This window comes from Nanorana parkeri, unplaced genomic scaffold, assembly GCF_000935625.1.
Source record: "Nanorana parkeri isolate BGI_ZX_2015 unplaced genomic scaffold, ASM93562v1 scaffold551, whole genome shotgun sequence".
In the NCBI taxonomy this organism is placed as follows: domain Eukaryota; kingdom Metazoa; phylum Chordata; class Amphibia; order Anura; family Dicroglossidae; genus Nanorana; species Nanorana parkeri.
In genome coordinates, this window is record NW_017306819.1 from 125,887 (window position 1) to 197,975 (window position 72,089).

Consider the following 72,089-nt stretch of genomic DNA (forward strand, 5'->3'; position numbering starts at 1 on the left):
TTCAGCCAGTTGCTCTGCTTGCATCAATGCCTGGTGGCCCAAACACTCACTCTAAAAACTGATAGTTGTACTTACAATGAGAGACCTATTAGTAGAAATCCTCTGGGGCGTTTGAACTTTTCTGTGACGTAGATGTAACTGCAAATCCAGGTGTGTTAGGGGACCCAGGTTGGGTAACAAGTGCCCTGGAAAAGAACTAGGTGGCTGTCTACTTGCTGAGAATGTCCTAGAGAACCAGGCCATCTACTGGGATTGGAGTGGAGTGTCCTAATATTTCAAAACACCTTGGCGTCAGCAGGCCCGGATTCCCCACAAGGCCACCGAGGCCCGGCCTTGGGGCGGCAGGGTGCAGAGGGGCAGCCGCGGTGTCATTGTGGGGAAGTTGCCCTCTCTACATTCAGTCCTGCTTTGCACAAGCAGGACTAAATGTAGAGTGAGGCAGCCAATTGTTCGTTTACATGTGAACTCTGCGATGTCGCGGAGATCACATGTAAACAGTGTGCAGCCTCCCCCCCCCCTTGCACTTACCCCTCTCCTCTGGTTCCGGGCTCCCTCGCCGAGTCTCTCACTACAGTGAGCAGAGTGGCAGGGTTAAAAGTAACCCTGCCCCCTGTTTATGCTGTAGACAGTGAGAGGGGAGAGCTGTGCTCTTCCTCTCTCACCTGTCACAGGAGTTCCATCGCAGAACCTGGCCTTAGTGCGGCAGGGAGAGTAAATCTGGCCCTGGGCGTCAGGGTTCCTGTGTTTTGGAAGGCTCCAATTGTCTTGTTGGATGTCCCTGGAGGTCCCTGGACCTGAAGGGTGCAGTTCCATTGTCTACCTGCAGGTGTCTCCCAGCAGGTCCCAGAAATTAGTCTGCACCTGATACTGACTGCTGACATGGTATTTACCCTCCACCTGCGGAGTCTTATTACTTTACCTGTATAATCTGATCTGCTGCTTCTTGAACCATCTCCCTGTACCCATTACCTTGTAACTGCTATTCATTCTAGTCCTGTTCCTGATCTGTTTTGCTTACTGTCCTTGTACCCCCGCCTGTCTCTGCTTTACCTAATTTCCCCTTCTGCTCTGTACAAAGCTAGAGGTACCCATACACTGCCCGATTCTCGTACAAGAATCACTGGAAATCCCGCGATCGTACGAGAATCGAGCAGTGTGAACGAAGATGTGCGACCGTTTCTACTGTACGGTCGCACGTCTTTTGTCTAAGGAGCACGCGCACACTGCCCGTTCAGCATTGCAGTCATCGGAAGCCCGCCCCTCAAGGGGGCGGGCTTGCGATGATCGAGAGTGGGATCTGCCTGTCCAAGATGGGCAGATCGTACGTTTTTTTAATCACTTTACAACCATCGCAAGACTAAGGTCTTGCGATGGTTGTAAAGTGTATGGGCACCTTTAGTTATCGCAAGACTAAGGTCTTGCGATGGTTGTAAAGTGTATGGGCACCTTTAGTTAGAGGAAGACTAAGGTCTTGCGATGGTTGTAGAGTGTATGGGCACATTTAGTTAGCGCGGAGCAGGTGCAGAGCAGAGCAGTTACAGACCGGAGCAAAACTGCGTCCAATGTATTCCAATGGTATTTTTAGCTCCAGTTCACATCGCATCGTTCAGTTCCGGAGCCGGTCCAGAGCAGTTAAAAAAACTGCAGCAGGCCCTATTTTACCTGCTCTGGAAGGCATGCAAACACATCAAAAACGGCTGGAACACACTGAAAGTCAATTTTAAACTAAAAAAAAACAAAAAAACGGCCCGGAACGCATCAAAAACCCTGCAAAACGCGGCACAACCCACTGCACTGCGTGGGCAGACCTGCTCTGCATTTGGTGTGAACAAGGCCTTACAGACCCCCTGCCCTATTGCATCCTACAAAGCACACCACACTCTAAGGCCCGGTTCACATCTGGGCATTTTGTAGCGCGTTCCTACGCTCTGCAAAACGCTCAAACACCGAAATCCCATTATTTCCCATGGGTATGGTTCACACCTGGGCGTATTACAGGCCGTATGAACGCGCTACAAAACGCCCTATGCCCAAAGAAGTACAGGAGCTTCTTTGGGGCGTTTTTGCTGCGCGTATCCATTGGGATACAGCCAGGTAGCCCTCAAAAACGCGCGTTTTGTTGTGCGTTTTTTTACCGCGAACCGCTTAGGCTGGGTTCACACCTAGGCATATCGAATATGCGCGTTGGTTTTCACATGTTGAGCGTTTTACAGAGCGTAGGAACGGACTGTAAAACGCCCATGTGTGAACCCGGCCTTACAGGGTTGTTCACTAAGCCCTCGTTCACACCTGAACGTTTTGTAGTGCGTTCTACGCTCGACGAACGCTCTACAAAACTCTCAAAAATATAAATCCCATTGTATTCAATGGTCTCGTTCCCACCTTGGCATATTTCCGCCCGTCCCTAACGCCTGTCCCTAACGGCCGTTTTGTTGCGCGTTTCCATTGGGATACAGCCAAGTAGCCTTTGGAAACGCGCGGCGGTCGCGCAACTTTTTTACCGCGAATCGCGGTAAAAAAGCGCGCGACAGACGCGCATATGCAATACGCCTAGGTGTGAACGAGACCTTAAGGGCCTGTTCACATGAGTTTCAGGTCCTGATCAGGTCCGTATCAGCAGACGCGGTGCTACTAATGCAGTGCGTTTTGGCCGTGTTTTTGATGCGTTCTAGTAAAAAAAAAAATTTTTTTTTTTTTTTTGCTGGAGTGGGACTGTTAGTATGTTAGCTGCAGCGCAGTGCATTTTTGATGCGTTTTTGACGCGTTTGCATTTCCTGACCGTACAAAATGTGCCATGCAGTATTTTTCTGTCGTAACCTGAATGGACTGCGCACGTGAGAACTGTAGCCCATAAAACACACAGGGATACATTGGGATGCATTTTTAGTGCAGGAGCGTACGGATCAGGTCAGCGCAAAAAACGGACGTCGTGTGAACAGGCCCTTAGGGCTAGTTCACACCAGCCACAGTGCGTTCCGCCTAAGGTTGCCATCTGTCCAGGATTCACTCGGACAGTGCGGGTTTTACATTTTGTGTCCGGGTTTCATGGAAGCTGAAACCCGGACACAAGATGTCAGGCAGACAGGGGGAACCAAAATTAAGATAGGGGCTACTGGCCCCCCCACTTTAAAATAGTCTCGACTGTGATATTTACATATGAATGGGTGGCGCTATTTACATATGAATAAGCCGCGACTCATTTTCCCCCAAAAAATTCCATGCGCCGCTAGAGTGTTCGGGTTTCGATGGAAGAAAAGGTGGCAACCCTAGTTCTGGCCCAATTGGTGCTGGAACGCACTGGATTGCATTGGTGGGAGGGGGCATGGCGGTGCATTGAAGTTAATGGCACCGCAGCCACGCCCTCTGGCCACAATGCGATCGCCCGAACGCGTGGCACATCAGTGCCTGCGTATCAGACCGGTGCAGTCAGAAAATATGCTGCAAGCACTATTTTTTTCTGACTGCACTGCACCGGAACGCAGGCACTGATGTGCCATGCGTTTGGGTGCAGGCGATTGCATTACAGCCTGGAGGGTGTGGCTGAGGTGCCATTGACTTCAATGCACTGCCGCGCCCCCTCGCGCCCCTGAACCCAGGAAGCCGACCAGAAAGCGAACCAGTGCGTTCCGGCACCAATCGGGCCGGAATGCACTGTGGCTGGTGTGAGCTAGCCCTTAGTGAATAACCCTGTTATGGTCTCTATGTTACCATTCTGGATCTCTCCTTGCCATCTTGTGATTATAAGTGGTGTTGCAGATGTTTTGGAGTGAGAAATGCTAGTTGACCGGCTTGTCACAATGGTCAAGTAGCCTTAATACTTTATAAGTTGCCGACCCAGAGCAAGTCAAGCTTGAATCTTTGACTTCCTTCTGACTTGACTGACTGGACACTTGTTCCAGGTCAGTAATATAAAATACTGAAGCCAGAAACAGCCTGGCAGATAGCATCTTCAGAAAGAAGTCAGCAAAGGCAACATCCAGATTTCTCACAAGAGATTACCTGAAATGACCGCCGAGAGTATTCAACTCTCGCCAGCCATGTTACTGTATGTTATATTTACCTGACAAGAACTTGTTACCATGGTAACACGGGAAGCTAAAGGTACCTCTATGGAACGTATGTGAACAAAGGATTATCATACGGTATGGATCACACAGGCAGAGGGCTTTGATGTTAATGTAATCCATGTAATATTGTTAAAAAATAGACTTTATTCGGTTTAACAAATAAAGGCAACAAAGAAACAAATAATACAAATACATACAGTAAACCCAAGAGGTGCACGCAGACTGGGGGTACAGCATCAATGTGGCCACAGAGGTAGATTAGATACAGAAGCAATCAACCACAAAGTACAAGGTATGATGTGAAGGATCATAAAGAGGTGTAGGGGGATCAGAGAGGTCATCAGCTTGTTCCAAATAACCCAATGAAAAAGGTACCAAAGGTCAATAAGGGTTCGAGCACACAACTCTATACATGTCAAAGGGGGAAGGAGAGGGGTCAAGAGAGAAGAAAGAAATGAGAAAAGAAAGGTGGGCCCACCTGGGGCGAGATCTAGCCTATTAACGAGGCATTAGGAATGTCATAGTGACAAATCACAGGTAGGGTTGGAGACCAGTAGAGTAGAAAAAGTCAATCCATGTGTTCCTTGTAGCAATAAATGCCGGGTAGTGGTCGGTCACTTGGGCTATAAGTTCCCCCTTTTGTATATTAGTGTCAAGTTCCTTAGAGAGGAACTATCACGTACCTGGTGGAGGACCGATTAGCTGAGGAGGCCTCCCTTGCGGCTCTTGTCTCACACCCCTGGATGTGGAAACAGGAAGCGAATAGACAGAGAGAAGCACGGGTGCCAAAGTGTTCAGACACGGTGCCTGGTAGAAGTCCGGCAACTGGATCCCTGGAAGGATGAGCAGGGCTGGTGCACAGCTGTGATGTCAGCGAGGTTTGCAGCAGAAACTGGAGGGAGGTCAAACAAGCCAGGGGTCAAGCCAGACGGTCACCACGGTACAGAAGGAGCAGGCAGAGTCCAGATAACAAGCAGAGGTCAGGGGCAGGCAGCAATCAGTCGAAGTCAGCAGCAATCCGGGTCGCAGTAACAGGCAACAGATCAGCAGGAACACAAGTACAAGTTGAAAGACCATTCAGCACTGACCCATTGGGCCAGCTGGTTTAAATAGGAGCATCTATTAAGAGGGCCGTGAGTCACTTCCTGTGCACCACTGTGTCACTCCCGGCTATGGCCTTACATGAACTTTACCCTCCAATTTAGTTTCTCCCAAAACTTGACTTTTAAGGCATGCCAACTGTCAAATGGCTGGTGTTATAGCCGATCACATGGCACAATGGCAACTACAGTCCAAATAGGGGCAAAATTGGCACAATCCTTTGCTGTAAGGGATAGAGGTTGTAATTCCACTTTAACCCAGTCTATGCGGTGGTTGTTGTCCTCCAATGTCTGGTAGGGCTTAAACAGTGTAGAAGAGAAAGTGGAGGAGGCCTTTTTTTTTGCTGCGATAAGGTCTCTGAACAATGAGTACCCATGATTTGGGCACACAGTTGAAAAATAGAGTTCCAATAGGGTCAAATAAGACTCCAAATATGAAGCAGGGACCCTAACTCACCTCCACATTGCCAACATCTATCTAATGCCAATGGGTAGAATTTGTATCGGTCAGAGGGGCCGTGGTACCACCTTGTAGTTAAATTCCTCTGTCTGACTAGCTATGCTAGGTCAAGAAAAAGAGATTCTACCAATCAGAGTCCTCAATAAGGTTGCCAAGCTCTCTCTCAGTTCCTGGTTTAAAATGGGAATGAATGGCACAAGATGTTACATAATGGAGAAATGATGTGCGGACAATCATCATTATTTCTACAGAGGTCCTCAGTAGGCGTTCAGTCCCTTGAGAGCAGGCCTAGGGCATCGAGTTGTACAAGAAAATGTATAAGTTGGAAATAGTGCATTCACCGTCCCCGGTAAGGGTTTTATCATTGGGCATATCTCCTAACCTTCTGAGATGAGTAAGAGGGACACCTTCCAGGACAGTGTACTTGGGCAAAGGACACACCCCTGCCATATCCCCAGTTATGCCAACGATTAAGAATTAATATGTCAAAAAAGATTGGTTAAACCCAGAATTGTTTTTTTTTCCACCATTGCTTTTCCTTTATACTTGGTAGTTAAATAAAACACGTTCATAGATATCTGTACATCAGACCAAGCTGAGGGACAAATGATGAGGAAGGAGGGACAGAGGGGTGTGGTTCCAAATGAGGGACATTTGGGAGGTATGTCCTTGAGGCACAGGACAGTCAATGGTGTGAGGCCCATAGAGGTCTCTGAAAAACCAGGACTAGGGTTACGATCTGTGCCATCGTAAAAACCGCTTGCATAGTAAGCCAAGGGGGAAATTTGCGGTTCCCAAGAGGAGAGTCAATGTTCCCACTTGAGAGGACATGTTATAAGCATGAATCACAGCATCCCATACGTATATAAGGGAGTTCATGATGGGAGGAAGGGAGTGGATGATGCTTTGGTTGAACCCACAGCAAAGAAGTAAGAAAAACAGGTGAGATGCTGTCCGATGGACACCCATAATTTAATTTGTATTTGGAGGAACTAATCAGATATTCCACTCAGTACCGCTGTCATATAGTAGAGTGAATAATCCATGTAATATTAATGTGGAATAGCATCAGCATAGTATTTGCACAGCACTTCATTTCAAGGGATGGTTTAAAGCAGGGGTGCCCACTATTTTTCGTCTGGAGATCTACCAACGAAAAAAACACCTGCATTCAGGGGCGGGAGGGGGCGTGGCGGTGCATTGAGGTCAATGGCACTGCAGCCAGGCTTCGCAGGCAGGCCCTTGCCCACAGTGCGATCGCCTGCATTATTGCCTGTGTTCCAGTCCAGTGCGATCCGCAAAAATGCTGCGAGCACTATTTTTGAAGATCGCACTGGACCGGAATGAAGGCACTAACATGCCTGCGTTCCGAGTGCGGGCGATCGCACAGTGTGGCGATGCCATTGACTTCAATACAGCACCACACCCCCTCCCGTACCTGAACGCAGGGAGTCGGCCGGCTTACATTCCAGTGCGCCCTACATGTCCCGGCGTCCTGTCCTCCCGTGGTGCTCGTGTGGCCGACGTTGCACATGGGGTGTCCTACACCTTTCCATCTGCAGCGTCTGGCACATTCAGCCGGCAGCTGCACGAGCAGCACGGGAGCATAGCCGTAGCCAGCTCCTTTTGCACCTGAGGCAAGGAAAACACAACATTTTTTACATTTTTTTTTTACTATTTTTTATTTTATTTTCATTATTTCTTTTTTTTCCCCGTAATTTAATTTTTTTTTTTTACTCTTGGGGGGGCTTCGGGGAAATATTAGGGGTCTAAACAGCCCCCTGATATTTCCCTTTTAAAAAAGAAAAAGAAATTGAGGACACAAAGTCCTCAATCTCTTTTTCTGCAACCTCTATTCTAAATAAATGGAAAGCACAGAGGCTTCCCATTCATTCAGAAAATATTTTACTATCAAGCAGTTTCTGAATGGGGAGGAGCCTCTGTACAGAGTGCTTCTCCCCATTGAGAAACTCATGCATGAACAGGACGTGATGTAAATCACATCCTGTTCATTCATTTATAACTGGGGACACATAGTACAGTACTATGTGTCCCCAGTTATTTACAAACACTGGAGTGATCAGACGATCGCTCCAGTGTTTGTCCTGCACATAGGATTGGTACATACTAGTGACATGTACCGATCCTCTGCTGCTCGTCCACGCACAGGGGGGCTGCAACTTCTCTTGATCTCCCCTGCTCTCCCGGGCAGAGGCAGCGGGGGATCCGACGAGAAGTGAAAGAGCACTTCAGCCGCGGGGGGAGGGAGTGGGCGTTCCTTCACTTCTTCTCGGATCCCCGCTGAGGAGAGCAGCGGGGATCCAGAGAAGCGGCGGGAGGAGAGGACATGGCGATCTACCAGTGATCGCTACGCGATCGACCTTGTGGGCACCCCTGGTTTAAAGTTTAGTTTTATCGGTATATGAATTATGAAATAGGAAACCTGCTCTGTGAAATTACCATGCAAATATTGTTTTATGTGCCGGTCTCATGTATGCTTGCTTAGGCCTCTAAAGCAGCGGTCGCCAACCTTATGGACCACTCAATTCATAATTTTAAATCCCGCGGACCACTAATATGAATTTAAGAAAAAATAATAATATATATATATACTCATAATTTTTGTTTCCTCATATATAAATATATGCGTGTGTGTGTATATATATATGTATATATATATATATTGTGGGGAACAAGTCTCAATGTAGAGGCAACTCACAGTCTCTTCAACAAAATTGCCAGCTTTAATTCCAGACAGCAATCAACAAAAAAAAAAGGTAACAGGCATCCAGCCCAGAAAATTAAATTGGCATAAACAAATAAAAGTCCGCTCCACTGAGCCTAAAGGTGCCCATACACTGCATGATTATCGTACGAGAATCGCGGGAAATCCCGCGATCGTACGATAATCGCAAAGTTTATGGAAGGCGATCTGTCCAAGATGGGTAGATGGTACATTTTTTAAATTACTTTACAACCCTCGCAAGACAAAAGTCTTGCGAGGTTTGTAAAGTGTATGGCCACCTTTACTGGGTATTAGCAATAGTCCTCTGAGCTGGGTCCGTTTCCTCTATGGGAACAGTTACAGTCCATCCACAGAAACCTGTCCTGCTGACAGGCTTGGCTCCAAACACAGAACTTGCTGCATTCACCACACGTCTCTCCTTGCACTGAAACAAACTTCCCCCAGCTAGGTGCAGCTGCACACTAATGAAGTCCTGTGCAGTCTTCACTAAACTACGGTCCATGGAACTAGGAGTTTGTCCCACCCAGAGCTCTATCAGACTCCTAGTAACACCAGCCCCAGGATTTGTTTTACCAATACAAGGTAAAGAGCTATTTTTCTTTACCTCCAAATCTATGCTGGCATTACCTTAGATTATGAATCTAAGGATCCGTGGAGGAATGTATATACCATCTATCACTTTTCCTGCCAACCTGGCAGGTTTTACTGGCACCCTGTTACAAAATATATATATATATATATATACATGCCCCCCCTAGCTTCAGGCCTAGAGGAGCGGCACAGGCTTCAGCTTCTCAGATGCCCGCTGCTCTCCCCCACCTGTATGGGCAGAGGACTCTGTGTTCCCAATCTCTTTCTATTTCAAAAGGGAAATGTCAGAGGTCTGTTTAGACCCCAAATATTTGCCCGAATTCCCCGGATACTAAAAATGTTTTCATTAGTTTCGTCAAACTAAACATATTTTTATGCTATTTTGGATTTAGCCACCAGGGCATACGTGCCGCCATCCCGGAGGCGGGGCACTTGACGTCACATACCGCGCACGTCTGTGGGGGGGCACAATTTTCTGTTCTTGCCTAGGGCGCAAAAGGAGCTAGCTCTGTCCGCAGTCGCTTCAGCACCCACCTTTCAGCACTAGGGGCATTCGGTAAGGAGTGCGGCAGTTATCTACAGTTACAACAACGTGCGTTAACACGCGTGTATCCACGCACCTAAACGGGCCATAAAGTGTATACAATTCAATATACAAACAGATCCTTCTGAAATGCTCCACAGAGACATCAAACACAAAGGCCTTTGTGCACTTGGCTCTATGTATGATCCCAACATTAAACCTCCCGGGGCCCCAAGGTACAATAAACCCTACGTTGCTACAATCAGATGCAAGGCGGGCCCCTGAACTTGCAGCATAAATGACTACGGCAGCCTGTGGCTTCCTGGTGACATCCAGCCAACTAGAAGAAGAAGGCCTGACGTCTGCAGGTAGGCCAAGAGGTTCATTGCATGGGGGGGAATGATGCATGGACAGCCATCATAGAGAGGACCAGACCTGAGCACACAATAGTTCCTCTTCCCCCCTCCCAGCACAAAGGCGAGCAGCAGCTGGTGAAGGGAGGAGGAGGAGGAGGGAGTCAGCTGAGAGGGGAGGAAGCATCATATGATACAGAGGAAGGAGCAGAGCTACATGAGTGTGACATTGTATCCCCGGGTACAGGGAGCTCCTATGTAAGGTAAGAGGCCTTCGTTACCATCCATGGTCACCATTATATCATCGCACACAGATGGGTGACCAACATACGCTCAGGATTTCCTGCACCACCTCTCATGGCTGTATACAGTACGTCTGGACTGTACGAGCGCCGACTGCCTATTTTCAGTCATGTGCTCTGGTATACAGGCATCGTAGACTTGTATATACAAGATATGTATTGTCGTGGATGAGCCATTTTGTTGCATCGCTTGACACGGTGACCTCTGGTCCCTGCCTGGTCATGGCCCAGCAAGGCAAAGGCCTCATTCGCAATGGCGGTGACATGCGCTCGTTTATAGGACGCATATACATGGCTGTCATGATTTTCAATGGTCTAATGCATGCTGTGCGTTATGTTAGGGTCACCATGCACATTACAATACAACCATTTTACTAATGCTATGTAATATGAGGACCTGCCTAAACTATCCAGTCAACTTGTATCCAATCAGGCCGGCCCTTGTGCGGCATACTTGTTGGTAGATCTAAGGCTAGGTTCACACCTGCACAACACCCGGGACGCGCGGTCCTGCACAATGCGATTTCCGCGCGGCCCCATTGATTTCAACGGGGTGACATCCGTGCGTCAGTCGCAGAAAAAAGGTGCAAGTACCTTCTTTTTACGATTCACAACGCGTGGCTGCTTTAGCCGCGATCGTGTTCTGAAGCACGGGCGGAATCACGGCGGAAAACTGCGCAATCTGCCCGGTCGCGACTGGGGTGTCATAACAAAATAATGGCACCCACAGTGTGATGGGCTCACACCCTGGCGACTCCTGACCGTGCGGCAATCCGCGCGGACTCGTGCACGATTGCCGCGTGGTGAGGTGTCGCCTAGGTGTGAACCTAGCCTAAGTGCCTGTTCACACGACGTCCATTTTCTGTGCTGACCTGATCCGTACGCTCCTGCACTCAAAATGCATCCCAATGTATCCCTATGTGTTTTATGGGCTACAGTTCTCACGTGTGCAGTCCGTTCAGGTTATGACAGAAAAAATACTGCATGTCACATTTTGTACAGTCAGGAAATGCAAACGCGTCAAAAACGCACTGCACCTAACATACTAACAGCCCCACTCCAACTGGAACGCATCCAAAACGCGGCCAAAGCTCGCGGTATACTTAGACGCCGCAGCCGGGGCGGATCCCGACATCGATGTCGAGATCCGCCCAGCTGCGTGAGTGACAGCTGGCTCTGCCTATCTAGAGGCAGAGCCAGCTGTACCCGCCCCCTACCGTCCATTTTTTCTTTTGGTGTTTTTGTCCTACTCCAATGTGGGAGCGTTGCCCCGTACAGGGGCAGCAATAATGGATCTCTAGCAGTCTCATGTAATTATTATACAGGATTTATATAGCGCCAACAGTTTGCGCAGCGCTTTACAATATAAGGAAGACATTACAATCAGAATACAAGACAAGATGGTAAGGAGGGCCCGGCCCCTGAGGGCTTACTATCTAAGAGGGAGGGGCCAGTGATACATGAGGAGGTGTCTGTGTGGGGATGAATTGTTTGAGAACGTGATGGTACAGTGGTTAGGTTGAGGTGGGATAGGCTTCCCTGAAGAGATGAGTCTTAAGGGATCGCCTAAAGGCAGTCACAGGTCGGCTAGAACTATGAGGTGAGTGGAAATCACTCGCCTCATAGTTCTCCTTTAATTGATCCCAAAAAATGTTTGGGTTGGATTTCGGCTCTGCAGAACGCAATGCGTCTGTATGAAGGTTGCTGAATGTGAAAGTGACATTTCCTTATCAACATTTACTTATCCCATGGGCTGGGCACCGCCGGCTTTCTGTTGACCCGTCAAACCCCAGAGAACACACACATTTTATTGGAAGGATGTGACTTTCATATTCATTTATATGTGAAGGATGAAACAATGTAGAAGTGTAAAAGAGGACCTGTCATATAACACAGAAAGGTCTACCACACATGTAGGTAACCTTAGCACTGCAGCTGCTGTGGAACTACAAATTCCATGAGGCATTGCAAGACTCTGACAGGCATGACTCGCAGATGCATAATAGGATTTGTAGTTTCACCACAGCTGGAATGCCGAGGTTGCCTACCCCTAGTCTACCAGTAACACCACTGCCCCAGTAAATGCTGAACTGCCAGCTATGCATATTCGGACACGGGTCAACATGATCTTGTTCTTGGTCAGGGGTATTCAATCTTGACACTCTAGCGGTGGTTAGCCTACAATTCCCATTCTACCTCTGGGCGTCGTGGCTGTCAGTCTTCATGGGACTTGTAGTTCCCCCACAGCTGGAGTGGCAAGGTTGCCTACTCATGTTTTACATAAATGAAAGCTTGCACTTGCAGAAGACCCTGTTCATACCTGACGTGCGGACACCATGGTATCTTTGATGCTAAAGAGAACAATGGTGGCAATGTTCCCGTTACCCCCCCGCCCCCTTCCCCGCCTCGAGGACATTAATTAGGTCCACCATGATGATACAGGCCTCTAAACATCAGGTAAGCCCGATCAATAGGATCCCATCACATATTGGTGGAATGAGGCACTGTGTGCTGTGTTCCATTCTGAGGTTGTGTTGGTGACATTTAAGTTAAGTGTATCGCTAGTCACATTTTATTTTTATTTTTGGATAGGAAGGTGTTTGAACCCTTGTCGTCAAGTAAGGATGAAGCTATCACACCAACAGAGTTTTTTTTTTTATTAGAGAAGTGGAATAAGAGAGCCAACAAGTTTTGGGGTGTAATGCTTGCCCCAGTACCAGAGGTCAGGGACTATAGCTGGAGATTGTGAGCATCACCTATACAGCCCCCGCTCCCTCAAAGGGGATCTATGGTCAAAAAGTACAAATAAATCTGTATTTCTATATTGGAGTTTCCATAAGTTCTATCCCTCTCCTAATAACCAGATCACTCTAGAAGTTTGTAAACTTAAAGTGACATTAAACCCTCAGATTTTTTAACATAAACCAATACTGTAATGTGCGCCTTACTGTAATCCATGGTTGTTTCCCTTCTCTTTGCTGCTCTTCCTTTTAAATCTGTATCTGTTCTCATGCTGGGCAGAACTTCCGTTTTGCAGCAGACTGCCTTGTCTCTGAAATAGATACATGGTGTCTGTGTATAGGTTTGCAACCTGAGCCAGCACTACAGGAAGAGGCCCTGAGCTGCAAAGGAGAAGTTCTCCCCAAGCATGAGAAGACATGAGGATTTAAAAGGAAGAGCAGCAAAGAGAAGGGAAACGACCATGGATTACAGTAAGGCGCACACTACAGTATTGGTTTATGTTAAAAAATCTGAGGGTTTAATGTCACTTTAAAGGAGAACTATGGGGTCAGTGCTTTTCCCCATAGTTCTCCTAAGGGTAATGGGAGAACACAAACTAGCGTCCTCCCGTCACCCGAAGCTCAGCTACAGCTTGCGGTATACTGAGACGCTGCAGCCGGGACAGATCCCAACATTACTGTCTGGATCCACCCAGCTGCGTGATTGACAGCTGGCTCTGCCTATCTAGAGGCAGAGCCAGCTGTACCCGCCCCCTCCCCCGTCCGTTCCGACAGTCAGCGCTGGAGAATCGGAGCGGGGAGTCGGGGGAATCCCTGCAGGGAGCCGTGAGTGACAGTCACGGCTCTCTGCAGGGATAGATCGAGAAGTGAGCGAGTGAAGGTATGTGTTCGTTCACTTCCCGATCTATTGAGCCGACCTGTGACAGTTTCATTGTCACAGGTCGGCTAGAACAATGAGGCTGCGTGATTTTCATTCCCCTCATAGTTCTCCTTTTAATTATTGAAAATGCCCATAGGATGGACTTCCTCAATGTACTGACACCATTTCACTCAGCCCTGTGAATATGATCCTTCTGGTGTCGCCACTCTAACCAAGCCTGCTGTCCGAACTTCCCACAATCTAACATCATCACTGCTTGCTGGAAGCAATGCATGGTGGGATATGTGGATTTAGTAATCGAGCAGCAGGGAAAGAGGCGTGAAGCACACTGGGAATCCAGAAAGTTGTTGGAAGTGATGGACAGCTTCCCTGAACTTCCTGTCCTGTACAGGATCACAAGGGAGAGCACATTCTCCAGCAGCTGTCTATCTACTAGCAGGGAGAGGAGAGGTGGGAGGAGTAGGGAGCAGGGGGCCATGGAGGCCTTTGAGGACACACACACACAGCTTTCTAGCACACACGAAGGTGGCTCCATATGACTCTGCAAGGGAAAGGATATCAGGACCAGTGCTCAGGGGACCAGCTGATTCTGCAGGAAAACTACACTTTTTAAGATTCAGGAGCAGCATCCATTGTAAGTGATTTCATCAGCATTTGAAAAAGCTTTGACTTTAATATCACTTTGATTCGTGTCTTTTATATCTTCCCGGAGTTCAGCTTTCTGTTCAGTGTTATGATCTTACTTCAAAGATATGCAGAGTTAAATAACATGGTTTAGAGTTCAAGTACTACTCTTTATTGGCAAACTCCAAAGACTGAAAATACAATATCTGGAAGGAGTTATGTAATTTGTGTCAGGCGCGCCCCATGAAGAAATCCGACGTGTTGTGAAATTTGGTGTTTTCAGTCTTCAGAGTTGGCCAATAATCCCATTAACTCCAAACACTCCATCAGTGGTGAGCCCAGCGCTGTACACATTGTTTCTACTCCGTAACGTTGTGCAAACAAAAACTGTTACATTAAAGTGACACTTAAATCTTAAAAATACATTCAGGTCCCTTAAAGGAGAACTATGAGGTGAAATGAGTGAAAATCCCTCCTCCTCAAAGTTCGAGCCGACGTGTGACAATGAAACTGTCACAAGTCCGCTCTATAGATCGGGATGTGAGCGAACACATACCGTCACTCGCTCACTTTCCGATCATCTCCCTGCAGAGAGCGGGGACTGTCAGTCATCACCCCCCACAGGGATTCCCCCGCTCCGATCCTCCAGCGCTGACTGGCGTAAAGGACGGTGGAGGGGGCGGGAACAGCTTACTCTGCCTCTAGATAGGCAGAGCCACCTGTCACTCATGCAGCTGGGTGGATCTCGACAGTAATGTCGGGATCTGCCCGGGCTGTGGCGGTCTCAGTATACCGCAAGCTATAGCTCGCAATATACTGAGCTTTGGGTCACGGGAGGACGTTAGTATATGTCCTCCCGTGACCCTGAGGAGAACTATGGGGGAAAAACGCTTACCCCATAGTTCTCTTTTAATTATTAACAAAATGTATCTTATGTGTGTGTCACTCGGCTGTAGATCCTCCAATCATCTCTGAATTGGTGCTGACACTGTCCTTCCTTCTGGAGAGGGGCTACTTTTGTTCCCCATGGTCCCCATGTGTGTTGTAAAGTAATCACCGCTCCAAGCTCGCTCCCGGGATGGACTACAATCTCAGTACAAATGAGTAAACTAAACATGAGATTGTAGTCCATCCCAGGAGTGAGCTTGGAGCGGTGACTACTTTACAACACACACATGGACCATGGGGAACAAAAGTAGTCACCCTCCAGAAGGAAGGACAGTGTCAGCACCAATTCAGAGATGATTGGAGGATCTACAGCCGAGTGATACACAAATAAGATACATTCAGGTTAATAGTTAAGGGACCTGAATGGATTTTTTAAGATATTGAACTCCTGCATTCACTTTAATCTCCCCCTGCATAGTAGGAACCCTTGGGAAGTCCTTCTGTGGGTGAACTTTAAAGGTTGTGTACGTGGAAATCTCTCCAGGATGTTTATATAAGATTTATAGTAGGAAGCTTTGGAAGCAAATTCAATGTTTACATTTTTTTGTATTCAGCAATTAAAGTGAACATGTGAGTGGTATGAAATGTTTTCTAGTACCAGTAAGACGTATGTGCATGGGTGGCTGTTCAAACAATGCAGCCACAGTCGTCTCCTCCTACAGTACATTTTGTTTTATTTTGGACCGAGTGTCGAGGGATTGGAGCACCTGTGAGGTCTTTATTGCTGTCTGTACCCCTGTTGGAGAGATTCACACTCTCTATCTGTCCTTGTGATTGTTATTCGTGAAAGAAAATCCTACATTTTGGGTTGTCACCAGAACAGAAATAGATGGGAAATCTTCCACTGGGGATACTAGTTCTGTAGACCCAGCTGGCCACCATGGATTTTCCTCTCTTTGGAGTGATTTCCTTTTACTACCTGTTGTGGCTATTGGACAGGAAGTGAAGGGAAATCTCCCCAAAGGGACCTAGATGGCACAATGTAGGTTATTCCAATACCGTACATTGCACTGCAATGCATGGCCGACGGGAGGTGCATTGGATTGCCACTGAAATGAATGGTAACGCAACAAACCTAGCACACAGTACCACAAGCTAGGTGCGTTGTGTGCTAGAGGCACGGTAACGTGTGCATAGCGCTTGTTCCGGTGTGGATGGGCCCTAAATACTTTTATTACTATGTATGACCTTTTGCGGAGATTTCGCCTCACTTCCTATCCCTGTGACAGCAGACAACAAATGAGGACAGCGGTTCTTACTGGGACAGTAATATTATCCTGTCGGAGGTTCCAACTCTTCCGCAGTCGCTCTTCCACAGTCTACTGAACAATAGTAGTTTGTTGCAGTCTGTGTCCCCTCTGGACAGATTTGCCATCACTTCTTGTCCTGGGAGATGAGGATCACAAATAAAAACCTGCTTGAGGTTCCATAATTTCCTTAATTGATGCCAAAAACAGTTTGGGGTTGGATTTCGGCTCTGCAGAACGCAATGCATCTGTATGAAGGTTGCTGAATGTGAAAGTGACATTTCCTTATCAACATTTACTTATCCCATGGGCTGGGCACCGCCGGCTTTCTGTTGACCCGTCAAACCCCAGAGAACACACACATTTTATTGGAAGGATGTGACTTTCATATTCATTTATATGTGAAGGATGAAACAATGTAGAAGTGTAAAAGAGGACCTGTCATACAACACAGAAAGGTCTACCACACCAGTAGGCAACCTTAGCACTCCAGCTGCTGTGGAACTACAGGTAGCACTGATACCGATACTAGTATTGTTGCCGATACTGAGTATTTGGGCGAGTACACGTACTCAGCCAAATGCTCCAATGCCTTCCCCGATACTGGGATTTCCTGTCAGAGGGAGATTTCATCTGAGCGGCAGTGCCGCAAGGGAACATGGAGTCGGCTTCTCGGCCAATAACGTGCCACCTAGCTTCCTGATTGCCCGGGAAGCCGGCTCCATGCTAGCAGAAGTACCGGTGTCGGTACTCGGTATCGGCGAGTACCAAAATATAAATAACGGCACTCCATACTAGATGCTAAAAAAAGGTATCCGCGCATACCTAGTTATGGCCCTCCATTAGACTATATTCAAGACTAAAAGCTCATTGGTTGCAGTCACTGTTCGGCTGACAATTTTCCACCTAGCACCTTCGATTCTTCAATCAAAGTTTATCAAGCCAGGTGGGGCCGATAGGGCCACCTACTGCTCGAATTTCAGCGAAATCACATGGCCATGTCTCTTAAACTTTATCAACAATGTCTACATAATTTTTTACAACAGACCAAGGCTGCCCCCCCCACCTATTTGGTATAACACGAGACTTGAACACTTCTTGATAGTACTACGTACATGGTCCTCATTAGGATAAAGTTGGGTTGTCTCCCCTAACAACTCCTATTTGTTATAACCCGAGACTTGAACACTGTTGTACATGTCTTTCCCCATGAGGGGTTGTTTTTTAGACTACCCAAGGACAGGAACTACGTGGGTTCCCAGTACAGCCATGTGCCTTCAATATGATATCACCATGCCCTACCTAAGATGATGTCATTGGCGCAGTGGGGACCATATAAATGAGGGTCTACTTTGTAGATGACAATACTAAACCATTGTGGGTTTTTTTTTCTTCTGAGGGTCTACTTTGTAGATGACAATACTAAACCATTGTGGGTTTTTTTTCTTCTCCTAGGGCCAGCACCAAGAAGATCATACATTGTTTCTCCAGCCACTACATTTTCAACCATGATCCACAGCCTGTTCCTCATCAACCCTTCCGGGGACATCTTCCTGGAGAAACACTGGAAAAGTGTGGTGTCACGGTCTGTTTGTGACTACTTCTTTGAGGCACAAGAAAGGGCATCCGATCCAGAGAACGTACCACCCATCATCCAGACTCCACACCATTACCTGCTCAGTGTTTACAGGCATTCCATATTTTTTGTGGCTGTCATACAGACTGAGGTGCCCCCGCTGTTTGCTATTGAATTTCTTCACCGAGTGGTGGACACATTCCAGGTGGGACCTTACAATAGTTGGCAGTTTTTATACGTGGAAGTGTCTCAGGAATATGTTTTCTTCTATACAGCCACATGTCAGATATCTTTGTCCAATATGCATAATGCATGTGTCGGCAAAACTAGTTGCTGTGGGCAAAGAGAACCGTTCTTTCTTTCAGATGCTTTCAGTTAAAATGTATGTGTTCCTCCTCCGTGACAGGCAGAAACTGTTGTCTGCACACATTTAGGACGTGTTCAGACCTACTTACTAATCTGTGCACTTATGTGAAAGGTAAAGTGTATTGTAACTCAAAGAGACCCTGTCCCCAGACCATTTATTTCAGCAACAATCTTCCCATAAGATTATATGTGCATGTAATATATATTTTATGTTATTTGCCTGTGAAATACTCCATTGCGTAGACATCCAACAGCCTTGAGATGTCAGCAGCCCCAGCATGCTCAGAGCTATCACTCAAGTGACACTCTATGGTATTCCCCTTTTGCTCCTCCTCTGGCAGCTATGTAAAATGCTATGAAGGGAGGTGAGAGGTGGAGGAGCAGGGCCAGCCCAGACAATGATTGACACTCCTAGAAGAGGAGAGGGCCATGACAGAAGGGAGTGGGAACTGTAGCTTTGCTAGGGAAGTGACTCTTCGGAAGTGGATCAAATTCCCTATAAAACATTCAAAGGCACATTGAAAGCAAATAAACAAATCTTTATTGAAAGAAAACATGCTGCAAGTGAACACATCATATACTTGAAATGAATGTGTTTTGCCTTGATCCAAGGGATCCAAGGCAAAAAGACAGCCAAAGTGTGCCGTCCTTATGAACTGTGAGCTAGTTCAGCACCATAAACTGCAGGTTCTGCTCTTTTTTTTTTTGCCCATCCCCTTCATGTTGAAGCACCTGACACGGCCTCTTCCTCTGCCTACCTCTTGGTCCTGGTCCTAGCCACTAAGCCACTCTCCGATACTATTTTACTAGTGCAGAATACAGAATGCCAACTACTGATTGGTTGCCACAGACAGAGAAATAATTTTCCGTTGCCTACATTTTAATAAATGAGATGTGCTGCAGCTGTGATCAGCATCTGGAATAAACCTACCTACCTACCCATAACCAAATCATGGTATCAGGCATTTGACTTGTCTGGCCGTCTAACTATATCTTTGCTCTCATTTCTGTAGGATTATTTTGGTTCATGCTCAGAAGTTGTCATCAAAGAGAATGTTGTGGTCGTCTATGAAGTTCTTGAGGAGATGCTGGATAATGGATTCCCTCTTGCCACTGAATCCAATATATTGAAGGAGCTTATTAAACCTCCCACTATACTGCGCAGTGTGGTGAACACCATTACAGGTACCAGGTTTTGTCTTGTTGTACTATAAGCAGTTCTGTCCTATGTGGGAATTGGGAGTTCCCGGTCAGGTCTTTACTGCTGCCTGCAACCTGATGGGTAAATATCTCCACCCCCCACTGGCCTGAGGTCCTCTCTATATACAGTACCTAGGGAAAATCCACTAAACGGTTGCAGCATACCTCTTTTTATACACAAATACCTGTGACTTTTCACTTTGGCCATACAGATAACTATGGCCAAGGAAAAGCCAACCCCTTTCTCTCATGGCCCTGCCAAGAGCATGAGCAAGACTTCATGCAGGAGTCCAGCACAGTATTATAATCCCAACAGTGTCTCAAACCTTGCCCCATTGCACCTTTTGGATCGCCCCGTTTCACCTTTTTTGGATCGCCCCGTTCCACCTACAGTATTTGGATTAGGTTCCTCTTTAACAGCCTAAAGGCCTTTTTATACATATTACATAATGGATAGAATACAAGTGCCTATACTTCCCACAAAGAGCTTTCAGTCAATCTGCTTTTTCTCTTAGGTGCACTTGACAATGACGGGTGCACTCTAATTGGTTGTTTTGGGCAACACAGATCAACCCTACAGTGGGACTTTATTACCACCTTGGTTTCCCAAAGCAATAGAACAAGGCTTAATAATAAGACCAAGAGAAAAATGGAACAAACACACATCATCCAATCAAAATTAATCACTGGTCCAACCATTAACCTGGAATCTGATTAGTTGCTCTAGGTTACTGTACTGTGCACATTGTTGCCCCTTGGTGCTAAATTTTTATATTGCATCTGATTTCATCTCTTAACACTTGGTAATCTTGTATACTTGAATTTTTGTTTTGCCGGTTGACACAGAGATTCAAAAGGGAGGATCGCTAAGATGACATTTATGCAAATAGCGAAATATAATATATATTTTTTTATTCATCTTTGCATTTGTTCTTGTGTTTGGTTGCAGGTAGCTCAAATGTGGGTGACCAGCTCCCTACAGGCCAGCTCTCCGTGGTTCCCTGGAGGAGAACGGGAGTCAAGTATACCAACAACGAGGCATACTTTGATGTCATAGAAGAGATAGATGCCATCATTGACAAATCAGGTCACTGCTTAATATGTAACTTATCAATATTTTAATAAGGTTACAGTGTCCATACAAAAGTCTAAATATAGCAAGTGTAGTGGTCATTCTAAGGATTGTATGAAAATGAAAATCCACAGTGAATTAGTGAAAAGATCCCAGTGGGGACCCAAATGAGATGGTCACATTGCTTCACACTAGCTGTTCTTGGTAGAAACGAGCCCTTCCATGGCCTTCTTAAACCATAGAAACAAGTGGTCCATACAACATTGAAGCTGTAAGATAATCTCTGTACCACTACCACCATCTGGACACATACAGCGTGGACACAGCATTGAAGCTCTGTATATCTGTGATTCAATAGCAGCAAGTGTGTGTGTCTATGGCTTCCCCCATCTCTAAGGTCTCGTTCATGGGGATGGCAAGAGGACAGTAAAACCAATAAACCAATTAAAACCAGGTTGATCTGCTGTTTTACTATCTCCTGGTCACCTGCTGCAATGCCGGCCATTTGTTTTACCAAGTGCCCCTAACTTATAACCAAGATGCCTATCCAATGGCTTGATTGCTTTTTGAGCTACTGGTCCAGAAAAGTGAATTCAGAGGCAGCCAGACAACCAGCTTTTGCTGGAGGGGTCAGCAACAGCAGCCACCATATTTCCTTACAGCATATGTGACCGCAGATTGAAAAACAGCTTGCAATGCCAGGAGGCAGCAAACAAAGCGAGCAGAGTACTGTCATGTATTAAAAAGGGAATGTACTGTAGAGACAAAGCAATAATGTTGCCACTTTATAGATCGCTGGTTCAGCCTCATCTGGAGTATGCGGTCCAGTTTTGGTCACCAATCCACAGAAAAGATGTCCTGGAGCTGGAGAGAGTCCAGAGAAGAGTAACTAAGCTAATTAAGGGGATGGAGGACCAAAGCTATGAGACAAGGTTGCTAACTTTGGACTTGTTCACGCTTGAAGTGAGCAGATTGAGAGGGGACATGATTTTGATGTACAAAATGTTGGGTGGTGATGCAGTAAACTCCCAAACAAGGACTAGAAGCCACCACCTAAAACTGGTGGAGAAAATATTTAACCACAAGGGATGTAGGTGATTCTTTTCAGTCAGAGTGGTAACATTTTGGAACTCTCTGCCACAAGCAGTGGTATCGGCAAAGAATATTGATTCATTCAAAAACCAATTGGATACCATCCTAGGAGACCGTAACATACAGGGGTACAGGTACTCTTAAATACTAGACCAAACAGGGACTCTTATACGCACGCACAACACACACATAAAGGTTGAACTTGATGGACCTGTGTCTTTTTTTCAACCTCAAATACTATGTAACCTATACATAAAAATAAAAGTTATCTGCTGCCTGTCACATGAGAGTCCATAGTGTTGTCTTACAATGAATACATTAGTCAGCAGGGCTAGGATTTTGGGAATTGTCCCAGATACCTGCGGATAGGAAGGTTTGGAATTCTGGACAAGGTTGAGTTCCACCTGTTCAGGATTTGGGTATACCAGCAGTTATTGACAGTTTCGTACTGGCATTTCCGTGAAAGTTTAGCAGGTATACCTGAGTGACATTGAATTTAGCTAACCCATGATTATGGTAAATTAGGAGCTTTGTTTGGCATTTGTGTCTACTATGAGTGTACAAATATATGAGCCACCCTAACTGTCCCTTCCCTATTCCAGGCTGCACAGTGACCGCTGAGATCCAGGGTGTGATAGATGCCTGCGTAAAACTGAGCGGGATGCCGGATTTAACCCTCTCCTTCATGGTATGTGGCAGGCAGAACAGTCATTAGAATAGCTGATGGAGAAAAGCCATTAGCCAACTTACCAGTTCCAAGGCAGTTATCTACCTGATGGTTAAAAGAGTTGTAAATTCCCAGCATATCCTCTCCTGTTATAACATCAGCATTGTAACTGGAATACATACTAGAGTTGTTTTTCATAATGCAATCAAAGCTCTATGAAGCTACACAGTCCATGATTCAGGACAGATGTGGGGAGCTCTGTGGAGCTGCATAGACCCACCTAAAGCACACCTGAGGAGGGTTTAGGAAGCAAACCCACACATGGCACATGTGAGGAAGAATGCGAAGTTGCATAGTACAGGATTCAGGAAGTAGACCCACCCAAAACACATGTGAGTAGCTGTGTGAATTCCGAGTAGTAAATTGCATAGAGCCCAGATTAGGGGACATTGATTACAAACTCTCTTTAGCATGGGGTGTTTACTGAGTAGCATTTGTAGTTCACCTAATGCTTTCACGTGTCTGGAGTTGCCCTTTCACACTAATGCCATTTAAATCCATCCATGAAAATGAGATTCAATAAAAAATTTCAACCAATAACAAATCAATCTCACCAATGACAGCAAATACTTTACAATATTACAGGAAACGGCAATGAAGTTGTAAATGATCCAATGATTTGCCTTCAATTCTCTAAGTTAAAGATGTGTTTGTTTTATCTCTCTCTCATTTCCCAGAATCCTCGCCTCCTGGATGATGTCAGTTTCCACCCCTGTGTACGTTTTAAGCGATGGGAATCCGAGCGAATTCTGTCTTTTATCCCCCCAGATGGCAACTTCCGCCTGCTGTCCTACCATGTCAGTGCTCAGAAGTAAGGAAGGGAATCAGACTAGGGCCATAGGGACCACCATGTTCAAGATTCCAGAGAATACTAAGAATTCTTTTTCATATTGAAACCTACACCGATCAGCCATAACATTGTGACCACTGAGAGGTGAAGTGAATAAAATTGATTATCTGGTTACAATGGCACCTGGAAGTGAGTAGGCTATATTACAATGGCACCTGGAAGTGGGGGGGAGGATATATTACAATAGCACCTGGAAGTGGGGGGGCTATATTACAATGGCACCTGGAAGTGGGGGGGGATATATCAGGCAGGAAGTGAACATTTTGTCCCTGAAGTTGATGTGTTGGAAGCAGAAAAATGGCCAAGTGTAAGGATTTGAGGGACTTTGACAAGGGCCAAATAGTGATGTCTAGACGACTGGGTCAGAGCAACTCCAAAACTGCAGCTCTTGTGGGATGTTCCCGGTCTGCAGTGGTCAGGACCGACCAAAAGTTGACTTGGTCTCCGAATTCTCCAGATCTCAATCCAATCGATCATCTGTGGGATGTGCTGGAAAAACAAGTCCGATCCATGGAGGCCGATCACCTCACAACTTACAGGACTTCAAGGATCTGCTACTGACGGCTTGGTGCCAGACACCACAGCATACCTTCTGAGGTCTAGTGGAGTCCATGCCTGGACGGGTCAGGACAAAGAGGACCTACTCAATATGTGGAGGGTGGTCATAATGTTATTGCTGATCAGTGTAAATGCCCCTTTATATATTTACTCCTAGTATGTCAATGGACAACATAAATCATATGTCGGGTCATAAAAGAAACCAGTTAGGTGAAGGATTTTCATATAGGAGGAAAGTTTGTTTTTCAATAGGAATTGTAATCTTTTATATTGCTTTTTAGATATACGTGTGGAAGAGATCAGTTTAGTAGTAAATGGTGAGTTTTGGTAAGTGGCAACTTCTCATTGGGAAGTAGGTTAGTTGTTAGGATGTAGTTGAGCTTGGGTTCAAAGAGTAAGGACAGGGAGGGAATCAAGTGTTAGGTTTAGATTATGTGTTCAAGGTTAATTTTATAGTTTTGGGTTTACATTTAAGCATCGGGTTTACTGTTTTGGGTTTTTTTTTTGTCTCGATTTTATATTTCAGTTCTAGAAGGTAGGTTAAAGTGCAACTGAAGCCATTCAATTTTTTTTCCTTTAAGGTTTGATGGAGAGGAATTAGACCCCCTGCTTGGTTTTTATTTTGCTGTCTTTGTCCCCGTTAGGGCGATTCACCCTCTCTATTTGTCCTGGTGACCGTTATCACTGAAAATGAAAGAAAATCCCAAATTTTGGGGTGTCACTAGAACAAGAATAGATGGGAAATCTTCCAATGGGGACCTTAGTTCTGATGACCAGCAGGGATTTCCTTCTCTTTGGAGGGATTTCCTCTTGCTTCCTGTAGTGGCTATCAGGCAGGAAGTGAAGAGAAATCTCCCCAATGGTACACCGATGGCAAAAAAAAAGCTGACGGGGGGAGAATCCCTGCATGGAGCCGTGAGTGACAGTCACGGCTCTCTGCACAGACAGATCGAAAAGTGAGCGAGCGACACTTCCCGATCTACTGAGCCGACCTGTGACAGTTTCATTGTCACACGTCGGCTCAGATTATGAGGCTGAGTGAAAATCACCCCCCTCATAGTTCTCCTTTTTAAATTTTAGGGTTATTGTAGTACTAAACTCTCCAAGGGCCCAATGTGGCTGTATTCTAACCTATCAGGGAAACATTCCCCAGTAAATGTATACAGCATATACTGTATGCTGGCAAATACAATTAGGGCTCTTTAATGTTGCCAGTTCCAAATTGCAGAGGGACACTTCCCAGAACTTCCAAATTCGGGAGTGCTCATTGTCGTGTCAGGTGCCTCACCTACCATTTGTCTCTGTGTATGCATGCCTCCTGCATCAGGACGATGTATCCCATGATTACTGGTACCTAGCCCATACTACACATGCATGTCTGCTCGATCTGCATTAGGGAGCCCCCTGCACCCAGGCATTACTGTGCATGTGTGCCCGATCCTTCCTAGTCCTTGCTGGGAGCGTGCACATAAGCTCACATCAGCATTCATGGCAGTGCAGCCACGGCTTAGGTGGCTGTACCATAGGAATAGACTTTGCAGATTGTGCTGCGAACACAGGCTGCAGAGACAAAAGGGACAGCAACAATACCAGCACATGGGTTATAGTACATATTCAATTTGCTACGTACTAGTAAGTGTGCCTTACTGTAATCCATGGTTAGTAACACTTCAATTTTAGGTGACATATTATGTATTTAAGGCTAGAGAAGTGTATCTAAACCCAAGAAAACAAATTAAACGTATTGCAGCTCACCAGTCCTTAGATAAGGTGGCTGCATTAGTTTTCTTTTAAGCTTTATTTTCACCTGGTGATCCTGCCAGTGACGCACTTCCTTTTCTAGGATGACAACACCCACTCATCATACTATATAGGGACAACCGAAAAACAAGATAGATCTACAAAACCCCGCCCCGTTCCTATTCTCCCTAGAGGAGCCAAGTGGTTGGCTGGATATTGACAGTCCTTTTTACTTTACCAGCTTTAAAGCCTATGGCAAAAACTGTGACTGGAGGGAGGCTGAAAACAGACTTTTCCGCTAAAGTTCTTTGTAGTAACACGCACACGTTACTGCAATGCGTGTCATGTCAGGCATCCCGATGCAACTCCAATGCACATACTGTATGTTGCATGCAGACCACAACACAGTATCGTGCACAGTTGGCAAAAATGGTTCATGTCTGGGGGTTTTTAGGATGTTTTGGTGCATTTTGATTTTAAGGAGCACATTTTCTTTTGAATGTTAATGAGGGGAAAACACACACACACACACACACACACACACACACACACACACACACACACACACACCTTAACGCAACGCACCATGATACCAAGGTGTAAGTAAATCCTGAATCTTTCTGTTGATGAAAATGCAGCAATATTTCTGTCCAGCAGGTGGCGCAGTAGGTTACCTCATTGTACAGTTACTTGTATTGTAGTGTGGAATATTATTATTATAGAGGATTTATATAGCGCCAACAGTGTGCGCAGCGCTTTACAATATAAGGAAGACATTACAATCACAATACAATTCAAGACAGGATGGTAAGGAGGGCCCGGCCCCTGAGGGCTTACAATCTAAAGGGTGAGGGAGGTGATACATGAGGAGGTGGCTGTGTGGGGATGAATTGTTTCAGAATGTGATGGATCAGTGGTTAAGTTGAGGTGGGATAGGCTTCCCTGAAGAGATGAGTCTTTAGGGAATGCCTATAGGCAGTCAAGGTGGGCGACAGACAGGTTGGGGTAGAGAGTTCCAGAGGATGGGAGAGACTCTAGTGAAGTGAAGAGCGGAGGGGATGGTTAGGGTGATACTTTGACACCAGGTTGGAGATATAGCCGGGGGGAGAGTTGTGGATGGCTTTGTAAGCGATTGTTAATATTTTGAATTTTATCCTTTGGGCGATTGGAAGCCAGTACAGGGATTGGCAGAGGAGGGCGGGGGATGGAAGGCAGTACAGGGATGGACAGAGGGGGGTTGCAGACACTGAGCGGTTGGTTAGGTGGATGAGTCTGGCAGCTGCATTCATGATAGACTGAAGGGGGAGGAGCCTGTGTAGAGGTAGGCAATGAGGAGGGAGTTACAATAGTCAAGACAAGAGATAACAAGGGGGTGGATGAGTAGTTTAGCGGTCTCATTGGTGAGGAAGGGGTGTATTTTGGAGATGTTACGAAGGTGAAGGCGGCAGGATTTGGATAGTGATTGGATGTGGGGAAGAAAGGTGAGGTCCAAGTCACTGTAGAACACACTGTAAAAGTTGCTAAGTGTTTTTTGCCACCTAAACATAATGCAGGGAATTTATCATAGCAATTGCGAGTGTTTGAACTTGCACGGAAAATATTTGATGCACTTTGCGCCAGATTTATGATGCTGGTGTAATGTTGTTCATAAATGAGGTTAATTAGACTCCAGGAAAGAAGACTTGTAACTCCAGGCAAAAAGCTTAAAGTGACATTAAACCCTCAGATTTTTTAACATAAACCAATACTGTAATGTGCACCTTACTGTAATCCGTGGTAGTTTCCCTTCTCTTTGCTGCTCTTCCTTTTAAATCCTCATGTCTTCTTCTCATGCTTGGGAGAACTTCCCTTTGCAGCCGAGTGCCTCTTCCTGTAGTGCTGGCTCAGGTTGTGAACCTATACACAGACACCATGTATCCATTTCAGAGACAAGGCAGTCTGCTGCAAAACAGAGGTTCTGTCCAGCATGAGAAAACATGAGGATTTAAAAGGAAGAGCAGCAAAGAGAAGGGAAACTTCCATGGATTACAGTAAGGCGCACACTACAGTATTGGTTTATGTTAAAAAATCTGAGAGTTTAATGTCACTTTAACTGTTGCTTCTTGAAGAAGTGGTCATGTGGACTTCTTAACTTGTAAATGGTTTCTTAGGTGATGTTCCAGTTTCGGTCAGCCGCAGAACAAGTGCAGATGAAAACAGGTGCAAAAAACATGCAATTGAAAAAGTAGTGCGCGCTGAGGTGAACACAGGGGCACATGTTAAAAGACAGGTTTGCACATTAAAAAAAAAAATGATCTAAGAGGCTAAAACTGTCGCAGTTGCTTTGATAAATTCCCCCCAATGCGTTCTGTCTTACAGCTTGGTGGCTATTCCACTCTATGTAAAGCATGCAATCAGTTTTCGGGAAGGCACCAGCTCGGGGCGATTCGAGGTGACGCTGGGACCTAAGCAGAGCATGGGTAAAACCGTGGAGGGGGTGACCCTTACCGGACAGATGCCAAAGGGGGTCCTTAATATGACACTCACCTCATCTCAGGGGACGTATGTCTTCGATCCAGTGACCAAGGTGTGTGCCCAGGGCCATGTGAATACCACTGCATAACATAGCCGCATATGCACAAACTCATTACACATTTTATCATCCGATTCCACAGTTGTTGTCATGGGACGTGGGGAAAATTAATCCTCAAAAACTTCCCAGTTTGAAAGGAACCATGGTTCTCCAAGCTGGATGCTCCAAGCCGGATGAAAATCCAACGCTGAACCTTTATTGCAAGATCCAGCAGCTGGCGATCTCAGGTATGCATTGTATTCTCTTCTACCTAGACGTGGCCGGCTTTATTTAGTGATAAAGGGGAAAGTCTATGGAGTCTTTATAATAAAAAAAATTTGCTTAGCTATTCATCCAGCGAACTGCATGTACATTCCTTCTGTGTGACTTAACCAGATTTCATGAAAATGGGGCCAATTGAATTGAATTCTCTTCTGGTCGAATGATCTTCAAATGGGCCGTAGTGAATGGCGAAAGTACCCCATTATGGCCACCAGAGGGGGCTGAGGATCATAGGAAACAACTGCATGTTAGTAACAAGAGATACAATGTAACAATTTTAGAGAAGAAACTATGTCGCCAGCAAACCTCAATCCTCTTGCAGTAAAAGCACCTTTGTTGATGTTTCAGAGCCACCAGGGGGTCCCTTCATCTTTCACTTTTAGGCTAGGTTCACATCTGAGCGATCCGTGACCGCGCGGCAATCCTGCACAAAGCCACACAGATTGCTGGGCGGTCAGCGAGCTGTCCACCACAGTTGATCGCGCTAGCGGTGGCATTATTTTCTAATGGCACCTCAGTCCCGCCTGGCGGATCACGTTTCCCGATGCGATTCCGCCCGTGCAATTGAACACAATCACAGCTAAAAAAGCAGTGTGTCGCGTGTCGCAAAAAAGGGAAAAGGAACCTTTTTTCAGTGATTACCGCATGGATGTAACCCCATTGAAATTAATGGGGCTGTGCGATGACTGCTGTGTGCACTAGCACACGATCGCGCGGTCCTGGGACGTGCATCCCGGATATCACTTAGAACTGAACCTAGCCTCAAATGGTGAAGACAAAAATAATCTCTAATATACATTACCTGCACCTGTTAACCATCATTTTGTGATATGCATCTGCTGCAGAGAAACACTGTGTTTGAATATATATTCACTATATTGCCAAAAGTATTTGGACACCTCTCCAAATCATTGGATTCAGGTGTTCCGTGACATTTCCTTGCTACTAAATATTCCGCGGTCACCTGTTACTGGTATTATAACAAAGTGGAGGCAACTGGGAACAACAGCAACTCCGCCAGGAAGTGGTAGGCCACGTAAAATGACAGACCGGGGTCAGCGCATGCTGAAGCACACAGTGCGCAGAAGGCGCCGACTGTCTGCAGAGTCAATAGCTACAGACCTCCAAACTTCGTGTGGCCTTCAGATTGGCACAACAACAGTGCGTAGAGAGCTTCATGGAATGGGTTTCCATGGCCGAGCAGCTGCATCCAAGCCTTACATCACCAAGTGCAATGCAAAGCGTGGGATGCCGCGGTGTAAAGCACGCCGCCACTGGACTCTAGAGAAGTGGAGACGTGTTCTCTGGAGTGACGAATCACGCTTCTCTGTCTGGCAATCCGATGGACGTGTCTGGGTTTGGCGGTTGCCAGGAGAACGGTACTTGCCTGACTGCATTGTGCCAAGTGTAAAGTTTGGTGGAGGGGGGATTATGGGTGGAGCCAACTGAATATTGAACCCTACGGACTAAGACTGGGATGCCATTAAAGTTTGTGCGTGTAAAGACGTCCCAATACTTTTGGCAATATAGTGCATCTCCTTGTGCAGAAAATGTACAAAAAATAAGCGTGGCAATACAAAGTAATTTAATAACATCCTAATGACCTTTCCTCATGCCAGAGGTAGGTGATCTGTGGCTTTCCTTCAGCTAGCACGGCATGCTCGGACTTGTAGTTTCACCCAGATTGCAGCCAGGCTGTGTTATATCATCTGATTATAATGCTGTTTTATCCCTCCTGCAGGTCTGAAGGTGAACAGACTGGACATGTACGGTGAGAAGTACAAACCCTTCAAAGGAATCAAATACATGACCAAGGCTGGCAAGTTCCAAGTCCGAACATAAAGGGGGCTCTGCTATCCAAAGGATCTCCCCCCCAACGCCTGTGAAGTGTGCAGCCATCTCTGGCGCTCATGCTGCTTTGCTCCCATGTAAATAAGCGGAGGGTGTGACCTGCTGTGTGCGTTTCTAGATAACACATAGAGGCTGTGTCATGTTGTATGGCAGGATAGTTTTGTATGGAGACAACATGGTGTGCGTGGGATATATTGTGTGAGTATGGATGAATCTATACCAGGGGTGGGCAACTCCAGCCCTCCAGCTGTAATCTAACTACAGATCCCAACATGCGTCTGCCACTGCGAGTCATGCCTGTACCTGCCAGTCTTGCAATGCCTCATGGGTCTTGTAGTTTTTACCACAGCTGGGGGGCTGGAGTTGCCCACCCCTGGTATAGATTCATTAGGGACCAGACAATACCAGGTTTTATGTAAACTTGTTCAATTAGCACCTACAACATGTGGACGTCCTGAAACTTGGCCTGGATGCTGTGCACTCTGCTCCCCCTGCTGGAATGTCTGCATACTGCATGTGTGTAGGTGATTGAGTGAGTCCTTTGTCCTCAGTGTATGACTACTATACCTGACTACTAAAGATCATAGAAGACTGTCTAATGCATGCTGAGTAACACTGGAGCAAAGCAAACTATGAACCCTGTTTACTGTCCACTATGATTACTGATGCCACATATTGTTGTTTGATCTAATCTGCAGCAGCTGGACCTTCCGATGGCAATCCCAATCCTTCTTCCTGGTTCTTCAGCCAACTTGACTGGCCAGGCCAGGATGCCATAAGTCCTGCATGCACGCACACACACACGATTTGGGGGTCAAGTTATTAAAAAAAAATAAAAATGCATAGCTATTCATTCAGCAAAACTGAATGTACATCTACATCAAATTAACCAGTGGGGATTAGCAAATAGATATAAGCATTGCCACTGTGGGTATTGTGGTGATAGCAATGGTTACACTAAAGTAATATTAAAGCCAAATAGTTTTTTTATTTCTCCTTTAAGGAGACCTTCCTTTGCTGGAGGATGTTTTTTTTTTTTTCAAAAGTACTTCTGTCCTCGTTTTCTAGTATGTCCCCCGCCATGCTCTTGCCCCCCGCCCCCTGCACGGTGCCACCATCGTTCTAATGGAGGCACCCGTGCACACTCGTCCCTGCAGCGGCTGTGTGCGTCCATGGAAACACACAGCCCTGTGGCAGGCCACACCCCTTCTCTCTTTGATGGCAGATGGAGCCTATGGCTCCTCTGCCATCAGTATCCTCCCCCACAACCCGGAGGTTCGGGGTACGGAGGATCGCTTCGGGACCGGCGGCGGGGACGAGCGCAGCTGAGAGGTAAGTCTGGAGGGGACTCTGGTAAAAAAAAAAAAAGGTCCTGGGCTGTTTTTACCCTAATGCAGAGAATGCATTAAGGTAAAAAACGCCCAGACCTTAATACTACTTTAAAGGAGAAATATGGGGTCAGGGCTTTTCCCCATAGTTCTCCTTAGGGTAACGGGAGGACACAAACTAGCGTCCTCCCGTCACCCTAGGCTCAGTATACCGCGAGCTACAGTTCGTGGTATACTGAGATGCCGCAGACAGAGCGGAACCCGATATCGATGTCTGGACCCGCCCAGCTGCGTGAGTGACAGCTGGCTCTGCCTATCTAGAGGCAGAGCCAGCTGTACCCGCCCCCTCCTCCATCCGTTCCGCCAGTAAACGCTGGTGGATCGGAGCGTGGAATCCAGCCCCTCCCCTGTCATGGCAGAGAGCCGTGACAGGATCGAGAGGTGAGCGAACGCCTGTATGTGTCTGCTCACCTCCCGATCTACTGAGCAGACCTGTGACAGTCTCATTGTCACAGGTCGGCTAGAACTATGAGGTGAGTGAAAAGCACCCCCCTCATAGTTCTCCTTTTAATCTCCTCACTTCCTCCAGTGTTCTCTGGAATTGTTACCTTGTATCTCTTGTTACAAAGATGTATTTATTTCCTTTGATCTTTAGCTCCATCTAGTGGCCGTAATGTGGTATTTTCCCAATTCGCTCAATGAGGCCTGATTCACACTTAGGCGGCACTGTTCTTGTGCGTTTCTGCAGGCGTTAGCAGCATGCGGTTATTTGCGCGTTGTGCACATTTTTAATGTGCGTACATAAAGACCTGGGTTTTGACTGGCAGTTCATGAACCATTACAGGCAATGGAAGAACGCGCGTTTTAAACGCACAAAAACTGCTCACGAACATGTGCAACATGCTTCCGCCGTGCATTTTTGGCCATTTCCAATGAAGTCTACGGGGCAAACTGCCCGAAGAAGCTCCGGTACATTTTTGGGCGTTTGGCATTTTTCTGCTCAGGTGTGAACAAGGGACACTGAACATCATGGGATTTCTTGTGTTGGGCATTTTAAACTGCTCAAAAACTCCTAGGTATGAACCAGGCCTTAATTATCCTCATTTTACTACTGCCCATAATATTTGAAGCACATTCGACCAGAAAAGAAAATTACATAAGAACATTCAAATTTTCCCCATTCTCACAACAGCTGGTTAATTCACATAGGAAAAATGTGCATGCAGTTTCGCTGGACGAATAGCTATGCGCATATTTGAATATAGAGACCTCATAGTGTGACTGCAATAACAATCCTTCCTGTTGGGAAGTTTTCATATTCAGGGCAAAGTTCCGCTTTAACTTTCAACTGAATTCAGCAGAATTGGCAATTGGAAGATTCACTTTCTTCCTACAGGACACTTTTTAATTTAAAGGAGAACTATGGGGTCAGGGCTTTTCCCCAATGGTCACAGGAGAACACAAAACTAGCGTTCTCCTGTGACTCAAAGCTCCGTATATAGAGAGCTACAGCTCGCGGTATACTGAGACGCCGCAGCCGGGGCGTATCCCGACATTACTGACTGGATCTACCCAGCTGCGGGATTGACTGCTGGCTCTGCCTATCCAGAGGCATAGCCAGCTGTGCCCGCCCCCTCCCCTGTCCATTTCGCCAGTCAGCGTTGGAGTATCGAAGCGGGGAGCCGGGGGAATCCCTGCAGGGAGACGTGAGTGACAGTCACGGCTCTCTGCAGGGAAAGGATTGAGAAGTGAGCGAGCGCCGGTATGTGTTCGCTCACTTCCCGATCTACTGAGTTGACCTGTGACTGTTTAATTGTCACACGTCGGCTCAGATTATGAGTGAAAATCACTCACCTCATAGTTCTCCTTTAACAAGGAATAGACTTCTTAGCACATTTTTGATACTTCATTTAAAAAGTGTGATGTAGGCGAATGTTCTTGCTGCCCAGAGCAGCCAATCAGGGTGGGAGGGGGTTAGTAAGCAATTATAGTGCTTATATTGATCCATACAATTATATGTGAATGCAAAACCTGGTCAAATGCAATGAGTTCTCAGAAGCATCTCAAACTGACGCCATTGACACAAGTCCAACGCTTGTCAACCAAAGCCCTTACTCCGGTACTACTCAGCATCCACAGCACACATGTGCAATACTAAAGAGCAACTAAACTGGTGCATGAAATCTTGATGGTGAATGAGCAATGCACTGACTCGGAGGTGCTGAGTTGATGGCGAACTGTCAAGTAGGACACATCTGCTTCAATCAAATAGGATCCAATGGTTGTTTTATTTTCCTGTGTGATAATAAAGAATACTATAAGTCAGTGTTTTTCAACCTTTTTTGTGCAAAGGCACACTTTTTTCATGAAAAAAATCACGAGGCACACCACCATTAGAAAATGTTAAAAAAATTTACCTCTGTGCCTATATAAGTGACCAGACTCTTCTCCAATGATTTCATGAAAGGAATAGTCCAGTTGGATAAATGTCGTCCCATGGCGTAATAAAATAAGAGAATTGCCCTCCACCCCGGTCCACATTCCCGGTTTGTTTAGTTGCACCAATAGATATGACAATCATGCTTAACATTCTGGGATCTAAAAACCTGACCCTCAAAACAGTAGGGATAACTCACTCGCCCCCCAGGCAGGAGACATGGGCGGGAAAGAGACTTTCACAGACCCAGATATTTATGTCCTCCCCCAGCTTGCAGCACTGGCCATGAACCTCCTAGTGGTTGGAGAGACATAGATGTACATAATATCCCATTATCGGTTCCTCTGTTCTGTGGCAAGGTTACACCCAGCAGCAGGCAGATGCTGTCACTAATGGGGAAGGTCGAATGAGCACAGACTATGGAATCAGCGAGACTGGATACAGTCCTAGCACAACTAAATTTAAGCAATCACCCGGCCTAAGGCAAGGTGGATGCACATTCATAACTTAATACTCTTCAATGAACCGCTATTGAATTGTGAAAAAAAAAATCTCTTCTTTAGTCAATGCTTCTCTGCTGCTCCCATAACAGAAGCCCGATTTGTGGGCGTTACTAATATTGAGCCCAGTTGCCACCAACCCCTGTTCAGTATGCGTGTCTTTTGGGGACATGCACACTGATGATGGTCAACAGCACTTGTCTCCGACTCTTGCCTGAGACAAATGCCATCACTAGGAATGCGGGACTGGCACCCATTTTCCCTGTTCCATCCCCTCTGTCTTTTCAAGCAGTGACTGGCTCAGCTGGATCCACCACCTCTTTATCCAGCTTCATTGGTTGCTAGGATGCCAGTGTCTGATGCCCGAGACAAGAACTGTCAAGCAGAGCTCATTACATTATCAGGGTTATTCATAAAAGGGTGAAGAGTTTGGAGAAGGCCGGAGAAGTGAACAATCTAGGACAACATAGCTGATTGGAAAAAATCTCCAATTCAGCTGCCAGCTCACTATCCAAATCAGCTATGTTGGCCTAGATTGTTCACTTCTCCTGCCTCCTCCAAACTCTTCACCCTTTTGTGAATAACCCTGTATGTCTTCTTAGCTGTGTGGTTGAACAATGGAGCAGAAAGGGGCTGTCGACCATGCTGGCTTAACATTAACACCACCTAGAAAGATGTCCCATCTTTCTAGGTGGTGTTGATGTTGAGCCAGTATGGTCATCAGAGGCGGCGTTACTAATATTGAGCCCAGTTGCCACCAACCCCTGTTCAGTATGCATGTCTATTGGGGACATGCACACTGATGACGATCAACAGCACTTGTCTCCAACACCAAGTGCTTGAGTGAGACAAATGCCATCACTAGGGACTGGCATCCATTTTCACCTGTTCAATCCCTTTGTGTTTTCAAGCAGTGACCTGCTCAGCTGGATCCACCACCTCTTTATCCAGCTTCATTGGTTGCTAGGATGCCAGTGTCTGGTGCCCGAGACTTGCACTGTCAAGCAGAGCTCATTACATTGTCAGGGTTTTGTGAATAACCCTGTATGTCTTCTTGTTAGCTGTGTGGTCGAACAGCGGAGCAGAAAAGGGGGTTTCTCTGTCGACCATGCTGGCTCAACATTAACACCACCTAGAAAGATGTCCCATCTTTCTTGGTGGTGTTGTTGTTGAGCCAGCATGGTCATCAAAGAGACCCCCACGCCTTCTCCTCCGCTGTTGCCAAATGCACTTTGTCCCCAAGGGGACAGGGGTAATTAACGAAAAAAAGGCAAGACTTCTTTAAAGAAGAACTATGGGGTTAAGTCTTTTCCCCATAGTTCTCCTTAGGGTAACGGGAGGACACAAACTAGCGTCCTCCCGTCACCCTAGGCTCAGTATACCGCTGTAGCTCGCGGTATACTGAGACGCCGCAGCTGAAGCGGATCCCGACAATTGTGCCGGGATCCGCCCAGCTGCGTGACTGACAGCTGGCTCTGCCTATCTAAAGGCAGAGCCAGCTGTACCCGCCCCCAAAAAAAAACTTTTAAAGCGTCGCCTAGGGCCAATTTTGGGTATTATCGTTTTTTGAGGTTTCGCGCGCGCACGCAATTTTAAGGCTTGACATGTTTAGTGTCTTTTTACCCGACGTGACCCCATCTTTTATATTTTACCAAAAAATTGGGTAATAATAAATGTTTTATCATTTAATATAGGGGAAACTGTTTTTTTTTTTAAATTTCGGTAATTTTTCCTTAATATAGTAAAAAAATAAAACCCCCAGTGGTGAATAAATACCACCAAAAGAAAGCTCTATCTGTCCCCAAAAAAGGGTATAAAATTCATTTCAGTACAGCGCTGCATGACGGAATAAATGTCAGTCAAAGTACCGCAGCGCTGAATACTGAAAAATGGCCTGGATGGGAAGGGGGTTTAACACCGCGGATGTCAACTGGTTAAATATCCACCACCACGTCAGCTGTCATTGTTCCTCAGAGGCAGGCTTGAGAATGTCAGGAAGAGCAATTGAAATGTATGTAACAGCCCAACCCAACATTTGCAATGCAGTGTCCAAGGAACACAGGCGTCTTAGCTGTGAAAGCCTAGTGACTGTGGCCTGTGGGCGGAGAGGGCACTTGGCTGTTTGTTAATAATGTGCATAGATTGCTCATGTGAGCCTATCTTTACTGTGTAACCAACATGCAGCGAGCACTCTGAACAAAAACCACAGTAACCCCACATAAAATACCTGTGTGTACACATACCCTTTACCCTCATATCTTTTTGGGGATTTTGAGAATATTAGCCTTTAGCAGATCACGGACATAATATTGGCCATCTCCAATAGATGCTGATGGAAGAGCACATAACTCAGTCAGTTTATCACAACCATACATATTCTACATGCTGCAGATCGGCCTTTGATAAGAGTCTCCAGTTCCTGCTTAGTTGCATTGGGCTCATTGGATCTTAAAGAGACCCTGTCGCCAGCCATTAGATTCACCAAAACCTTCCTATAGGATTATATGTAAATTTAATGTATATTATGCATGTTATTTACCTGTAAAAGCTTCCCTTATGTAGACATCCAGAAGCCCTAAAACCACAGCTGAAGGCCACCATCTTAATTGTGATGTCAGCAGCCCCGACAGACTCATAGCTGTCACTCAAGTCACACCCAATAGTATTCTCCTTTGCTCCTCCCCCAGCAGCTACATAAAAGGTTAGGTAGGGATGTGAAGGGAGGGGCGGAGGAGCTGAGTCAGCTCAGGCAGTAATTAGACCCTCCCAAAAGAGGAGAGGCCTATGACCTGCAAGGAGGGAGGGGGCTGGGCTAGGGAATTGACTCTTCCCAGAGTAGTCAAATTTTCTAGCAAGTCTAGAGGCACATTGCAAGTAGATAAAAACATTTATGGAAAGGAAAAACACTTCAAGTAAGCATTTAAAGTACTTTATTTGTCTGTACTTTCACCTGCAACGTTCTCAAGTTGGAGGTGGGGTTTCTTTTAAAGTAGCTGGCAAACTAAAACTAGATGCAGGTCATTCAGCCCTGCAGGGATAGTCATGATCCGCTATCCAAAATAAAAAAAAATATTGCTCCAAATACCTAAAATAAATGTTTTTTGGTTTTTTGAAGGGTCACATGACTACTAAGACATTGCAACGGCTTCTTCCTACCTGGGCTCTAAAGACACCCGATCGCTTGTATTAGCCGTTGTCACTGCCGTTGCCGGTCACGAGATCCGCTGTGCCCGGTGCAGCCGGGACCGGCACGGCTGCTCTGTGACAAGAGATCAAAGGGAGATCGGTACACATCTCCCTCTGATCTCCTCTCCAGTCCCCGAATGCAGGAAGTGATGTATGTTACATCACTTCTGAATTCCGCTGTCACTTTCCAGCTGGAGAAGCTGGTAAAGCAGATCTCTGCTTCATCAGCTTCTCTGGGGGTCCCTACGTGACAGGGGTCTTGGAGACCCCTAATGTCTTCATAAAGAGGACCTGCCATGTAAATTGGCTATCACATAGGGGTTTTTTTTAGCCCCTTATGTGATATCAATAAAGTTAAGTGGGGAAAAAAAAAAGAATAAAAAAAACTACATTTTTTTAAGTCCCCTGCCCCCCACATGCAAACATGCGCCCGGTGCCCCTACGTGCGAAAACAACGATCGCGCCTATTGTGCCGCACATGTTACATATCACCGCGAACGCCAGAGTGAAATTAATCACTGCCATCACGGGCCATTAATCACCGATAATACTAAACTGACGAGCAATAAAAGCGTTTAAAAGCACTGCCTATGGCCAATTTTCTATGTGGTAGTATTTTGCAATTTTGCAGGTGCGTGCAATTTTAGGGCTTGACATGTTTGGTGTCAATTTACCCGATGTGACCCTGTCTTTTATATTTTACCAAAAAATATGGGTAAGAATAAATGTTTTATAACATAACGTAGGGAAAACATTTTTTTTCAAAATTTACAGTACTTTTTTCATTAGATAGTAAAAAATAACCCCACCCCCCTTCCCAGTGGGGATTAAATACCTCCATAAGAAAGCTCTATCTGTCCCCAAAAAATGTTAACATAAATTGCAAGGCTATAGTCCGGTCATACTGACTGGTGACATTTTTGACTGACTGGTGAGTCACCCTAACATTTTTCAAGTTCTGAAAATGAACCAAAGTGAAGCTGAGAAGAGGGAAGAGGCTACAGTGACCTCATGATGTTGGCCCCACCACCGTCATAAAGGTGTTGTCAGATGGGTGCCAGTGCTGACAACTCCTGGCCTGGTACAATGGTGACGGGACCAATGTCAACATGCTACTGCTGAGTACAGTGGAGAGGTTGACTACCCTGCTGTTAACTCAGCAGCTGTATTATAGTGTTGTCGTCCCTCCGCAGAAGATGAGATCATAGCAGAATCATCAGTTTTAACGGCTAAAAACATTAGAAGCAAAAGGAATTATTACAATTAATATTTAATAAATGTGAAAGTGATAGCCGGATCTTTTATTAATGAACATTTCGTTTTTCTGGCATTACAATTAGCCATGATAAGGTTAAATATAAAAAATAATAAATATTATTTGTTTCTATTGCACATATTAAATATATTCCTCCCTAATAGTTAAGTATGCATATCATTTACACGCAATCAATGCATGCCTTGTCCATAAATCTTTCATAAGCGCTGTCTGGATTCCTCTATACTAAGGCAGATTCAGACATTTGTTATGAATATGATTGGCTGCTGCAAGGGGAACACAGCCAGTTCTTATGAAAGACACTTTGATAGAAGTTGGTCGGCCTCCAGGGACATCATGTTGATCTTCGTTTCTTAGTGTCTTTGGCATTGCTCACAGTGGCCAAGCACATATATTCATATGACAGTTGTAACCAGAATGTCTGCAGTTGGTTGGGGGAGGCAGTACAGCCAGCACCTTCTTACAGACTAACTCCATAACTGGCAAACTCAAGACCTGTATCAGTGGGCTTTTGCTTGCTTCAAATGGCATTCCCTGCATATGACCTGCAGTCAGGGCCGGATTTACTCTCTCTGCCACCCCAAGGCCAGGTTCCTTTAAGGCGACATCACAGAGATCACTTGTACAAAACAAGTGGCAGCTTCCCCGCTGTACATTTAGCTCTGCTTGCCCAAAGCAGGGCTAAATGTACAAAACAACTACCTGCCCGCCACCCGGAACTGCATGTCCCGGGCATCAGGAGATAGGAATTCTACACCCCTGCTGCCCCTCTACTCCTTACTGCCTCGAGGCCGGGCCTTGGTTGGCCTTCTGGGAAATCCGGCTCTGCCTGCAGTTGTCCTCCTTCTGACCTGAATTTGACCTGCTTCATCAGATTTTGCATCCCCATAGACTTTTTATGGGAATGCAAACCCTGATGAAGCAGGTCAAATTCAGGTCAGAAGGAGGACAACTGCAGGTCAGAAGGTCGTATGTACCTGGCAATGAATTCTGAATTGAGCTTAGAAGCTTCACAAACTACAACATCAACACAAGCCCAAAGCCTGTCAACACTGGTCCTAAATCATCTTCTGATTCCATCCATCTCTTAAAGGCTCCAGAGCTGAGATATCCTCACCAGATCTGCCCCGCTGCTGCAGCTAGATAATGGTTTAAGTATCCTTAGTAAAGTTCCCAAAACATAGAGTAAATGAATCATTTTGGAGTCCTGTTGTGAAGCAGTGACATCTTCATCATGACCTTGTGGGTTGGATGGAGGCCCACATAGATGCAGGGGTGTCCCATCTGGAGATATGAGGAGCTGGTACATGAGTCAAGTCCCGGATGACTTCTTCAAACCAAAGAGCAGTTTTTGATGCAGTTGGTCTTAAGACATCTTTATAAAAGAGCCCCAGAGTGTTCTGTATTCGTATTCAGCTTCATCCACCAAGCATGTCACAAGTTCCTGAGCAGATCAATAAGCTGCATCCTCAAGAATGTTAGTTCAGAACATGAAATGGCCTCTTCTTCTGTTTAGTGGTGACAGGTACCCTTTAACGATACATTTTATGGTCCCTGATGTCTCTGAAGACATCTCAGTGGTTTAAAGTGGTTACAAAGTCCGAAGTCTCTAGTATCATTACATTCGAATGCCTGTGTGTTGTTCTATCCAGTCTAGGTATCGCGTCACTTTGGTGTAAACGCCAGGTTTTCCCTTTCGCCCGCATCCTTCACCCCAGCTAATAATGCCAAACAGATGCATGCGGTCATTCATGAGACAGACCAGGGGTCCTCCAGAGTCACCCTGCAGGAAAGAAGATGAAGTACATCAGTACATAAAGGAAGACAGTACAGTTACAGCACAATTCAAGATAAGAGAGTTGGGAGTGATCTGCTCGCAAGAGCTTACAATCTAAAAGGGAAGGACAACTGGGAAGAGTGAGAGAAGGGTGTCATGGTGTCACCCTCTAAGCACAGTGCCCTGCACTCACGTTGTATTGATGCAGGAAGCGGTGCTGATATCATTGCGTCAGCACCCTCTGTTTGCATCATCCAGGATCCACCAACATCATGTGACTGGCCATAAAGCATCAAAAAAGTGTAAGTGGAAAAAAAAGCATAATGTACTGCTGGGGGACCTCAAGAGGGTCCTCTAGTGGGAGGGGGAGTAGCAATGAGCCCGGTTATGGGCTTTAGGCTGGGTTCACACCATGTTCAGCATTCCAGACCAGACAAAATGAGACATGCAGTATTTTTCTGGTCTGGTCTGGAACGGACTGCGCTGGTGGGAATAGAGGCCGGAAATAGCATAGGGATACATTAGGATGCATTTTGGGTCCGGAAATAGTCTGGTCTGGTCTGGAGGTAATCTGGATGTTGGTGTGAATGGGCCCATAAGACATGATTAATATTGAAAAAGGAAAAAAAAAAAATAGCACTGCGCTTCAAACTCAAAAATTATATTCCTAAAATGTGAAAAAAATCGTGAAATTGCCACAAAGTGATACACAATTTTGTTTAATATTTTTATATTTAATATTGAGTTACCTGGCAGGCATCATCTTGGTGTCTTGTGTCGCCAGCGCACAGCATGTTGGAAGTCACTGTTCGATCAGCGAGTTGCTTGGGGGTGCACATGCTATCGGGGTATAATCTGACGTGTCCTTCTTTCAGATGATCAGAGTAGAACGGAGAAACTAAAATGAAAAAGAAAAGGGATGGTTAAAGTCGGACTTTGTAATGCCTCCAGCATCTAAGCCACCTTGCCCCTAATTCCATATTTTCCCCCAAATGGAGTTTAGCAAGAAGAGGTGGCAAGGCTTAATCCCAACAAGGGTTCAAATGGAAAAAGCCGAATAACCACCAATTTTTTTTTCTTTCCTTCATATTGCTTTATTGCAACGTGAGCACATTCACAGGACCAAGACAAAGTGCATAGCTCTCAGACAGACCCTGCTCCTTCACCTCTATGACTAAGACCCTGTTGGGCTGAAACACATCAGAGGAGGAGCAGGATCTGGCGAAGAGCGAGGTGCTTTGAAGACGTGTCTTATGTGGCAAAGAGCTCTTTGAAGGCAAGAAAAAAAAAGATGTGGTAGATGAGCAGCTTTTTGCATTTGAACTCAGTACGTTGGAGGAGAACGGACCTCATTTTTAATTCGGTTCCAGCTCACTTTAAATTGTCCTGTTAAAATAGCATTTGTAAGTCATGTTTCTAGCTTGAGGCAAAAAAATCACATTGCCTGAAAAGTTTACTGGTTTCAATGATATGTCCATATGATAAAAATGTCTGGTTCCTTACTCTCTTCCTGCTTTCCGTATCCGGAGATCTCACATTCTGTCCAGTCTGCTAGCGTTTGTCCCTTCTCAGGCATACAGGCCGGCCTGGCAGTGTCTGTCTCCATGGCACATGATCCAGATGTAGACTGCAACTTCAGAAGAGCTACAAGAGATGAAGAGCCCAGATGAAACTGGAGAATGGTATACCAATGGGGGGGTGGTGGGGGAGGGGGGCTTTGGGGTAGATGTCTATTTGCAGATTACAAAAGTTGTGAATACCCTCTTCTATTTGAGAACCTTTCAACCTCCTCTAGAAAAACATTCCTATGCTGGGCCAAAATTAGCCAAAAAAGGTAGATGAGGAACATCTGAAAAAGCTAATAATGAATGTAGATACTGTATGTAGATTTCTTGACAGGCCATCTGACAGCCGGGCATTCTGCCCGGGCGTTTGGACTATTCTGTGATGCACTGCATGCTAAGGACGCATTAGGCTGAAGGATAGGTGGAACCTGCCAAGGCTTTAAGCAGCTTGTCTCCTCTATTGTTCTTAGATAGATGTATTCTGTAATGTTGAGGACATTTCAAAGCTTATCCAAGCCACTCCTTCAGTTCCAATGAGTGTCAGGAAAATACCCCATTATATCCACATAGGTAGCACAGACACCTTAATCAAATCACCACGCATAGTGTAGATGTTGATTGTCCAAGAACAGGATGGGAGGTATGAATCTTGTGGAATCACCATGTTCTAGTTGCATAACCCCATCCTTGGTGTCAGGAAATCTGTATAGAGGTTAATTCCTTAAATTACATGGCTAAAGTTGTGAGTTTTTATCAAATTTCAGAGGTTGGGATGTTAAAACAACATTTTACGTGGAAGACAGATGGTGCCAAAGAACCAGCCCTATACAGAGACAGTTGTTCCAGTTTAACATAAATATATTCGGCATATAATGCAATTTTAACATCTCTTTCCTGGCAACCTGACAACCATTCACACCATTAGCCGTGTTAATTGAAGAATTAACACCTACGCAGACTTCCTAAAACCGAGGATGGGATTATGTAACTAGAACAGGGGGTCCATCCAGGACCGGATTTACTCTCTCTGCTGCCCCAAGGCCAGGCTCCTCAATGCAAGGCCAGGTTCCCCAATGCAAGGCCAGGTTCCTCAATGCAAGGCCAGGTTGCAAAAAAACTGCATGTCCCGGGCGTCGGGTGATAGGAATTCCACACTCCTGCTGCCCCTCTATTCCCTGCTGCCCCGAGGCTGGGCCTCGGTGGCCTTGTGGGAAATCCGGCCCTGGGTCCATCACTTTCAAACCTCCCATCCTGTTCGTGGACAATTATCACCCACTCATTCCATGGTGATTGTATTAAGGTGTCTGTACTACCTGTGTGCATATAAATGCTGGGGTTTATTCCTGACCCTCATTGGTACTGAAAAAGTGACTTCGAGAGGTTACAAAGCACCTTCAACATTACAGGACACATTCGGTGGAATGTGACAAACTATGACTAGCTATACAATGACCTGGATAACTGAGAACCTTCACAGACCTGTGCTTTAGAGAGCAGAGGAGGTTTCCTTACTTCAACAATACTCTATAGTCTAATGTGGCATCATGCTAAGCCCTCCTTACCATCTTGTCTTGAATTGTATTGTGATTGTAATGTCTTCCTTATATTGTAAAGCGCTGCGCAAACTGTTGGCGCTATATAAATCCTGTATAATAATAATAATAAGACTCAGTAGTAACAGCATGCTCGTTCTTGGGTATTTGACAAGGACCCAACATGACCCAGGGGTTCCAAGAGTATAAGGAAGCACTGTTTGCCATATACTGGCACTTTTAGGTTGACTATCTTCACTGCCAAATATTCTTTCTGATTGGACACTGCCATACTGCCACCAATACTCAGAAGATGCAGCAAGTTTGTTTCAGGGACTTCAGTCTAATGATCTAGCTAGTCACATGACTTCAGCCTCAATCACCCGGATGTGGTTCCTCTCTAGTGAAATACCAGGCTAAATGTTGTCTCGGCAAAAAAAAAAAAGAAAACCAATAGGGCATTTGTAAAGAACACTCGGGTTGAACTTCAGGAAGCTCAGGTTTCTTTTAATGAATGCACCAAAATCGCCCAGTTTTCAGCTTGTGGAAGTTAGTAAGTAACAATGTGAATTGTACTAGAGTAGGTTACTATGGTTCAAAAATAAAAGGGACTTTGTGACTTGTCATGATGAAACACCCCACAACTAGCAGTTTGTTTTAACTTATAGTCCACATACTAGTTCCAGGGAAGTTACTCATTTGACAGGTTTAGCCATCCTGCCCCAGAACGAGCATGTAACACATGGCTTTGCTTCATGAAACATTGTTAACATCCTAAACATGTTTACTCACCAATGTCATTATCAAAGGTGTCCTCGTCAAACTGTGGGTGCTTATAAATTCTTTCCACTCTGAAACTTTGTTCCTGACTTCCAGGCACAGCACGCATTGCCCGGCCCAGCTTGACACGGATCTTGTTGGCAGTCAACCTGAGAAGAAGCAGAGGCTTCATAGTAACGGGCCTAATGATATTTGGTTTAGTAGTTGAAAGATTAAACTTATTACTCACTTGTCACTTAGGAGGCAATGAGCGGCTGTCAGCACCCAGCAGCGGTCTATCAGGGTCCCCCCACAGAAGAAGTGCTCTGATCCCCTATAAACCTGGAAGAGAGACGCCATCCATGGATGAGATGTAATCTGTGCTCCTCGGCCTCCAGCAATACGGAATCGGGGCTGTAATTGTGGCCGGGGGATTCGAATTCCACAGGTGGCTGAGGAAGAAATTAATATCAAGATTCAGATTAGGTTGTGTGGACTGAACTAACAATAGAACATTGTTTCCCTCTATATTCCCTCTATATCTATATGCTATATTGGTTTGATAACTGGCCTGGAGGGCAACCATGAAGGTCTCACGTCATATAAGCTCCATATTTGCGGTAATGTGAATATAGGAAAGAATGCAGTGATTACAAGCTATGATGTGCCCAAGGCTTTATACTTCTTCAATGACTGTGGTATTTCCAGTCCCGGAAAACTATGTGATGTTTTTACATTTATTGTTAATATGGGCCACTGGCATCAATGAAAGTATGTGCAGCTCATTCTCTGTGCCACCCCTCAACTGTGAAATCAGGAGTGACCAAGGGGGTATTTGGCCCCTAGCTGGTCTATTTCTAACTCTATCAATGATGCTCTTCCAGCTGAATGGAAGCAAATGCCACCAGCAACTCAACATCTAGAGGTTACACAACTTTGACTGGTCTATGAGTCAGTGGCATAATGATTAGCGCTTCTGCCTTACGGCATTGGGCGTCCCTAGTTCAAATCCTGGCCAGGTCACTATCTGCAAGTGGTTTGCATGTTCTCCCCCCGTGCTTGTATGGGCTTCCTCCGGATACTCTTGTTTCCTTCCACACTCCAAAGACATGCTGGAAGGTTAATTGGCTCCTGTCCAAATTGGTCTATGTATGCAGGTGACATAGGGACCTTAGATTGTAAGCTCCTTGAGGGCCGGGACTAATGTGACTGTGCTGTGTAAATTGTCGGCGCTGTATAAATATATATGGTCACTCTTTTAATATTCTGTAACTTTTTTATACTCTAGTGTTACTTACAGCATTTAGGGACATCACAGAACTCCCAGCCAGCCTGAGTTCCATTCATCACATGACACCAAGGACGCACATCATTATCTGGATTCCTGTACCATATAAAAGAGATCATACTTCAATACAGACAGAACAGCTGCCAATCTAACATTGCCTAAATGTATAACACAAATCAAGCATAAATAGTGCAGCTTCACTGGTGCAACTACAATTTACCGGTAGGTTAAAAGTTTGAGATTGGGTTGCCAGGTGAAAAGTAAACACAGCATGAGTACATAGGTAGCCCTGGGGCTGCATATCATAGGGAAAGGCAATAGTTCTCCTCCAAGAACTTGGAGCCAGTAGTATCTGAGGGCACTCACACACAGAAGAACCTTGGTTGTGGAAGGACAATGAGGTGGTGGCACAATAAAGTGTGAACATTCAGTGGTTGCCTGAGAGCACAGCTGGTCTTCTACTAGCATTACCTCTGTCCTGTGTAATATAGCGTACAAAATGGAAAATGGCATAATACAACGCGGTACTGTAAAGTGATATTGAGGTGGTCCAAAAACGCTGTATTGCAACCACAATTCCTGGTTTTGGAGATCTGTCCATAGACAGTTTTGTCCAAGAAGATGTCCTTGGCTTCAGAACTGTCATAAGTTATTGTTTTCTTGCGGGGTCATTCATCTTCATTTAGGAGCAGTATGCAGAGTAACCATATTTCAATCAGTATACTGCCAGTCAGGACCCACCTACAACATGCGGGACTCACCTGCAGTAGTTATGGCTGCCCAAACCCTGGCTGCGGGATTTACCACTCCAGGCACTAAAGACTTTGCTCTTCACCAGGGGAGAGTCCCACCGTAAACAACTGGCACCAGAGATGGCGACACTGTGAGAGCCTCGATATGAAGTTCCTCGCTCTGGATAACAGTCTGGGGTGGCTGTTCAGGATAAACAATGTACAAAGCACATTATCAGCATTGCATATTACACCAAGGAGTTCAATGCAACATACAGTATTTATATCAAGAAGCTGTTGAACCTGTGCAGAATGTTTTAAGGTACTGTTGGATTGTTAGACATGTATTTCATGGTGGAACAACCTCCGCACTGGGTGGAGGGACTAAGGGTAGTAAATAGCAAGGCACATATTGGTGACCTATACCTCTGGTTCATGAATGTTAAGGTTAAACATAACGTACAAAAACATTCCAATCTTGGCATACACAGATTCCAAGTTTAGGAGGTAAAGAATGGGAAGATTGCCTGGGGACCACTTGTTCTTCGTCGTTGATATCGCCACACACCAAACCCAATGGTGAGGTAAGACTGTACTTCCTTTTCATACTTTTGCACAGATTCTGACCACCCTGTATTTTTCTTTCCTCCATGCCGAGTCTGACGCGTCATCAACTTCCCAAGGATACGCATCTGCCCATTGAACACCCGCCTGTCACCACGACCAGATCTCACGACAACATCACCATGAGATCACCCCCATTGTGCCCATCCATTCCATCACATGTGAGTGGCTAATTTCCATTCCCACTTCCTTTTACCTCGATTTACTTTCATTCGCTTGTTAATCTCCATCCACACGGTCTGCGCCAGCTTGTTGTGCTCCCTCCTTTTTTCCGTTCAGTATCATACAGTTAGACACCTGGGTCTAATAACATAAGGAGCCACACAACGGCCACGACACCCCCCCAGGAGTGCGCTAACTAGCAAATTCAAGTCTTCATCCTGCACCAAGCATATCCAGTGCAATAGACTGGCTACATTTTCTCAAAATACATCCTGTTGACCCAATTTCAGGCCCTGAAAGCTTCCATTATTCACCTGATCTGGGCCTGCCCCATCATCAATAAATCTTGGCAACCTCAAATTTATCTATGACAAGATGGACAGGCCTGCACATTAGGCTAATTAGATAAGCTCCAAGATACAACACCTGAGTGAACTTTACTACATGAACTACTTCTTCAGGTTTGAAAAGTATTGGTGCTTCATTGGATGTCAAGCATCACCTCTCATCTATGGATGGGGTCGATTAACACGTTACCATTTAGGAAATTGGTATATACACATAGGGAATGACCCACTATATTAGCAAAATTATTGAACGTTTGGTTGGAAAATACCCTAACCATAACCTAACCCATTACCATTGGCCGGACTCGCTGCTCATTAAGACACTACCTTTTTTTCCTAGCACCCTTTTGGGTTTGAGAGCAATGTATGGTCTCCATGTGCTTCCTCCCCGCCCCACCCCACCCTTCATCAACTTGAGGTACAAGTGAAAAAAATGTAGTATTTTAAATGATTACATACAGCATACAGTTTCCTTTCCATAAACAATGTTTTACTGACTTGCAATGTGCTTCTGAAATTGCAAGGGAACTGACTCTCCATAAAGTGACCAATTCCCTAGCAAAGCCCCTTCCCTCTTTGCATGTCATAGCCCCCACCTCTTCTGGGAGTGCCTTATTACTGTCTGTGCTGGTCCAGCTTCACCTCCCTACAAAACCTTTTATGTAGCCATTGGGGGAGGGAAACATTTGAGTGAGTCTGCTGGGCCTTCTGACATCAGATGGCAGCGCCAACCAGTCTCAGGGCTTTTGGATGTCTATACAAAGTAAGCTTTTACAGGTTGATAAGATGCAAAAATGTATTAAATGCACATATAATATAATAGGAAGATTTGTGTTGAAATGAATGCTCCAGCAACAGTCTCTTTAATATCAGTCCCTGGAAATCTAGATAATTAAGATACGTACCCTTTGTGCAGGCTGCCACACTGCAGTGTTCCCAGTTGTACTTCCCATCTTTGAATATATAACACCAGGGAGAGACATCACCATCAGGGTTCCTACAAAATAAAAAAGATTAATTCAATATATTGTATATACCAATCAGCTCATCCGATATATTGACTACATAGCCAGCAAAACTGCTCTTTCAGGTACATGAATGCCAGCAATATGCTACCAATGAGAACCTCTGCCATGGTATGGTGAACATCTCAAGCAGATGGATAACAGAGGACTTCCATGAGAACGAGCTGCTCCCTTACAGTTTCTGCAACACCATTGGGCTTTATCAGTAAGAATGTTAAAACGGCAATGATAGAAAGTGTGGGGGGCCTCAACTGCGACCCCTGACAGCTGCACATAATAGTCACTATATGAAAGATGACTATCAGAGGCTTCAGACATACCAGAGGAGACGTTCAGAGACAGCAGACATGGTGGTGGGTTGGTTGCAGATACCCTTTAGGACAGTGGTTCTCAACCCGTGTAACCTCAGGACCCACATTTGTCCTTAGTCATTAAGTCGCGACCCAAGTCGCACTGCAGTGGACTGCACAGCATTGCGGTACGGCGCGCTCCAGTGCGGGCAATTGAACTGTGGGCGGGAGGGGCATTTGGGGTACCATTCAAATGAATGGCAATGCAACATACCTCCCACACCAGAACGCGTAGTAGGTGCGATTGCGTGGTACAGTGCATTTAGCTGGTCCAGGCACCTCTACAGGACACATGAGGGAGCTGTAAGCAATGCACGTATGGATGGAGCTCCCTTGTGGCCATAGCTCCATCCCACCCCACTTCAAGCTGACACTCGAAGCTGGGCAGCATATTCTGAATGGCTGCTTGGCGACTGACAGTGCTCCACTAGGGGAGGCTGAGAAGCCTCTCACCTAGAAAAGTGTAAGGCACGTGGTGACCCACTGAACATGGGGTCACAACCCACTTTTGGGTCACAACCACCAGTTGAGAACCAAGGCTTTAGGACATAATAGACTGGGGGCATGCTACATAAGACTGCTAGATATTAATGACATTACAGTCTCCACTACTGACTGCTGGGGTCTGCAATGGGCCGCAGAGTAAGTACCAGGGCCCTGCAGGTTGGGCACCAGGGTCCTACTGACTAACAGAAAAATATCTGTGTTTAATAGAATAATAAGTAAAAGCTAGCATGTAAAAATAAGGATAAGTAGGCTCCATCATATTACAGAGCTCATCAAGCATAGGCCTAGGTGCATGCGGCTTTGAATTCCCCAGGGGCATCCCTAGGGTTATATATAGTAGGTCAGGTCCCATACACTTCCACAGACAGTACACATTTCAACCATCTCTTACTACAAACTGTATATCCTGCTGGTTACCTGCAGAAGTTGTGATTCCCCAGTCCTAGTTGTAAAGCGTCTCTGTTCTGTGCGATGAATCTCTTCCCACTGAGCGCTGGAGAGTTCCAATTCACACAAACTGCTCCGCTCACTGTGCGGGTGTGATTTCCTCTGTACGACTGCCCTGAGCCCTCGTAACAGGTAGCCCGAGTGTCTGCAGAAAGAGACAGAGACAGTGAGCGAGACTTGTGACATGCACCGTGAGCACCATTCATCAACAATGCATGAATGTTATCGCAATGTACAGATCCTTGGCATCCTTCCGCCATGCACAGAGTTCATTTTTAGTACAGTATATAGAGATGGTGCATAGAGATACTCTGCATTAGGGATGTGCTTGGGTTTGGGCCAAACTTGAGTTCATCTGGACCCAGGAAGGAAGCTGTCAATGCCGGCCCAAACAGTTGTAGCCGTGGCATTCCCCACCCCGTAGCTGCATGTAAACATGGAGGTGAGTTGCTGGGGACATCATTGACCTTATATGGACACAAATGCCATATTAAGCCAATTTCATTGACCAAATATGGCCATGTGGTCAAATAAGATCAATGATATCACCAGCATCCTGCCCCTTTCCTCATGCTAAGCTGCGGGGCGGGGAATGCCCCAGCCACAGTTGACTAGGTTGATGCTGACAGCTTCCTTCCAGGTTTGGATAAACTCAAGTTTGTACCAAACCCAAGCTAGCTCATCCCTATTCGGCATCATGCAGTGTTTATTATCGATGCGCAAAGCTTTTGATGGCGGTAGCATTCTATGGCATGGAGCTCCATACCTATTTCACAATGTTCTCCAGCGAATCCACCAAGACACAGGCAGAGATGGTGGGAGGAGTACACAGCCTGGCGACAGCGACCTCCATTGTAGCACTTTTGTTCTGCACAGTCTGTTGGGAAAGGTAACTTGTAGATTAATATTTTTTTGTTCCATTGAGCCACATTAAGTCAGTCTGACCAGCTCAGGGTGACCCTCTATAAGTCATGGCCACCATTCCTGCTTGGAGTAACCCATCAATGTTGCACAATGCCCCATAGCAACCAATAAGATTTCAGCGGCTGTAACTAGAATTGTTTTATGAAAGAAAGATGATTTGTTATTGGCTGCCATGGAAGATTGCCGTTCGCTATGTTGGAATACCCCTAAGCCTCTAATCATTGGCACTTGTGAAAGCTGCAGGTGTTTGGAACATTATTTCCTCCTGCCCTCACCTATATATGGCACACTATGACATCTGCTTCGGCCATCCTCACAGCGGCAGAACTCCACCCTCCGTCCTGCGGGACGGAGCCAGGTTTCATCACCCCTGAAGACTCTCCCTGACCTTTCAATGCACGAGGCTGAACGATGGGGAGGAAAAAAGGAAGTTCATTAGCTCAGCCTGCTTATACTTCCTCTGAGTGAGGAAATAGTAAAAACACATACAAAGCTAGAAAATTAAAGGGTTCACCTAGTTAACACTGCAGTGCAATCAATGTATCCCAGTAGGTTAGAAACCATTGTGCAGGGTACATAAATTCACCTTCCCCCCAAACTGCATATCTGTAGGCCAACCACGGCTTCTGCAATGCCCAGGTAAAAATGTTGCATTCTAGGTAATCAACGCCATCCTGTATATAAGGCAGGATGGAGGGTACACTGAACAGCTCAAAGCAATTGCGGCATTGCTACTTGGATGCTAGATAGCAGGAGTCGTCTGGAACCTATCAACCAAGGACACTCGGCGGCATCAGCCACCTGCGTCCTATCTACCAAGGGCACTAGGTGGCAGAAGCCGTCAGCATCCTAGCAACTATGGGTGCTAGGTAGCAAGTTGCAACTGCATCCTAGCAACCAAGGAGCCACCTGAATCCTAGCATCCAAAGACGCTAGGCAGCAGGAGCCACTGAGTCCTACCAACCAAGGCAGCTAGGTGGCAGGAGCTCTTTGCATTCTGTCAACTCTGGATGCTAGGTAGCAGAAGACATCCTAGCAACCCAGGACACTAGGGTTGCTAGATGGCAGGGGCCTATCAATAGTGTGTAAATTACACTTTGTCGATATTTGCATGTTGACCCTGAGCAGTGATGACAACCAAAAGGGTACTCTGCACTCTATGCATGTAAAGGTTAGCACAAACACTACATGCATACAGTGCACAGACAAGATTTTAGGATATTTTTGCCACCAAGGTTCTACGTGAAATCATACACCTCCACTGCAAATGGCATAAATCTGAATGGGGTAAGCAAGTTTTTAGGAAAAATTACTTTGCACAGGCTGGTTGGGATTTATTGTCGGTTTAATCACTGCACAGGCAAACTTTAAAGGCACAAAGGTGAACTATACCTTAGAAATGGCTGGTGACACATGTAACTGATGTGGGACCACCCACTATTGGCTAAGGAACATCGTGTGACTCATAGCTCTTTAATGATGCTGCTTGTGTCTGGCTCTCAGTATCTGTCTGCCTGAACCCTTGCTAAATTAAACCCTTCTCACGAGCCATGTATAGAAGACCTCCAACTGACTGGCTGCCAAGATATTATATTCACCATTGCAAGAATAATATCATTCTGTAATATATTATACATGGTTGATCCCCACACTCCCAATAAGCATAACATTCTCCTTACATCAGAATCCCACCTAAAAGTAATAACTGGTAAATAATTACATTTATATGACCTGGCCCCTCTCTTCTCTCGATGGTGAAGCACCTAGGTAAGAAGGCAGTTAAGTGTTAGTTGGTTCTAAACAAAGTGAATAAAGATATAAAACATGTCTGTATGGAGCATAAGGTATGAAGGTATAGGTATTCATTGTTTATATAAAATCTTTATTAAATGGATAAACACCCAAATACAAGGTGCATCCATGGCAAAGGTTTTCTAAAGAAGCAGAAGCTGTTTGATTTCAGACTGTCTCTCTCTAATTGCAACTGAGCAGTCTAAACTCAGGTGTAAATGTATCTATATTTTTATAATGCTTTTCTCTCTGAGTACTCCAAGCACTAATCAAATTGGTGTCAGGGGGGATAGAAGGCGAGTGTAAGAGACTTACGTGCAGATTTAATCGTGGCCAAAAGCGTGCACGCACACAAGCAAGGAAACCATTGCTGAAACTTCGCTTTAGCACATGAACGTGCTTGCATGGGAACATTTATACGCAATAGCGCACGCACGTGAGTGTACGGAAGCGCGCTTGTTAGCATACAGGTGCATGCTATCCTATATAAACAGACATGAAGCCACGACTAAGTTGCTGAGTGGCCTTCAGCTAGTCCCTTTGTGCCCTGTACTCTGTTCCTGTAGCCTGACATCCTGTGTATGAACCCGGCTGGTGACCAATTGACTCCGCCTCCTTCCTTCTGATTTGGTACCTCTGCTCTCTGATCTCCTGTGTATGACCCTGGCTTATATTTCCCGACCCTGCTCCTGATCTGTGATTTGGCACCTCAAGATTCGGCTCCCTCTATATGACCTCAGCTTGAACCTGACTTTCCTCCTGGTCTGCTACTTTGTGGATCGCTCCATCAGCATCCTGAGCAACTACATACTGCCAGTGCTTCGTTGGCCTCACGCCTGTTGCCTGCTCTGGTTTCAAGAGGTCCCGGTGTCATTCCGGTCCTGCTGATTCACCAGCTGGTCCGACGCACTCAAGCGCCTCCTCAAGAACCGGCCAGCCACCAGTACCAGCACCTGTGCTCCACTCTGTGGGACTGAGAGGTGCACGGGCAGCCCCCTTCTCAGCTGTGTCTCCAGTCAGGTACGTGATAGCAAGGAAGCCATCTTGGGCCTGCTCAATACAATATTATACTAGGGCCAATTTTAGACAGGAGCTTATTAGCCTAACAGCCTGTCTTTGGAGTGTAGGAGGAAACCCACTCCACCCAACAAATAATCTGAACCAAAGACCCCAGTGCTGCGAGGTTGACTGTTGATTTATGGATGGTTGCTATGGGTTACATTAATTAGGTCACCAATCAAACTATTAGATATATATGCTTACCTCTTGTGTTGCAGATACAACCTCAAAGAGGATGAGGGCCATGAAAATATTCATAGATCCGATCTTTAATGACATTTTAAACTGCAAGAAAAAGAAAAATATGACAGTGAAGATGTAATAGGACAAAACCCAGATAGTTTAAAGGGAACCATCATCAAAAACAAAGCCTTCCATAGCTGATGTCCTTATAAAATTCTGATCAAGCTGATCGCGTGGCTTCCAATTTTTATAATTGTTTTGACATTTTTGGCTATTTTTGCCGGGCTTTCTCATATCTGTAGAAGACATCAATGTCAATCAGTGCTGAGGTGGGTGATGTCTATGGGCTACCTTATCGCTCAAACAGTCATTAGTGTTTGAGCGATAAGGTAGCCAACCTTTTTAGCATGGAAAAGGTCTTGTCCAAACTTTTTAGCATGGAAAAAGGTTGGACAAGACCCAATAGAAAGTCTGAGGAAGAGTCAAAGCAGAGGTGACGAGGAAGCATGGAGCCGGCTTCATGGCCAATCAGGAAGCCGGGCGCCGCATCATTACACAGCACCGGGCTTCCTGCTTGGCCAGAAAGCCGGCTCCATGCTTTCTCGTCATCTAGTTAGCTTTCCTGCTTATCGGGAAGACGGGTGGTGAGTCGTTACACGCCGCCCAGCTTCCCGGCTGAGGTGGGTGATGTCCATGGGTTACCTTATCGCTCAAACAGTCATTAGTGTGGTCCACCATGGAAAAAGGTTGGACAAGACCCAATACATAGTCTGAGGAAGAGTCAAAGCAGAGGTGACGAGGAAGCATGGAGCCGGCTTCCTGGCCAATCAGGAAGCCAGGCGCCGCATCATTACACAGCACGTGCTTTCTGCTTGGCCAGAAAGCCGGCTCCATGCTTTCTCGTCATCTAGTTAGCTTTCCTGCTAATCAGGAAGACGGGTGGCGAGTCATTACACGTCGCCCACCTTCCCGGCTAATCAGGAAGCCAGGCGGCGAGTCATTACACGCCGTCTGGCTTCCTGAATGGGACTTCCGGTATCTGTATTCAATATCGGCAAGTACCGAAAAAAAATATCAGTACTCGTACTCAATACCGAAAAACCGGTATCGGTGCATCCCTATAAAATATAATTGATCATTCGATAAGGCGATAAGAGACTTGTAGAGCATTGTTCAAAATTTTGTTTTGGTTTTCACATTTGATTCTGGAATGAATGGAGTTACTCGAATGAAAACCACTTTCACTGTTAAAATTTCGTTCCATCAACAAAAATGTTTTCCATCCTGCTCCTTTGATTTTGTTCATTACTATGGTTGAAAGCGATCTGACCCCATTAGCTAAGCGAACGTTCCAAAACATTTGTTCTAAAGACATTCTGCTGGTCTATGACCCGCTTCCTGGCCACACATCAGTTATATAATGTATACCACTGTTACATTGTAACAATCACATCCTCCTCATCCAGCCCGTCCTGGATTGCTGGTTGAGTCTTCTAAGAGTCACACATAATAATGATCTGGCAATATTTCTGCATGAAAAAGACCAGATCGCCTCTTCCCGCTGTCAGCGCCATGACAGTCATCTCAGTCCTCCAGTATCAGACCAATAAAGTGACTCTATAATGAGTAAACTGTAACAGGATATAAACTGTAAATATAAGCTAGAAGTGTCAAAGGATTGTATGATGAAAGGAATACATTGACATGGATGTGTGTTGTATGTGTGTGTGTGTGTTGGGGGGGGGGTAAAGTGAGCGAAGCTTTTATGTTGTACAGAATGAACAATTCTGAGGAAGGCTTATAGAAGACATTCAAGCATTTTAGAAATTAACCCTTGCAGTGGGGCTTCCCTCGCACTGTAGGGGGTATCTACACGTTTTGGTCTAGGGTCTAAAAAAAAAATACTCACTTGATCCATGGTCCTGCCTGGCTGCTAGATCGCTCCCCGCAGCCTCTTTTCTTCTTAGCTCCAGCAGTCTATATACTGCTGACATCCTCATGTCCATTGACTTGCATTGGATGTGAGACACTACTGACACTACATAGTCAGAGCGGAGGGGGAGGGAGAGAGGTGAGCAGTCACTGCTGCAGGACCAAGGATCACGTGAGTATATCTTCTTTTAGGGCCCTGTCACTCGAAAGAGTGTGTTCCACTGCGTTAGTCCTTTGGAACGCACTGGAACGCAACACGGCTGGCTCACTTTGTTTTGAGTGAATTGAGTAAATCCAGCATTGGTTATGACTCCCGTGACACTTGCAGCTTCCATTGGCTTGCCTTTCACTACCAGGAGCTGAAGATAGGTAGTGAAGGTATTTGCATCTGGGGAGGTTCCAGCACCCATCAGAGCCACATCCAATGTAAACAAGCCAAAGTCCCAAAGGGCCCCTGGGCAAATGCACAGTCTGACCAAATGGTATGATCACCTCTGATGTAAAGAGAATGACCGATCAATATCGCCATAGTGTGAGCGTTCCAATTCAATACTTGAAGTATTGAAAAGAAGTCTAGAAAAAAATAACCTATCAGGCCCTCCATAGGGCTTTCCCTTCACTACCAGGTGCTAAAGATCGGTGGTGAGGGTATTTGCACCTGAGGAGACCTTCATTAAACTGAACCTGTTGCTACGCCCTACCTATCTTGGTCTAAGGCCCATCCATCGTACCTAAGCTTGATGGCGCAACAGCCCTGCTCACATAACTCTGTATAGGTTCCATGTGGTCAGAGTTGACTGTTGTGGGTTTGGGTGTGGATCCAATTAAACCTCGGATGAATCTCTGTGGATCATCAGATGACTCATAGGCTTATGCCGTGAAGCAGAGAAAAACATCACTCGGGGCCCAGTCGGACCCTCCAGATTTCCAGCGAATGCTCCACTTGGCTCAGTGCCAGCTCTGCTTGGGAGAAAGATGAAGTGACTTTAGATTTTCTTCCTCATGTCTCATCATCTCTTCTCCTTTCTCCTCACACACTCTGCGCTTTTCTTGTTTATATTTAATGCAACCACTTCCCGGCAGACGCTATACAGGAGATCTAATCGGACTGGTTTTGTCATCAATTGATGAATCCTGGAAGTATTTTTGGCTGTTTATCCCAAGCCCTTTCCATGTCCAGACAACATTTCACAATCCTGCTGATATGTGCTGGCCAGGCTATGTATAACCTTTAAACCACCTCCAGTTCCTGGATCAATATGACATCATAAAGACATTATATTTTCTTCGCAGCCATTTTATTTGGATTGTGGGGAATCTCACTTATTTAGGTTTGTATTTATTAGGAATTTTCACTCAACTACATACAGGAAAAAAGAAGTATTAAAAGTCAGTTGCGTGCATGGTGAAGAACAATGCAACCCATTGGCAGATGGAGGCACCAAAGGGCCCCAGTATAAGGCCAATTTTTTGGTCCTCATATGCAATCGATGGCTAACTAAAACACTTATTCACGTTGTAATGATTTGGAGCTAGATCGAAGTGAGCCATATACAGATGTATAAGAAGGTCCCAGCACCCATCAGGCCTACATGCAATATACACAGGCCAAGCCCCAAAGGGCTCTTGTGCAATTGCACAGTCTGACCAAATGGTTTGTTTACGGTGTTCCCTATGTTGGAGTATCTTAATATATACAAAACCCATCAGTCCCTACCTATTACTAAAATATCACTTCAGGGTAAGTTGACCCTTGGACCATTACCCTTGATGTGCCAAGGACTCCAATGGGTAGCTACAAAGAAATTGGCCTTCTACTGCTGGGGCTGTATCAACACTCGCAGTCTCTCAAGTGTATCTTCCAGAAAGGCCTCAGGACTTCATGGTGAGCACAGATCTTTCCAAGCTGTGCCTTGAATCTTATTTATTATAGATATTTATATAGTGCTGAGAATTTACACAGCACTTTACATTCACATCAGTCCCTGCCCTAGGAGCTTACAATCTAAGGTCCCTATCTCACCTTCATACCCCTACTAGGGCCAATTTAGACAGCCAAATAACCTGCCAGCATATGTTTGCCAGAGGTCCTGGAGGAAACCACACAAGCACAGGAAGAACATGCAAGTGGCACCATGACCAGGACTCAAACCTTGGTGCCCAGTGCTGCAAGGCTGGCTGCTAACCACTAAGCTACCTTACAGCCTCCTTTTAGCGGTGTTCCAAGTGCAGTCAGTGCTGATTGATGTGGATTAACTACTAACTCCTGTTGTATCCACCCAGGAGAGCTATTGTCTCTTTGGATGATGAATTCAGGGGCATTTGGTGCTCAGAAGCTCAGGCAGCCCTAGGTGCAACATGAAAAGTCTACATTGTATGGCTCAGACTTGGAGCAGGACATGCAACCTGCAGAGCCACTTGTTGGTGCAATTGTGTATCTTTTGCAGTCTGAAAAAAGCAGGAATTGATTGATCAACGTAGCAAAGACTAATCACTTAGAAAAGGGAAGGTTCCCTTAGCTTATTAAATAAAGCAAAGCAATGTTTACGTTGTACACCTAGCTGTGTGCAAGGGGATTAAAAACAGGATCCTGTTATTGATCTATGACTAGATAATTGAAGTGAGAACATCTACGCTTCATTTACTAAGCGAGGGGAACATTGATTTGCTAAGCAAACATCCTCTTACTCTAGTACAACAGCACCCATTGTAGATTGGAGATTTCACCAGCAGGTGGCGCTGTAGGTTACATGAACCCCAAATGACTTAATTACAAGAATATAGGGACCATGCACACAACAGGAGGATGAAGTGCAAATGCTGTTTATGATGGGCTGTGAAAGGATACAACTTCTAATACAACTATAAAATGAATATTAATATAATAGTTTAATTCATCCAAGACACAACACAATCATATCTAAACAATTAATGCAAATGCACAGAAGAAGCCTGAACTCTAGGCAGATATAAAACACTTTTTTTTAGTTATACATTCATTCATTCAAAAAAATATGTATCCCTACATATAACTATCATAAGTACCGAATCTGTTTGGGTATCAGCCGCGTGTGATCCCCTGTGACAGTTTATGGGAGAGGGAAGGGCAGCACTCCGAGCCTCTGTATTACCTAGCACTGTCATTCTTCGTACCTGAACCTGCTTACAGGAAGTAAGAGCAGAGGGATGACTTTATCTATGTGCTGCTACTCCTCATGGTCTTATCAAAAAGCTGACGTTGGACTGGTAACTAAGCTGTATGGCAGTCCAGTACTCCAATACAGAAGATTGAGGTTCTGGCCTAGCTTTGCTGCCTAGCAAGGGTGTCTAGATCCCAAGACTAGATCATGGGGGAGGGGTTTGTTAATCCCAAGACTAGATCATGGGTCAGGGGTGTCTAGAACCCAAGACTAGATCATGGGTCAGGGGTGTCTAGAACCCAAGACTAGATCATGTGTCAGGGGTTTGTAGATCCCAAGACTAGATCATGGGTCAGGGGTTTGTAGATCCCAAGACTAGATCATGGGTCAGGGGTTTTTCGATCCCAGGACTGGATCGTGGGTCAGGGGTTTGTAGATCCCCAGATCGGCTCAAGAGAATAACACATTGTTTGATAGTTCACATCAATGTCTTTCCTTTCTGAACCAGCATACAGGAGGGGTGAGCAGCGGGATGGCTTAATCTATGTGCTGCTGCTCCTTATGGCCCTATCAAAAAGCTGACATAGACTGGTAACCAAGCTGTATGGCAGTCCAGTACTCCAATATAGTAGATTTAGGTTCTGGCCTAGCTTTGTCTAGCAGGGCTGTCTAGATCCCAAGACTGGATCATGGGTCAGGGATAACTAGATCCCAAAACTAGATCATGGGTCAGGAGTGTCTAGATTCCAAGACTAGATCATGGGTCAGGGGTGTATCGAATATGCGCGTTTGTCGCGCGCTTCGTGCCCCGCGTTTTTACCGTGATTCGGGGTAAAAAAAGCGTGCGACAAAGGCGCGTTTCCGATGGCTACCTGGCTGTATCCCAATGGATACGCGCTGCAAATACGCCCCAAAGAAGCTCCTGTACTTCTTTGGGCGTAGGGCGTTTTGCAGTGCATTCCTACGCGCTGTAAAACGCCCAGGTGGGAACCATGCCCATAGGAAATCATTGGTTTTCACATGTTGAGCGTTTTACAGAGCGTAGGAACGCGCTGTAAAACGCCCAGGTGTGAACCAGGCCTAAGGCTTTCTCATGTTCTCCCTCCAGACCCCTCTTTTGCACAACCTCTGTTAGAGCTCCTTTATGAAATATATCAGCTGTAAAATGTTCTCCATGCAGTCCCATGTATCCGTTCCCATGGTGGTTTTGTGGTTATCCATGGGGCCTTCAACCCTTGAGGTTCAGGTTTTGATTGCCACCAGAAAGGCTAATTGTGAGGAATATCGAACCAGCTTTGTCCTAGAAGGCATGCCAACTTATATCTATCGATGTGACTAACCTTTTCTAAGAAGCCCACTGCAGCAAACAATATATAACCGGTATTATCTGATAGTGTTATAATAAGCATTGAAGGTGCAGAGGCTGCAGCAATCCTTCAATCCAAGAAGCGTACACATACAGTATACACCACAAATAGTGCTCAGGACTGTACATGTGTTTGGATGCATTTCCTCCCACAATCTAAAAATATTCTTGAAAGTTAATTGACATCCATTTCTCAACAACCATGACACTATAGCAAGCCTTAGATCTTACTTCTACATAGAATAAACTGAAACATTGACACAAATGTGCAACTGGGGAAACGAGGCACGTTGAGTCATGGATCCTTACGACAACTGCATCTGCATGTTAGCAAAGAGCCAAAGCAAAACCTCAACTACAGGGAATGCAAGTTGTTTTAAGCCACAAGCTGAAGCAGATGTACACCGTGATGATCACTGATTCCTCTAACAAGCTTTTATTTTTGGTTGTTCAGACACAGTTAGCAGATGCCAAGCGGTCTGTAGGCAAATGATACACAAGTGATTTTCAGACTGGACAAGGACTCAGCATCATGTCATCGCTACATGGCAAGGAATTAACTTCATGTAGATATAACCTACTGGTCTGGATTGTGATTGGACTTGGTCAAGGAAGGCCACCAAGTCACACTGTTAAAGGCTTCCTATCATGAATAAAATATGAAGGCTCCCTTCACTGATGTCTGTGAAGGTTCTCATTCATACAGGTCATGGTATATCTGTAAAAAATAAGTCAAGGCAACTGGACTTGCTGTATTTTTCTTGAAGACGTTTCACTGGTCATCCAACCGGGTTTCTCAATTCAGAATGATGGTTCTGGGTGTGATTGCGAAATTCAACCCTTTTAAAATTCTGAATTGAGAAAGCCGGTTGGATGACCAGTGAAACGTCTTCAAGAAAAATACAGCAAGTCCAGTTGCCTTGACTTTTTACAGATATCCCTTCACTGATCTCCCTCTAAAATGGTCGGTTTACTGATTGTTATGCCAATCATCTGGTGTTCAAAATGACCAAGTTTCTGATTTAGAAAAATTATACAGATGAGCACTTCTGACTCTATTCATGCTTGTTCGGGGGCAATTACAGGAAGGTATTGAAGCCAGGGAAACAAACCGGAAAAGGTTCAGTTCACTGGATCCTTGCTGGAGATAAAACATTCTAGCACATAGACCCACCAATGCCATAACAAGCAACACATTTTAGACCACTAAGGTCTTTTCTGAAGCCAGATACAGGCAGCTAGAGTCTTCATGAGCAGGTATTCCTTAGGGATGGTTTGCACTGGACATGTGGTCAGACACGCCTATTAATAGGACCTGTTCACACCATTTTGTTGTTTTTCATTCCTGCATACCTGGAAGATTGACCAGCATTGGGCCACACAAATAAGCCAATATTAAATAGATAAGCATGTAAATCCAAACTTAAGCATTACGGTTTGAGTGTAGCTATACATTCAACACATCCAGTAGAGGTCGGGATTGTAAAGGAGGATGATCTAGACAGGTGGAGGAAATAAGGGACTCTACCATAAAGATGGCAGAACTGCCCCAATTAAACTGTTTGCTGTCTCCAGGGATTGGCATGAAGTGGACCATGTACAGTAGATGACTAATCGGGAGAGGTCGAGCATGACCCGGCTGTCTTGGTCCATATTCCATGTTGGGAGCAAATACAAAAAAGAGGCGGTGCACACCTATGCGTCACCCCACCGGATTGCCACGCAGTCAGGAGTCGTATAGGTGTGCACCGATCGCGTTGTGAGTGCCTTTTTTTCCAATGGCACCCCAGTCGTGCCGGGCTGATCGCGCGGTTTCCCGCCGGGATTCGGCCCATGCTTCTGAACACGATCGCGGCTAAGGCAGCCGTGAACCGTGTATCGCGGAAAAAAGGTACAAGTCTGTGCCATGAACAACCAAAGACAGACTGAGATTAGAGAGCTAAATGCATGGATAAAGTCTTAGTGTATGGGGGACATTTAAGGTTCCTAGGGCCCTGAGCTGTAGTCTCATTGGGCTATTACCGATATACTTAAGATGGTATGCACTTTGATGGAAGTGGTTTCTACACTACTACTGTACAAGGGGAGATGTTTATGGGAAGGTTGAGGAATAGGTAAATTATATTGTTGAGCTCATGTCAAGAAGATAATAGGTCAAAAGGGGGCTGGACAATTCTGGAAGGTAGAATGGAGGAGGAAGGGGTTAGCATTATGGAAGGTGATAGATAGTGTGGCCCTTGATCTGTGGGAGTGGGAACATGTATTTGTAAAGAGGTAACAGCAGGGATCTCTACTAGCCTCATGCAACACATCTCCAGCCTCCTAACAAACCTATAGCATGGCCCCCATACAAGGCCTATTCAAGGCTCTGGTGTACCCTGGGCAAAAAATATAATAGTGCCCCCCCTTCCCGCCTAATGTCTCAGGTGGAGGGTTTTTTAATCTGAGAAAATAGGGATTGCAGCTCTCAATAGCAGTATTACAGCAAACTAATCAACACTTACCCTTTTACTAAGCTTTTACATAGTTCTGCCACTGACTCCAAGCTGTAGATGGACTACAAATCTCAGCAATATATTATATAGCAACACAGAATGGCGCAGCTTTCCATTTGCGGCCTTAAGGAGCTGTGCCTCACTGATAGGGCTGCACCGACAAAGGAAAACTTGGGGGCCCTAGTTGCGACACTGAGCCCTGGACAATTGCCCACTTTGCCCATTGGGTAAAGTGGCCCTGCCCTGCCCTGCCCCCATCCTCAAGGATGTCTTCAGTCTTTAAAAGTCCACTGTAACTTAACTGAACATTATATGGGGCTCTTAAGTGATGTCAAGGATTGCAGTTGAGGCACCCTTTACCCTGTCAGTTGACAACCACGTATCTTCAGTCAGGAGGACAATGAACATTCATGTCACCCATTCTCTAGGACATCTGCAGTGTCTGACAGTCCTCTGTAGCATTATATATATTGAACATTATGTGTGGCCCTTTAGTGATGTCAAGAGCTGCAGTTGAGAACCCCTATACCTTGTAAGTTGCCAACCACTGATCTACGGTCAGGAGGACAATGGACATTCATGACCCCCCATCCTCTAGGACGTCTGCAGTGTCTGACAGTCCTCTGTGCATTACATATATTGAACATTATGTGCGGCCCTTTGGTGATGTCAAGGGCTACCGTTGAGGCTCCCTATACCTTGTAAGTTAACAACCAGTTATTTACAGTCAAGAGGACAATGGAAATTCATGTCACCCATCCTCTAGGACATCTGCAGTGTCTAACAGTCCTCTGTAGCATTACATATATTGAACATTATGTGTTGCCCTTTGGTGATGTCAAGGGCTGCAGTTGAGGCTCCCTACACCTTGTAAGTTGCCAACCACTGATATACAGACAGGAGGACAATGGACATACAGCATAAGCATAAATGTCTAAAGTTACCCAAATCTGAACCCCATCTAACTGGTGCCATGCAACACAGAAAGTTTACATTTGCATGACCATATGCCATCGTTCTATACGTGTTATAAAACATAACGTGCGTCCCCCTACCTCCAGCTTTGCTGTAGTTCTCCTGGAGTTTCTCGGTTGAAGTCTTGCTGTTGTTCTTCTGGTCGACTTGAAGCAGCTGCACAGAGAAGAGAGAGAAACATAACTGAAGGGTTAGTCAGCAATGTGAAGGACAAGAGAGAGAACGAGGGGGAGAGGAGGACGCACAGGGGGGAGGAGAGAGGGGAGAGCAGCAGGACCACAACATGAACTGAAAGGAAAAGAGGACAAAAGCACCATCAGGAGGAAGTTCTGGAGACACGGAGGAGTGAGGAAGAGTGAGCACACAAAGCAAATAAAGGGGAAGTCATCAATCACATAAGTAATAATGAGAGTGGCTGAAATGATACATGAAAAGGGGAAATGAAGAGAAATAACACGTAGGGGCCATAAACATTTCCTTGTGAGATATGTCCAATGAAATCGCTTGTATAGTAACCCAACGTAACCCTTAACTAGAGATGTAAGCTGCGGAAAAATTTGGTTTGGATACTTTGTTATTTCGGAATTCAAGATTCGGATCCGAAATTACATTCGGTTTGGGTTTCGGATTCGGCCGAAATCCGAATCTTTATTACATTTCAGATGAGTTCATGAATATTCGTTGCGAATGCCACAGAAAACCATATCCAGATATTAATACTAAAGCTGAAGCTCCCAGACCCGAATGGCACCCGGGATCCGAATTTCCGTATACCATTCGGGAGATCCAGAAAGCAATACGGGTCTGGGAGCCATATTAAAGCTGAGGCTTCCAGACCCAAATGGCATTCAGGACCTCTCAATTGCTATTTGGAAATTCGGACTCCATTTGGGTCGTGGAGCCTCAGTTTTAGTATTATGTATATATAAGTAGTATTCTATAATACGAACGAATATTCGTAGCGACAACATTGTGACCCATATCTACATAAAACTAAACCTGAGGCTCCCAGACCCGAATGGCATTTGGGAGCTCCCGAATGCAACTCGAAAATTCGTATTCAGACCCATTCGAATGCATTAAACCGAAAAACACATCTGATTGGCCAGAAAAGTCACATGTCCATTTCAGTTTAGTTTTTGAACGAAATTCGGACGGTATCTGAAATCCGGAAACGGAAATTTGGATGCATTGGGATTCAGAAATTCCGATGTGTCCAAATGTCCAAATGTCTGAAAACTTGTACGAATTATGATTCAGAACTAAACAAATCTCACATGTCTATACTTAACCAGTCCACTTTTGCAGCGAAATTGGGGTAATACCTACTTTATATTTGTTACCTGTTCCCATTCACATTGCATAACTTAAGGCCTCATTCACACTAGAAAAGGCCGGGGCGTACAGCTCTGTGCTGCGTGCACGGCCGTATCGGGCAGCTCCCGGGAAGCACAGGGGCTGAGTGTGATTAGTACGCAGCCCCTGTCCTTCTCTATGGGAGTAAGCGGCCGTACGCCACCCTACGCTCACCCCAAGTGCAGATCCGTACAGGTGCATGTTTCCTGGCTTGGGCGCAGACAGGATCCATCCTGTCAGCATACAAGTACGGACACCCGCACGGACGTGCAGGGGGGGTGTGAGCGTAGGGCGGCGTACGGCCGCGTAGTCCCATAGAGAAGGACGGGGGCTGCACACTAATCACACACAGCACTTGTCCTTCCCGGGAGCTGCCCGATACGGCCGTGCACGCAGCACAGAGCTGTACGCCCCGGCCTTTTCTAGTGTGAATGAGGCCTTAAGCAGAACTCAGTGTAAACTTTTTTAACCCTCACAGTGGGGCTACTCGTTTTTGTCTAAGTTCACAAATAAAAGAGTTATACTCACCCGATCCTCGGAGCTGGCGCTTTAAGCTTCTATGTTGTAACTTGTGTTCTGGTTGGCAGCTCTAAGTAGTAATGTTTTGCGTTGTTTATACGAAGGACTCACTACCCCCTCAATCTCCCACAAGGCGGCTGATAGGAGTTATCTCACCCAGCCACAAGGTTATCTGACATGGCAGGACCCGGCTCCTCCACATACACAGAGGCTGGATGGATGGATGGATGAACTGACTCCTGACCTCAGAGAGATGTGTTATTACTGATCTGCGCTCAGAGAACGATCCGCTACAAGAAGTGACCCCGAGTCCTATAGATAGGCAGATAGGCGGGGGGGGCTTCCTCCTTAGAGGAAGTCATAGATGCTTATAGTGCATTTCCACTTTTAGGAGAACACCGACTTTATATTTGTTGCATGATCCTACTGACATAATCTAGAAATGTATTACAAAAAGTTTTTGCTGTGTGAATGGGAGCATATAACAAATGTATAGAGGGGGGTTTTCTCAACTTGGACTGCAAAAAAATGGAGATACCCTGCGGTTTCCTGTATCTGTACCCTGTATTTCCACTTTTGCAGTCAAATTTGACAAAGCCCGTCTAAATGTCTGTTATTTGTTCCCCTTTCACACAGCGTCTCTAAAAATAACTTTTCATAATATATTACTTCCCTTTTAGATGTTTCGTTACAGTAGGCAACATGGCTGATTCCTTTTTTTTGTCTCAGCACCTTCACGGTGATCTGAGAACCTTCACATTGACTCAAGACTCATGTTAGGAGGGGTTGTGAAGGGTTTGCATTGTATCTTAGAGAACTATGAGGTCAGGGCTTTTCCCCATAGTTCTCCTTAGGGTCACAGGAGAACACAACCTAGCGTCCTCCCGTGACCAAAAAGCTCAGTATATAGGGAGCTACAGCTCGCGGTATACTGAGACGCAGCAGCCGGGACGGATCCCTATATTACTGTCTGCATCAACCCAGCTGCCTGAGTGACAGCTGGCTCTGCCTATCTAGAGGCAGAGCCAGCTGTACCCGCCCCCTCCCCGTCCGTTTCGCCTGTCAGCGATGGAGGATCGGAGCGGGGATGGGGGGGGGAATCCCTGCGGTGAAAAGTGAGTGACAGTCACGACTCTCTGCAGGGACAGGATCGAGAAGTGAGCGAGCGACGGTATGTGTTCACTCACTTCCCGATTTACTGAGCCGACCTGTGACAGTTTCATTGTCACAGGTCGGCTCAGATTATGAGGCTGAGTGAAAATCATTCGCCTCGTAATTCTCCTTTAAGTTAATGAGAGAAACACTTCTCTCAATAACTTCATTAACATACAATGCAAGGCCCTCACGACCCATCCTAGCATTACAAAGAAGGAGAAGCGAGTAGACATTTTAACCCTTAAGAAGCCAAAAAACACTGACCCATGTAAATGCCTTTTAAACTGCAAGATGCGTTTAAATTTTTTTAGCTTATGCTCTGTGAATGGGAACATGTAACAAATATACCAACTTGGCTGCAAAAAAGGAAATACACCGTAAAGCTAAATGTGTAAATGAAATGTATATACACCGCACACTGCGTCCTATATACACCGATATACAGAGGAGGGAAGTCCTATTGTATATATGAGATCTATATACACTGCACACTGCATCCTATATACACCGATATACAGAGGAGAGAAGTCCTATTGTATATATGAGAAGTATATACACCAGCACACTGCGTCCTATATACACCGATATACAGAGGAGGGAAGTCCTATTGTATATATGAGATCTATATACACTGCACACTGCATCCTATATACACCGATATACAGAGGAGAGAAGTCCTATTGTATATATGAGAAGTATATACACCAGCACACTGCGTCCTATATACACCGATATACAGAGGAGGGAAGTCCTATTGTATATATGAGATCTATATACACTGCACACTGCATCCTATATACACCGATATACAGAGGAGAGAAGTCCTATTGTATATATGAGAAGTATATACACCAGCACACTGCGTCCTATATACACCGATATACAGAGGAGGGAAGTCCTATTGTATATATGAGATCTATATACACTGCACACTGCATCCTATATACACCGATATACAGAGGAGAGAAGTCCTATTGTATATATGAGAAGTATATACACCAGCACACTGCGTCCTATATACACCGATATACAGAGGAGGGAAGTCCTATTGTATATATGAGATCTATATACACTGCACACTGCATCCTATATACACCGATATACAGAGGAGAGAAGTCCTATTGTATATATGAGAAGTATATACACCAGCACACTGCGTCCTATATACACCGATATACAGAGGAGGGAAGTCCTATTGTATATATGAGATCTATATACACTGCACACTGCATCCTATATACACCGATATACAGAGGAGAGAAGTCCTATTGTATATATGAGAAGTATATACACCAGCACACTGCGTCCTATATACACCGATATACAGAGGAGGGAAGTCCTATTGTATATATGAGATCTATATACACTGCACACTGCATCCTATATACACCGATATACAGAGGAGAGAAGTCCTATTGTATATATGAGAAGTATATACACCAGCACACTGCGTCCTATATACACCGATATACAGAGGAGGGAAGTCCTATTGTATATATGAGATCTATATACACTGCACACTGCATCCTATATACACCGATATACAGAGGAGAGAAGTCCTATTGTATATATGAGAAGTATATACACCAGCACACTGCGTCCTATATACACCGATATACAGAGGAGGGAAGTCCTATTGTATATATGAGATCTATATACACTGCACACTGCATCCTATATACACCGATATACAGAGGAGAGAAGTCCTATTGTATATATGAGAAGTATATACACCAGCACACTGCGTCCTATATACACCGATATACAGAGGAGGGAAGTCCTATTGTATATATGAGATCTATATACACTGCACACTGCATCCTATATACACCGATATACAGAGGAGAGAAGTCCTATTGTATATATGAGAAGTATATACACCAGCACACTGCGTCCTATATACACCGATATACAGAGGAGGGAAGTCCTATTGTATATATGAGATCTATATACACTGCACACTGCATCCTATATACACCGATATACAGAGGAGAGAAGTCCTATTGTATATATGAGAAGTATATACACCAGCACACTGCGTCCTATATACACCGATATACAGAGGAGGGAAGTCCTATTGTATATATGAGATCTATATACACTGCACACTGCATCCTATATACACCGATATACAGAGGAGAGAAGTCCTATTGTATATATGAGAAGTATATACACCAGCACACTGCGTCCTATATACACCGATATACAGAGGAGGGAAGTCCTATTGTATATATGAGATCTATATACACTGCACACTGCATCCTATATACACCGATATACAGAGGAGAGAAGTCCTATTGTATATATGAGAAGTATATACACCAGCACACTGCGTCCTATATACACCGATATACAGAGGAGGGAAGTCCTATTGTATATATGAGATCTATATACACTGCACACTGCATCCTATATACACCGATATACAGAGGAGAGAAGTCCTATTGTATATATGAGAAGTATATACACCAGCACACTGCGTCCTATATACACCGATATACAGAGGAGGGAAGTCCTATTGTATATATGAGATCTATATACACTGCACACTGCATCCTATATACACCGATATACAGAGGAGAGAAGTCCTATTGTATATATGAGAAGTATATACACCAGCACACTGCGTCCTATATACACCGATATACAGAGGAGGGAAGTCCTATTGTATATATGAGATCTATATACACTGCACACTGCATCCTATATACACCGATATACAGAGGAGAGAAGTCCTATTGTATATATGAGAAGTATATACACCAGCACACTGCGTCCTATATACACCGATATACAGAGGAGGGAAGTCCTATTGTATATATGAGATCTATATACACTGCACACTGCATCCTATATACACCGATATACAGAGGAGAGAAGTCCTATTGTATATATGAGAAGTATATACACCAGCACACTGCGTCCTATATACACCGATATACAGAGGAGGGAAGTCCTATTGTATATATGAGATCTATATACACTGCACACTGCATCCTATATACACCGATATACAGAGGAGAGAAGTCCTATTGTATATATGAGAAGTATATACACCAGCACACTGCGTCCTATATACACCGATATACAGAGGAGGGAAGTCCTATTGTATATATGAGATCTATATACACTGCACACTGCATCCTATATACACCGATATACAGAGGAGAGAAGTCCTATTGTATATATGAGAAGTATATACACCAGCACACTGCGTCCTATATACACCGATATACAGAGGAGGGAAGTCCTATTGTATATATGAGATCTATATACACTGCACACTGCATCCTATATACACCGATATACAGAGGAGAGAAGTCCTATTGTATATATGAGAAGTATATACACCAGCACACTGCGTCCTATATACACCGATATACAGAGGAGGGAAGTCCTATTGTATATATGAGATCTATATACACTGCACACTGCATCCTATATACACCGATATACAGAGGAGAGAAGTCCTATTGTATATATGAGAAGTATATACACCAGCACACTGCGTCCTATATACACCGATATACAGAGGAGGGAAGTCCTATTGTATATATGAGATCTATATACACTGCACACTGCATCCTATATACACCGATATACAGAGGAGAGAAGTCCTATTGTATATATGAGAAGTATATACACCAGCACACTGCGTCCTATATACACCGATATACAGAGGAGGGAAGTCCTATTGTATATATGAGATCTATATACACCGCACACTGCGTCCTATATACACCGATATACAGAGGGGAGAAGTCCTATTGTATATATATGAGAAGTATATACACCGCACACTGCGTCCTATATACACCGATATACAGAGGAGAGAAGTCCTATTGTATATATGAGATCTATATACACCGCACACTGCGTCCTATATACACCGATATACAGAGGAGAGAAGTCCTATTGTATATATGAGATCTATATACACCGCACACTGTGTCCTATATACACCGATATACAGAGGGGAGAAGTTGTATCGGTGAGATATTATACAATTATTATACAATGTAACGACGCATCTATTAGGCAGAGAGATATCACTTACCTCAGCACAGCATCAGCCTCGGTACTGTGAAGGATCCCACATTGCAGCTTGCCTTATAAAGCTGGTGGTATGGGGGAAGTCTTGACTCAGCTTTCATTGACATCAGCAGTCCCCACCCTCAGCGTGGTCAGCTTTAATGAGATCAGAACTCTGCGGTGACCCTACTACTGAAGATATTATTATTATTTCAGTCCTCCCCTGCTGGTCGCGTTCGCTTTTCTTCTTCTTCTGAATAGCCGGAAAGCCGGTATTCGGGGGAACAGGAAAAATGTCAGAATATAACCTGCAGAGGGGCAGAGAGGACGGGAAGGCAGCTGGCAGCCCCGGGAGTATTATGGAAGGCTGTGTTGAAACAGAAAGAGAGGAAGCAATTTCCAGGGATGTGGATAGTAAAATAGATGCTGAATAAAGCAAAGTGTAGGGATCCGGGGACATGAAGCCGGCCGTACTAGACATGTGCGATTAGTTTTGTTCTGAATTGAAATTCGTGCGAATTTTCGGAAATTCGGACATTCATGCAAAATGAAAGGGGGGAACCCAGATTAAGATGACCACCCCACCCCTGACTGCAGACCTCCACAACCACCGGGCCAGGGTTGTGGGGAAAGAGGCCCTTGTCCTCATCGACATGGGGACAAGGTGCTTTGCCAGGGGGCAATGGGGCAATCCCTACACTGCAAGGGTTAAGTGCTCATTTTGTCTAAGGCCTTGCTCACACCAAGCGCGGAGCAGATCCAGAGCAGAGCAGGTGCAGACCGGATCAAAACTGCGTCCAATGTATTCCTATGGTATTTTGACCTCCAGTTCACATCGCAGCGTGCAGATCCAGACCAGATCCAGAGCAGGTGA

The 72,089-nt window shown here is 45.3% G+C and overlaps 2 protein-coding genes across 3 annotated transcripts; one reads left to right on the forward strand and one right to left on the reverse strand.

Moving 5' to 3' along the window:
- Positions 1 to 9,994: 9,994 nt before the first annotated feature.
- On the forward strand, positions 9,995 to 30,588 carry AP3M2 (adaptor related protein complex 3 mu 2 subunit). 2 transcript variants are annotated; one of them, XM_018561942.1, is made up of 9 exons: positions 9,995 to 10,104; positions 18,043 to 18,363; positions 19,538 to 19,709; positions 20,674 to 20,811; positions 22,491 to 22,576; positions 23,293 to 23,426; positions 28,122 to 28,329; positions 28,418 to 28,562; positions 30,338 to 30,588. In XM_018561942.1, exons 2-9 carry the CDS (start codon positions 18,091 to 18,093, stop codon positions 30,436 to 30,438), a joined length of 1,257 nt encoding a protein of 418 aa, XP_018417444.1. In that variant the 5' UTR covers positions 9,995 to 10,104; positions 18,043 to 18,090; the 3' UTR covers positions 30,439 to 30,588. The 2 variants fall into 2 exon arrangements, with proteins under 2 accessions (XP_018417444.1, XP_018417442.1); XM_018561940.1 differs by having other exon boundaries at positions 9,995 to 10,103; positions 18,038 to 18,363.
- A 10,069-nt stretch (positions 30,589 to 40,657) lies between these two features.
- PLAT (plasminogen activator, tissue type) lies at positions 40,658 to 54,343 on the reverse strand. Its single transcript, XM_018561939.1, has 13 exons — positions 54,267 to 54,343; positions 52,933 to 52,975; positions 51,488 to 51,616; positions 51,055 to 51,165; positions 50,259 to 50,433; positions 48,865 to 48,956; positions 46,857 to 47,028; positions 46,106 to 46,191; positions 45,058 to 45,259; positions 44,841 to 44,977; positions 42,455 to 42,595; positions 41,701 to 41,849; positions 40,658 to 40,957 (listed from the first exon to the last, which is right to left on the reverse strand). The coding sequence occupies exons 1-13, from the start codon at positions 54,339 to 54,341 to the stop codon at positions 40,793 to 40,795; spliced, it is 1,677 nt and encodes a 558-aa protein (XP_018417441.1). The 5' UTR covers positions 54,342 to 54,343; the 3' UTR covers positions 40,658 to 40,792.
- Positions 54,344 to 72,089: the final 17,746 nt, after the last annotated feature.

Coding starts and splice junctions, on each gene's coding strand:
- AP3M2 (XM_018561942.1), top strand. CDS start 18,091: ATGATCCACAGCCTGTTCCTCATCAACCCTTCCGGGGACATCTTCCTG. Junction 22,577..23,292: donor ATTTAACCCTCTCCTTCATG/GTATGTGGCAGG, acceptor CTCATTTCCCAG/AATCCTCGCCTCCTGGATGA. Junction 28,330..28,417: donor TCTTCGATCCAGTGACCAAG/GTGTGTGCCCAG, acceptor CCGATTCCACAG/TTGTTGTCATGGGACGTGGG.
- PLAT (XM_018561939.1), bottom strand. CDS start 54,341: ATGTCATTAAAGATCGGATCTATGAATATTTTCATGGCCCTCATCCTC. Junction 50,434..51,054: donor TGGAGAACATTGTGAAATAG/GTATGGAGCTCC, acceptor CTCTTTCTGCAG/ACACTCGGGCTACCTGTTAC. Junction 48,957..50,258: donor GGGAATCACAACTTCTGCAG/GTAACCAGCAGG, acceptor TTTATTTTGTAG/GAACCCTGATGGTGATGTCT.